Genomic DNA, 72,089 nt, shown 5'->3' on the forward strand with positions numbered 1-72,089 from the left:
TGATTGACTCCCATACTCTAGGTCTCTTCTCTCTGTCAGAGAAGAGCGTAAGTAAGCATTGGACAAACTAAAGAAAATAAACCATAAATTCAGTGTGAGGAGTGATTTCAAGATATGATCTCCTGCAGCTGAAATTTCTAAACCATTACTCTGTACTGATGCATTTTGAAAATAACAATAAAATCCTTCAATTCTTCCAGTTATGTTTCTCCACAGACTAATATTTCTGGTTTGCAAGCAACGCTTCCAAGACCCCTATTGCATTAGAACATGTGTCTGCAGTACATCATTCACCATCCAGCTATCACACTGTATTGAAGTGCCAAAGGATTTCATACTCTACAAAAAATATACTGTGCAGTGAAATCTAGCAGTAATAATTCACCCAGTCAGAAACCTGGCAGTAATAATTCCCCCAGAGACCTGGCAGTAATAACTCCCTCAGTCAGAGACCTGGCAGTAATAATTCCCCCAGAGACCTGGCAGTAATAACTCCCTCAGTCAGAGACCTGGCAGTAATAATTCTTCCAAAATGTTGCACATCTGTTACTGAATGTCCAACTTTTTCTTTCTTTTAAAAACAGGTTAATCTGTCCACCATATTGATTGGTTACATATCCATAATAGCTTTTAACTCTGATTTTACCCTACCATTTCTGCATTAACCCTTATATTTATCCTTTTTACTTTCAAGTCAATGATCCAAACACTTACAATGTTGGCTAATATCCAGCTCCCACTCAACTTCCAGCTTATCCAGCTGGATCAGATCACATTGCCTTTGTTCCATTCTTTCCTATCCAGTCACAGCCGGAGAGTCACCAGTTATAGCATATATTCCCACGACTGCACTGTCAGCCCTGCTGTACCCGTGAATCAGCCCTTGGCCTCCTCTCGCTTCTCAGTCACACTTCCCCCCCAGTAACATTTTCCAAAGGTTCAGGGCCAGTTTCCATATGTGCTCTGATGTAATTCAGCTTTACCACACACCCTTCTCTCGACCTCTCCACCTCTTCCACATTCCTAGAGGTTTGTCTGATTAGCAAAAATTTCCTCAGCACTGGAAAGATTAAAATCATCAACTTTGGTTGCTGCTCTAAAGTCCATCCCCTAACCATTGACTGCAGCCCTTCCCCAGACTGTCTGTAACCATGATATAATGTTAGAGCCTGCATCTATCACCATATGAATGACTAATGGCATCTGTGACTGCACCCTTCCTTAGCTCATATGCTGCCCAAACTCTCACCCCTGCTTGTGTTTTCTCCACGCTTGATTTTTCCAAGTGCACTCTAGACTTCTCATTAACTTGAAATTCTATTGCCTATAATAAAATTAGAAGTGCTGGAGGTTCTCCTGGAATCAGGTAGTGGAAACAGGGTTATTGGTGACAGCCTTTCATCTGCCCCTGTTAACGACCAACATTAGCTTGAGGAACAGCACCATGTCTACTGTCTGGGCAAGTTGCAATCTTTCCAGACTCAAGGTCTAACTTTAGAACTAAGGTAACTTGCTTTCTGTTTGTATCATAACTGACCAGTTCTGCTGGAAATTGTCCATCTGCAATATTGGTTATTTTTCTCTATTTGCGGGACCTGTCTTGTTGGCACTTCTGACAGCTCTGCAGTTTGTAACTTCTATATTGTTTGGATTTTCTCTCCCTCTAACTACCCTAAATGATAGCTTCTATATTTCTTTTTTTCACATTCTATCTCTGTACCTGTCCTCATTTAACCTCACAAATGGATCCCTTCATCTACAGGTTATCCCCACCATATCTGTTCTGGCCTCTAGAGGCACTGTTCATTTTGTATGCAGTTTGTTTTGTTCGAACATCACTTCCTGTTTGTAAACTGGATTTCACATCATTTCCTGTGTGGGATAAGTTGGATTTTGATTTTGATTTGAAGCGCACATGGCAGAACATCCACTCTGTATTTGCCCTTCAAACAGCAGTATCTGTGGGCCTTAAGCTTTCTTAATATTGGTAAACATTTAATAGGTGTACTTTGAAGGAAGCATTATGTTTATCATTTACTACTGTTAAGCTTTCATTGCGCCACAAGTTCACTCTGGTCTACATGGTATAGTTATGGAATGTTACATGTGTGCATTAACTTGGTTAACACAGATTGTGAGAGTAATCAATAGTATTAGCATATTCAGGCGTGCAATGATTGTGATTTGAGCTTAATATGTATTTTACTTAACTTTCTGCAGTTTCACAAGTTTTTCTCATTGAAAACCCTGAAGAAAGCTTCCGGCTCAAGTGATTTTTGAGAAGGTGTTTAACTCCCTATGGGAAATATTCCCATTGAATTATCAATGACTCCCCATCTCCATGCCTGCAAATGAAAATTACTCTGCTCTCTTTTTTTTGTAATTCAGATTTTTTAAATTATTTATTCTTACTTTACAAAGCAGCACAGCATATCATAGAGCAGATACAGTACAGCATATTTACACAGCCATCCCATGACAGGAAAACATATAAAACTAAGAAACAGAAAAAAACTTTTAATTTTATTTTAAATTAACATACAACCAAAATTGATCCCACGCATCTTGCACTTTTCCCTCACTGTTAATTCTTCCCAATATGTGTTCATATGATGAAATCTTAACCATTTCCTCAGTCCATTCCCTCACAATGGGACACTGACCTCTACCTGGCCGAGGCACAACGACAACTCTCTGATATTTATCTATTTTTATTCCTCGGTTTGCCAGAGAAAGCAGGATCTCCCAGTGGCCACACATTTTAATTCCACGTCCCATTCCCATTCTGATATGTCTATCCATGGCCTCCTCTATTGTCAAAATGAATCCAAACTCAGGTTGGAGGAACAACACCTTATATACCGGCTGGGTAGCCTCCAACCTGATGGCATGAACATTGACTTCTCTAACTTCCATTAATGCCCCTCCTCCCCTTCTTACCCCATCCCTGACATATTTAGTTGTTTGCCTGTTCTCCATCTCCCTCTAGTGTTCCCTCACCTTTCTTTCTCCTGAGGCCTCCCGTCCCATGATTCTCCAGCTCTGTATCACTTTCGCCAATCACCTTTCCAGCTCTTAGCTTCATCCCACCCCCTCCGGTCTTCTACTATCATTTTGCATTTCCCCCTCCCCCCACTACTTCCAAATCTCTTACTATCTTTCCTTTCGGTTAGTCCTAACGAAGGGACTTGGCCCGAAACGTCGACAGCGCTTCTCCCTATAGATGCTGCCTGGCCTGCTGTGTTCCACCAGCATTTTGTGTGTGTTGTTGTTACATGTGTTTTTTTTCCAGTTTTGCAATATAATTCTTGCAGCTGTGATGAGACCCACCTTTAAAATAGTGAACGTGTCATTGTTTACGTTAGGTATCATTGTCCTATGACCCAGGAGATCTGCTTCCTTTCTCTGTTCTGAAGTAAGGGTCTTTGACTGTGATCCTTTTCCCGAAGATATTGCCTAACTTGCTGAATTTTCTATCATTTTGTTCAAATTTCACTTACTTTGTTTAACTTCATCATCTTCATATAGGTTGGCTGCTGCATTTGTGCACAGAATAGTGACTCTTGTTAATCATTAATGGTCTATTTAATTAATAATTGGTTGGCTGAAACTCACTCCCAAATATCACCAGAGTCACTGCAGCAGTTCAAGAAGCAAGGCTGGGCATTGTAAGGGAATGATGAATTGCTATATAAAATGTGTAATTGTTTTACATCAGGGAAAGAGACCATTCAGATAAGAGCAGTGTGCCTTAAAAGATCCCGCCCTTTGGATTCACATCCTTGTTCTTACTCCTGTTCATTTCAGTCATAAGTCAAATTCTCCTTTGGAAAGTATTACCGCATCTTCCTCTTACACAATATGTGCCAGTATATTGAAGATTATAACAACATATCACTTAAAAAGGAACCCACTCTGTCTATGTACAGTGAGACTTGTGCAATATCTGTCTATTTCCTCATCAGCCCAACATCCTGAGTGGGTGTGAGTCCAAAAGGGTGTAGGGTTCAGAGTTTCAGTGCAGGATGAGTCAGAAACTGATGTCAAATTACACTAAACAACTCAACAAAAAAAAGGTAGATCTCTCTTTTAACCATATCTTAAACTTGGCTCCACATTATATTAACCTGAAGTCAGTGAAACCCTGCAACAGGATGGGAGCCACGTTTTCAAAAATGTTCAGGGTTTCAGGTTTTGCTAACATCCAGCACATGTTGGAGGGGATGAGTAGGGGGATTACACTGAGCTTTTTTGAAGGTAGGTGAATGCCGAGCTATGGTGAGCTGGAACAGCCAAAATTCCCTTTCATAGAGTCAAAATGTCTCCGAAAATTACAGCTCCGAACCAGTCCATACTGAACCATTAAGATGCCTATTGCCATCAGCTTGCACTGGAATAATAGCCCTCCATATCCCTACCATCCATGTACCTATCCAAACCTCTCTTTGGAACTGAACGAGTATTTTGCATCAGTCTTCACTGAGGAAGACATCAGCAATATACCGGACATTCAAGGGTGTCAGGGAAGAGAAATATGCGCAGTCACAATTATGACAGAGAAAGTACTCAGGAAGCTGAATAGTCTAAGGGTAGATAAGTCTCCTGGACCAGATGGAATGCACCCTCGTGTTCTGAAGGAAGTAGCTGTGGAGATTGCGGAGGCATTAGCAATGATCTTTCAAAAGTCAATAGAATCTGGCCTGGTTCCAGAGGACTGGAAGATTGCAAATGTTACTCCGCCATTTAAGAAGGGGGCAAGGAAGCAAAAAGGAAATGATAGACCTGTTAGCTTGACATCGGTGGTTGGGAAGTTGTTGGAGTCGATTGTTAAGGATGAGGTTACGGAGTACCTGGAGGCATATGACAGGATAGGCAGAACTCAGCATGGTTTCCTTAAAGGAAAATCCTGCCTGACAAACCTAGTGCAATTCTTTGAAGAAATTACAAGTAGGCTAGACAAGGGAGATGCAGTGGATGTTGTGTATTTGGATTTTCAGAAGGCCTTTGACAAGGTGCCGCACATGAGGCTGTTAAACAAGATAAGAGCCCATGGAATTATGGGAAAGTTACATACGTGGATAGAGCGTTGGTTGATTGGCAGGAAACAAAGAGTGGGAATAAAGGGATCCCATTCTGGTTGGCTGCCGGTTACCAGTGGTGTTCCACAGGGGTCCGTGTTGGGGCCGCTTCTTTTTACGTCGTATATCAACGATCTGGATTATAGAAAAGATGGCTTTGTGGCTAAGTTTGCTGATGATACAAAGATAGGTGGAGGGGCTGGTAGTGTAGAGGAAACAGAGAGTCTGCAGAGTGACTTGGACAGATTGAGGGAATGAGCAAAGAAGTGGCAAATGAAATACAATGTTGGAAAGTGTACAGTCATGCACTTTGGTAGAAGAAATAAACGGGCAGACTATTATTTAAATGGGGAGAGAATTCAAAGTTCTGAGATGCAACAGGACTTGGGAGTCCTCGTGCAGGTTACCCTTAAGGTTAACCTCCAGGTTGAGTCGGTGGTGAAGAAGGTGAATGCAATGTTGGCATTCATTTCTAGAGGAATAGAGTATAGGAGCAGGGATGTGATGTTGAGGCTCTATAAGGCACTGGTAAGACCTCACTTGGAATACTGTGTACAGTTTTGGGCTCCTTATTTAAGAAAGGATGTGCTGACATTGGAGAGAGTTCAGAGAAGATTCACTAGAATGATTCCAGGAATGAGAGGGTTAACATATGAGGAACATTTGACTGCTCTTTGACTGTACTCATCGGAGTTTAGAAGAATGAGTGGGGACCTCATAGAAACATTTTGAATGTTGATAGGCATGGACAGAGTGGATGTGGCAAAGTTGTTTCCCATGGTGGGGGAGTCTAGTACAAGAGGACATGACTTGAGGATTGCAGGGCGCCCACTCAGAACAGAGATGGACAAAAAAATTTTTAGCCAGAGGGTGGTGAATCTATGGAATTTGTTGCCACTGGCGGCAGTGGAGACCAAGCCATTGGGTGTATTTAAGGCAGAGATTGATAGGTATCTGCGTAGTCAGGGCATCAAACGTTATGGTGAGAAGGTGGGGGAATGGGACTAAAAGGGAGATTGGATCAGCTCATGATGAAATGGCGGAGCAGACTTGATGAGCCGAATGGCCGACTTTTGCTCCTTTGTCTTATGGCCTAAACATTGAACTCAAGCTCGCATACACCACTTGCGCTAGCAGCTTGTTCCAGACTCTCACAACCCTCAGTGAAGAAATTTCCCCTCATGTTCCCCTTAAACTTTTCACCTTCCACCCTTAACCCATGACCACCCCCTCCTCCGCAATCTGTATACGGTCCGTGAAGTTGATCCCGCATTATGTCACGTCTATAGACTCTGTGCCCCTCTCCTGAGTAAATACAGAAGCAAGAAGTTCATTTAAGATCTCCCCATTTCTTTTGGTTTCAAGTATGGATTACCGTACTGATCTTCCAGAGGACCAATTTTGTCCCTGGCAACCCTTTTGCTCTTAACGTATCCACAGAATCCATTTGGATTCTCCTTCAACCTGTCTGCTGGGGCAACATCGTGCCTTCCTTTATCTCTCTGGATTTCTTTCTTAAGTGTTTAGATAGCATTTCTTATGCTCCATAAAACCCTCATTTATTCCTACTTGTTGGGTGGTCTGCTATAGAGCCCCATGAATGTGATCATACCTTTCTTATTCCTCAGTTCCACCCATAATGCCTCACTAGACAAGATCTCCAGTCTGTCTTGGTTGAGCACTGCCATGGCATTTTCTGTGACTAGTACCGCCAGCTCTCCTTCTTTAATCTGACCCCTCAGTTGCATCTAAAACAACGGAACCCCAGAATATTAAGCTGCCAGTCCTCCCCCTCCTGTAGCCATTTCTCACCAGTGGTAACAATAGATAGATAGATAGATACTTTATTCATCCCCATGGGGAAATTCAACTTTTTTTTCCAATGTCCCATACACTTGTTGTAGCAAAACTAATTACATACAATACTTAACTCAGTAAAAAATATGATATGCATCTAAATAACTATCTCAAAAAGCATTAATAATAGCTTTTAAAAAGTTCTTAAGTCCTGGCGGTTGAATTGTAAAGCCTAATGGCATTGGGGAGTATTGACCTCTTCATCCTGTCTGAGGAGCATTGCATCGATAGTAACCTGTCGCTGAAACTGCTTCTCTGTCTCTGGATGGTGCTATGTAGAGGATGTTCAGAGTTTTCCATAATTGACCGTAGCCTACATAGCGCCCTTCGCTCAGCTACCGATGTTAAACTCTCCAGTACTTTGCCCACGACAGAGCCCGCCTTCCTTACCAGCTTATTAAGACGTGAGGCGTCCCTCTTCTTAATGCTTCCTCCCCAACACGCCACCACAAAGAAGAGGGCGCTCTCCACAACTGACCTATAGAACATCTTCAGCATCTCACTACAGACATTGAATGACGCCAACCTTCTAAGGAAGTACAGTCGACTCTGTGCCTTCCTGCACAAGGCATCTGTGTTGGCAGTCCAGTCTAGCTTCTCGTCTAACTGTACTCCCAGATACTTGTAGGTCTTAACCTGCTCCACACATTCTCCATTAATGATCACTGGCTCCATATGAGGCCTAGATCTCCTAAAGTCCACCACCATCTCCTTGGTCTTGGTGATATTGAGACGCAGGTAGTTTGAGTATCGTAATATCGTAATTCCAGGTTTTCATCCATGCCCTGAGCTCATTTGCCTTTCCTAGAATGCTTCTTGCATTGATACATACACAGCTCAGGACATCATGGTCAACCTTTTGATTCCTGACTTTGTCTGAGGTCTTACCAACATCTGCCTCCAAAACCTCTCCCCTAACTGTTCTGGCACCCCGGTTCCCAAACCCCTGCAACTCTAGTTTAAACCCCACCATGCAGCACTAGTAAACCTTCCCAATAGGATATCAGCCCCCCCTCCAGATCAGGTGCAAACCATCCCTTCTGTACAGGTCCCACCTTCCCTGGAAGAGAGCCCAATGATCCAAAAATCTGAAGACTTCCTGCCTACACCAACTCCTTAGCCACATTTTACCCTGCATAATCTTTCTATATCTGGCCTCACTAGCACTTGGCAAGGTAGCAATCCAGAGATCACAACCCTGGAGGTTCTGCCACTTAACTTAGCACCTAGCTCTCCAAACTCATTTTGCCCCATCACTCTACCTGCTTATGCATTGGTACCCCCATGGACCACAACCTCTGGCTGTTTACCCTCCCGCTGAGGACTCGATCTGAGATGCCCCAGACCTTGGCACCCGGGAGGCAGCATACCTTCCCGGAATCTTGTTCCCGTCCACAGAACCTCCTTCCTGTTCCCCTAACTAATGAATCCCCTATCACCACAGCTTGCCTCATTTCCCCCCTCCCCTTCTGAGTCATAGAGCCAGAATCAGTATCAGAGACCTGACCACTGTGACTTTCCTCTGCTAGGTCATTCCCCCCCTACTCCCAAACAGTATCCAAAGTGATATACCGGTTGTTGAAGGGGTACTCTGACTCCCACCCAGTTACCTGGATCCTGCACCTTTGGTATAACGGAACTGTCTATCACCCCCTCAGCCTCCCGAATTCATCCAGTTCCTGCTCCAACTCCTTTAAACAGACTGCTAGAAATTGCAGCTTATTCCGAATTATCCAGAAAGCAAGGGGAAAATTTCAAAATCTCTGCTCTGTATATATTATTTCAAGAGACAGTCTTTTAGATGATTCTCCACTATATTTTTTCTTTATGAATGTAACATATTTTTAGAACAGTTTCAGTTTCTACTACTGGATGGATACCTTTATCTGATTTGACAGGTATCTCTGCTGAGAATATTGTGACTTCAATAGGAGCTAAAATCAAGAAATCAAACTCCTTGCTGCCTATGCTACCTGCCTATGCATTGGTACCTACATGGACCACAACATCTAGCTGTTTACCCTCCCGCTTAACTCCTTGCTGTTCCACGCTGTCTACATACAAAATAAAAAAAATGTGCAATTGCTATTTACATATTTCAGCCAATTAGCTTGCTAGATTGTTTAGGAACACAGATCAAGTGGGTCTCCAATCACTTTCTGCAGATGTCAGTCTAAGAACAGAAAAGAGCTATTATAAATCATATAAGAGTAGTTTGAATGGAAAATCCTACAAACAGTAGTGGATGCAGCCCAGTCAATCATGGGCAAAGCCCTCTCCACACTGAGCACATCTACATGAAATGTTGCTGCAGGAAAGCAGCATCCATCATCAGGGACCCCCCAGTACCCGGGACATGCTCTCATCTCACTGCTGACATCAAGAAGGTGGTACAGGAGCCTCAGGACTCACACCACCAGGTTCAGGAAACAGTTATTACCTCTCAACCATCAGGCTCTTGAATCAGAGATGAAAACTTCACTTGCTCAATCACTAAACTGTTCCGACAACCATAGACTCACATTCAAGGACTCTTTTCATGTTCTCGATATTTATTACTTATTTATTTACTTACTTACTTACTTATCTATTTGTTTGTTTACCTCTCTATCTATCTTTTGCATTTGCAGTTTGTCTGTCCTGTTGGGTGCAATCTTTCATTGATTCTATTGTGTTTCTTGGATTTACTGAGTACACACGCGAAAAAATGAATCTCAGGGTTGTATACAGTGAAATATATGTACTTCGATAATAAATTTACTTTGAACTTTGAAATCCAATTCCTAACTTTGGACACAAGATGGAGATGGAAATGAAGAAATTCCACTTGAATTTCCACGCTGATGCCCATCTGACAATCACTGTCAAAACTGTACTCTGGTTGAACGTCTTGTGTGGAGAATTTCAGACACAACTGTATTGCCTGCTATAGTTTCTTTTTTTACAAATTTATTTTTTTATTGAAGTTCATCATCAAACAAACATTTCCATAAGATGTATTTCAGACATTGTACATATATATCATATAATCATATATATCACAAATCTCCACAAAGTATTTATCTGAGGTATACACTTATAGAAAAGAGTGGAAAGAAAAAACAAGCAAAAGGAAAGAACTATGTACAAGTAGGGAGTGATCTTTTTTTTTACAACAGATTCATTGATTTGTGAGAATAAAATCAGGCCTATGAGGCATTATGTAGTTAAACCATTTTTCCCAGTATGAATCAAATTATTCCAGCTTATGGTTAACAGATGTTGTTATCTTCTCCATTTTGTAAATGTCCATTGTAATTTCCATCCATGTATTTAAAGTTGGGCTCTCCTGTGATAACCATTTCCTAGTAAGAGTCTTTTTACCAGCCACCAACAGTATATTCATTAAATATTTATCTCTTTTCAACCATTCTTGAGGTATATATCCAAAATATATGGTCTTACTGTCCAAGGGTATTTCACATTTAAAGATGTCTTGTAGGGCATTGTGTATCCCCCTCCAATAATTTTTGATAACAGGGCAGTCCCAAAAAATATGATAATGATTTGCATTTTGATTTCCACAATTTCTCCAGCAAACAGGGAAGTTACTATCATAATGGGATTTCTGAGAGGGTGTAATAAAATATCTTATCAAGTTTTTCCATCCAAACTCCCTCCATTTCTGTGAACTGGTACACTTCCATTGATATCTCCATATTGTTGTGCATTCTTTTCAGATTTTATGATCCCTCCTTCCTTCTCCCATTTTGTTTTAATGTATGAAGTCGAATGTGTTTTAAGATTTGACAACCCTTTATACATGCTTGAAATTATTCTACTACCATTATCTGAATTATATGCTTTTCTAAAGAGCTCTATCAAGCATGTATTTGCCTTGGTTACATTTTTAAGCGTCTTATTAACATATTGTCGCATCTGTAAATACCGATAAAAATCTTGTTTTTCTAATGTGTTTCTCTTTAAGCATTTCAAAACTGAACATCATTCCTTCTTTCAGTATGTTGCAAAGAACTGTTATTCCTTTAGCTGTCCAGTCCTTAAATCTAGCATCCAATTTATTTGCTGTAAAATCCAAGTCATATGCACACCATTTAAGAATTGCAATATCTCCCTCTAGATTATATTCTTTTATAGCAGTTTTCCATATTTTAAGAGTCAATTTCACCCATGGGTTATCAATAGTATTTATGTACCTTTGCAGGTTGTTATTAGCCAAAATTGCTTGTATGGGGATGGGAAGTACCCGCTCTTCAATGTTTTTCCATTGAGCGTCATATGATGGGTTGCACCAACATACCACAGCTCTCAACTGTGCTGCAAAATAATAATCTCTAAGAGAAGGTAGGCCCCATCCCCCCTTTTCCTTTGCTAATTGCAAACTTTTGAGATGAACTCTAGGCCTTTTACCCTGCCAAATATACCTTGATAGCATCTTGTTCCATTCATTGAATTGATTTTGATTAATCTCTCTTGGTAGGGTCTGAAAGAGATATAACAGTCTGGGCAGTATATTCATTTTAATAGACTCAATCCTTGAACTGAGACTGAAAAAAGGAATCAGGTTCCATCTTGCCACATCTTCCTTAATTTTTTTATATAAAGGCTGATAATTACATTCTGATAATTTCGCCAATCCTGCTGTGGTTTCATAGTGAAAACTCATATATAAAGAAGCTGAAATTAGGAAGTGAATGGTATGAATCTCTACAGCAGAGATGGAGGTAATAAAAGAAAATTGCTGGAACCTTTGGAGGGAATTCACAGTTAAGGAAATGCTGGAAAATACTTCAACATTACAAACTTTGTATTTAAATCTTGAATTACCCATGCCTGGCTGACTGACGACCCCCTCTGCATGATTCTTGATTACTCTTTTAATTCAGCATTTGGTATTCTGAAATGGTAGTCACAATGGAAGAAGGATTCTCAGCCAGTCTGCCCCTCTTTTGATGAATTATTTTAACATGTCAATTTACTGCAAGCCCCTTCAGCCAAATAAAGATGTCAAATCCTGCCTTTAAAATTTCAACTGAACCAGTGTCCACAGGCTTTTAAGATAGCAAATACTTACTTTGCTGCCTAAACTTAACAAACCAATTAGCTGATCCAAGAGGCAGGAGTCAATGGTAACTTGTAATTAAGCATTTCTCAAGTTCACACGCATCAGCCCAGAGCTATAGAGGAACATCGACTGACAGGCTATGTTCTTTTAATGTTGGCAGTATTTGATACACCATATTTCATTGGTGATACAAAATATAAAGTAACATAAATTATTACTCAATCAAAACAATTGATTATCATCAGAGAGGACTTTTCTTTCAGCAAGAGTGAAAAGAGTATAGAAGCAAAGTACTCAGGGGCTCAGTATATCTATCAATAACATTTGCTTCAGTTAAAGTGTAACTGAAACAAATTTGTGTGCATTACCAATTCATATTATTTTCCTCCCTGCTGAATCAGTTAGAAATTTTTGGACACATTTGCAGAAGCAGGCTAAAGTTCAGTTTCCATATGGCTTTCTTACAGCCCTGATGACAGATATGCTGTATGTCTGTAAAAACAAAGCATTCAGACTCCGGAATTTTGCAGAAGAGAATCTGTTCTCTCCTTGGTGTGCTTTAAAGTTATAACATTTGACAGGAAAATCCTGGCAGGGGACTGCCAGCAAACTTTGTCAGTCCTTCCTATCATGAACATAAGAAACAGGTGCAGGAGAAGGCCCACCTTTGCAGCACCTTATTGAACTCCTTCTGAAATTTTTAGTATACCACACCAACCTATTCCCTTCTATCCACTACACTCATACGTTCTCAAAGAACTTCAGGAAGTTTGCCAAACAAGACCTGCCTTTCATGAATCCATCCTACGTCTGCCTGGTGGAAACACTTCTATCCAGGTGTTTCACAATTTCTTCTTTATTTATAGCTCAGAGACATTTCACCGACTACAGACCTCAACCTAACAAGCTGATAGTTACCCGCTTTTTGCTGACGTCCTTTTTTTAAATAATGGCATGACGTTCGTTGTTTTACAAGCACAGGACCTGCCCAAAGCCCAGTGAATTTTGGTGAATTTGTACAAACTCTCTACTGTAAATACCACCATTTCTTTCGGTACCCTGGGATGCATCCTATCAGGACCAGTGACCATGTCTACCTTTAGGACCTTTAGTTTGCTCATCACTACCACTTTAATGACAACTATTGTATCAAGGTCCTCTCCTCCATAACATCTCTCTTTGATATGTGTCCTCCACCTTGAAGAACAACACAAAATAGTTAAGACCATAAGACAACGGAGCAGAATTAGGCCATTCAGCGCACAAATCTGCTCTGCCATTCCATCATGGCTGATTTATTATCCCTCTCAAACCCCATGCTCCAGCCTTCTCCCTGTAACCTTTACTGTCCTGACTAACCTCTGCTTTAAATATACTCTGTGAGTTGGCCTCCACAGCTGTATGTGGCAATGAATCCCACTGATTCACCACCCTCTTCTTCTCATCTCTGTTCTAAATGGATGTCCCTCTATTCTGAGACTGCCTTCTGGCCCTAGACTCACACACTATAGGAAACATCTTCTCCATATCTACTCTATCTAAGCTTTTCAATATGCGATAGGTTTCAATGATCCCCCTTATTTTTATGTTTCTGATGTTGGGGAAGTCCAGAATGAGGGGTCACAGTTTAAGGATAAAGGGGAAGCCTTTTAGGACCGAGATGAGGAAAAACTTCTTCACACAGAGAGTGGTGAATCTGTGGAATTCTCTGCCACAGGAAACAGTTGAGGCGGGTTCATTGGCTATATTTAAGAGGAAGTTAGAGATGGCCCTTGTGGCTAAAGGGATCAGGGGGTATGGAGAGAAAGCAGGTACAGGGTTCTGAGTTGGATGATCAGCCATGATCATACTGTATGGCGGTGCAGGCTCGAAGGGCCAAATGGCCTACTCCTGCACCTATTTTCTATGTTTCTATGTTTCTATTCCTCTAAAATCCAGCGAGTACAGCCCTAGGGTCATCAAACGCTCCTCATACATTAACCTTTTCATTCTCAGAATCATTCTCATGAACCTTTCTGGGCCCTCTCCAATACCAGCAAATCTTTTTTGAGAAAAGGGGCCCAAAATTGTTCACAAAACTCCAATTGCAGTCTGACCAATGCCTTATAATGTCTCAGCATCACATCCTTGCTTTTATATTCTTGTCCTCTTGAAAAGAATGCTAATGTTGTATTTGTCTTCCTTACCACCAACTCAACCTGCAAATTAACCTTGAAGGAATCCTGTACTAGGACTAACAAATTCCCTTATACCTCTGACTTTTGAATTTTCTTCCTGTTTAGAAAATAGTCTATGCCTTTATTCTTTCTACCTAGGTGCATGATCATACACTTCCCCACAATATATTCCATCTGCCACTTCTTTGTCCATTCTTCCAATCTGTCCACATCCTTCTGTGGGCTCCCTGCTTCCTCAACACTACCTGCCCCTCCATCTATCTTTGTATCATCAGCAAACTGAAAACAAAGCCATCAAATTCATCATCCCAAATATTGACATATATTATGAAAAGAAGAGGTCCCAACACTGACCTGTGTGGAACAGGCAGCCAACCAGAATAGGACCATTTATTCTGACTCTTTGCCTCCTGCCAGTCAGTCAATCTTTTATCCATGCTAGTGTCTTTTCTGTAATACCATGGGCTCTTATCTTGTTAAGCAGCCCATTGTTGAGTGGCACCTTGTCAAAGGCCATCTTAACATCCAAGTAAACAACATCTACTGACTCTCCTTTGTCTATCCTGCCTGTTATTTCCTCAAAGAATTCCAACAGATTTGTCAAGCAAGATTTACCCCTGAGGAAACCATGCTGACTTTGGCCTATTTTATCATGTGCCTCCAAGTACCCTGAAACCTCATCCTTAACATGGACTCCAACATCTTCCCAGTCACTGAAGTCAGGCTAACTAGCCAATAAAATCCATCCTTCTGCCTCACTCCCTTTTAGAGGCCACTGGCATTGCAATTTTTTAGTCTTCCAGAACCATTCCAGAATCTACTGATTTTTGAAAGATCATTACTAATGGCTGCATAATCTCTTCAGCCACCTCTTTCAGAGCCTTGTAGTCTATCTGGTCCAGGTAATTTAACTACCTTCAGACCTTTCAGCTTCCCAAGCACCTTCTGTTAGTAATAGCAACAACACTCACTTCAGTCCCCTGACACTCTTGAATTTCTGGCATACTGCTGGTGTCTTGCACAGTGAAGATTGATGCAAAATACTTAAGGTCATCTGCCATTTCTTTTCTCCCATTACTACTGTGCCAGGATCATTTTCTGGCAGTCCAATATCCACTCTTGCCCCTCTCTTTTACTTTTTATATATCTGAAGAAACATTTGCTGTCCTCTTTTATATTATTGGTTAGCTTACCTTCATATTTCTTCTTTTATCTCAATTTTAAATTGGTGATTTGTAAAAGCTTCCTAATCTTCTATATTTTTGCCATATTATATGCCCTCTCTTTTCCTGTTATGCTGGCTTTCACTTCCCTTGTCAGCCACAGTTGTCTTACCCTCTCTTTAGGATACTTCTTCATCTTTGGGATGTACCTACCCTGAGCTTTCTGAATTGCCCCAGAAATTCCAGCCATTACTGTTCTGTCATCATCCCTGCTAGTGTCCCCTTCCAATCAACTTTGGGCAGCTCCTCTCTCATACCTCTAATTCGCTTTACTCCACTGTAATATTGATACATCTGACTTTAGCTTCTCCCTCTCAAACTGCAGGGCGAATTCCATCATATTGTGATTACTGCTTCCTAAGGATTCCTCTACCCGAAGCTTCTTAATCACATCTGGATCAATACATAACACCCAATCCAGAATTGCCATTGAAATTACATCTAATAATTAATTTATACTTAAAAATACTAATACTTAATACTAATCTTAAACTCTCAAACAATTTTATCGATTGAAATAAATAAGGGAGAATTTCCCATGTCAGGTCAAATCTCTCCAGGTTTATCTAGGAGTTACCCCAAGGACTGACTGATGGCTAACTGCAGCATTGTACTTTGTAGAGGCAGACTGCATCAGGAGTCCAGCACAAGTGGAGAATTGTCTGGTGAACTGCTGTCAGCAGGTTTAGGATAAGACCATAAGACATAGGAGCAGAATTAGGCCATTTGTCTGCTCCACCATTCAATCATGGCTGTTCCTTTTTTTCCCTCCTCAACCCCATTCCCTGGCCTTTTCCCCGTAACCTTTGATGCCCAGTCCAATCAAGAACCTATCAATCTCTGCCTTAAATACACCCAACGACCAGGCCTGCACAGCTGCCTGTGGTAACAAATTCCACAAATTCACCACCCTCTGGCTAGAGAAACTTCTCTGCATCTCTGTTTTAGATGGACACCCCTCTATCTTGAGGCTGTGCCCTCTTGTCCTAGACTCCCCCACCATGGGAAATATCCTTTCCACATAGGCCTTTCAACATTCAAAAGGTTTCAATGAGATCCCCCTCATCCTTCTAAATTCCAGCAAGTACAGGCTGAGAGCAATCATACATTCCTCATATGATAACCCTTTCATTCCTGGAATCATGCTTGTGAATCACCTCTGAACTCTCTCCAATGCCAACACATCTTTTCTTAGATGAGGAGCCCAAAACTGTTCACAATATTAAAGGTGAGGCAGTTCCACTTAGTAGAAGAAACTACAGACTATAAGTCATGTGTTAATACATTCCTGCACAATCAATCATTAAAATCTTGACTGATCAACCACCTGAAGTCCACTTGCTTGCATGGTGCAAATTTCCCTCAATCTCTAATGTCAGGTACCTAATGAAAAGGTAACTGATTATCTGGAATGGAAGTTTCCAAAGATTCAACACCTTTTGCATGAGGTAATTTCTCATCCCATCTCCATGGAGCTGTTCCTTATTCTGCTGGTGACCCCTTAATTAGACAATCCTCAGGAAATATCCCGTGGAACCCTGGAAGAATTATGTAAATTTCCATGAAATCCCTTCATTCTCAGTTCTACAGAATATCTAACTGGTGAACATTAGTTGCTCCCCTTTGATCTCATATTGTGGACATGTCATTGACATTATATATGTCTTATATGGCATAAATAAGACATATATATATATATATATATATATATATATATACATATATACGTATGGCTTACATATGTCACAAGAGAAGACTGAAGCAGTGCTACAGACACCCAAACCAGAAAAATTGTCACAACTCAGGTCATACTTGGGCTTTGTAAACTACCACCACTGGTGTCTCCCAAACATTACTACAGGGCTGCACCCATTGAACACACTATTGCAGACAGGAGCAGAATGGGAATGGTCAGAGAGACGTGAAAGAGCATTCAAGGAAACAAAGAGACTAATAACATCAGATGAACTGCTCACCCATTATGATCTATCCCTGCCCATCAGACTGGTGTGTGATGTGTCCCCTTATGGCATCAGAGCCATTTTGTTACTCACTATGAATGATGAATCTGAACATCCAATTGCATTTGCTTCAAGATCTCTGACAAGCACAGAACACAACTACACACAGATTGACAGAGAGGTAATTAGTCTGGTATAGGGAATAAGAACGTTCTACCACTACCTCTATGGACAGAAGTTTATGCTAGTGACAGATCACCAGCCCTTGTGTCCGTTTTCAATCCCAGGAAGGGAATTCCAGTGATAACCGCTACCTCATTACAACATTGGGCACTATTCCTACGAACCCACTCTTATGACATAGAGTTCAAGGGTACCAAAGAACACAGTAACACTGATGGCCTGTCATGTTTTCCACTGTTGGCAACTGAAGAAGTCTTCATTCCATGACCCAGCAGAAGTGTTCCACACAGTACTGGTAGACCACTTGCCAGTAACAAATTCAGAAACACAAAGGGAAACAAGGAATGACCCGATATTGTCAAAAGTCTCATCAGCAAGAACGACGAGTCAGCTTACAGAGAGGAGGTGCAGCGGCTAACGGACTGGTGCAGAGCCAACAACCTGTCTCTGAATGTGAACAAAACAAAAGAGATGGTTGTTGACTTCAGGAGGGCACAGAGTGACCATGCCCCACTGAACATTGACGGCTCCTCGGTAGAGATCGTCAAGAGCACTAAACTTCTTGGTGTTCACCTGGTGGAGAATCTCACCTGGTCCCTCAACTCCATAGCAAAGAAAGCCCAGCAGCATCTCTACTTTCTGCGAAGGCTGAGGAAAGTCCATCTCCCACCCCCCATCCTCATCACATTCTACAGAGGTTGTATTGAGAGCATCCTGAGCAGCTGCATCACTGCCTGGTTCGGAAATTGCACCATCTCAGATCGCAAGACCCTGCAGCGGATAGTGGGGTCAGCTGAGAAGATCATTGGGGTCTCTCTTCCTGCCATTACAGACATTTACACTACACACTGCATCCACAAAGCAAACAGCATTATGAAGGACCCTACGTACCCCTCATACAAACTCTTCTTCCTCCTGCCATCTGGAAAAAGGCTCCAAAGCATTCGGGCTCTCACGACCAGACTATGTAACAGTTTCTTTCCCCAAGCCATCAAACTCCTCAATACCCAGAGCCTGGACTGACACCAACTTACTGCCCTCTACTGTGCCCATTGTCTTGTTTATTATTTATTGTCATGCCTGCATTGTTTTATGCAGTTGTGTGCACTTTATGCAGTCCTGGGTAGGCTGTAGTCTAGTGTAGTTTTTGTGTTGTTTTACGTAGTTCAGTGTAGTTTTTGTATTGTTTCATGTAGCACCATGGTCCTGAAAGACAATGTCTCATTTTTACTATGTACTGTACCAGCAGTTATGGTCGAAATGACAATAAGAAGTGACTTGACTTGAAATTACCATGGCCAGCTCATGGTAACCCTTTATTTCCAGAGTTCTCAGTAAGATGAGACCAACTGTCTGCATGTCAAAGAAGGCTGATGTGTGGATCTCCTGTTGTGGTTCCCTCTAAGCTGTACTCCAGAGCGTCAGAGAATCTGCAAGCAGGAAACTCGGGTAGAATCTCACCCAGAGGTACATCTGGTGGCTGGGAATAGATAGACAGATTGAAGAATTGACCAAAACCTGTTTGGGATGCCACAAATTTCAAAATGCACCCCCACAGGCACTGTTACACCCGTGGGAGTGGTCGTCTTCACCATGGCAAAGAGTACATATGGACTTTGCTGGGCCATTCATGGACTCCATGTTGCTGTGGATGCTCATTCAAAGTGGCCGGAGGTTATATGAAGTCAAGCATGTCAGCAAAGACCGTTTCTGCTCTTAGAACTATCTTCTCCAGAAATGGCTTACCTGACAAACTGAGTGACAACAGACCACAATGTACACAAACACAAGTTTCCCGGTCTCGTTTTTGGGAACGTATCTCTGCCGCCATCTCGTATCGCAGGGATTCCAGCTCCAGTTCCAGGCCTCCCAGTTCGGGCCCAACAAGGATCCCTGGTACCGCCGTTTTATTGACCGTTACTCCCTCCACTGCTCGCGCCGGATTCTCCGAGACACACTCACCGCCATGCGGAGATACCTACGGACCCTGTCTCTCTCTCTGCCACCACTGCGGGCCTCGCTCTCAACTGTCTGCCATGGACCTCTCCTACACTTCATTCTCTGCCGGACTCACGCCTCCAACCGCCGTTTCTTCTCTTTCCTCGCATCCAAGAAGGATCACAAGCTCGCCCGCCTGCAGCCCACGATGACCGCCTCCAGCCCGGACCCCGACCTCTCAGACTTCGACTTCTCAGGCCTCCGGCAGACCAAAGACCCATCCGCCGCGGACTCTAACCCCCACTGGAACCACGGCCTCCCAGACATGGGCATCAGCCACCAGCGCGCCATGGACTCACCCGCTTCTGGACCTCAGTTCCGGCGCCCTGCAGGCCACAGGCTCCAACACCCCCAGCTCTAGATCCAGCTCGGACCGAGATCCTGACCCTATCCAGACCGGGACCGCTCTTACTGCTGCTGGGTACTACTGCTCGTCTTATTCCTCTACTACCCCCTATTCTCCCCTCAACTCCCAACCCTCCCTCCATCCCTCATATCCCCTCCATTCCTCTGATCCCTCATCCTCCCCTCAGCCCACTCTCCCTGAACATCCCAAACACCGTCTCCCTCCTGAGACCTCCCACTCTTTACCCTCCTCTGACCCCAACCCCAACCCTTGCCATGTCTTCACCATCCCCTCTGACCTTCCCCTCTCTGAGGCAGAGCGTGCTGTGCTCAGCAAGGGTCTCACTTTTGTCCCCCTCCATCCACACCACAGTGAGTTCCGTGCCCGGCATGACACTGAACTCTTCTTCCGTCGCCTACGTCTCCGAGCCTACTACTTTAACAAGGATTCCCCTCCCCCTATTGATGACCCCTTCTCCCGTCTTCAACCCTCTTCCTCCTCCTGAACACCCCCACCGAGCTGTCTACCTGCACTCGATCTTTTCATCTCCAACTGTTGCCGAGACATCAACCGTCTCAACTTCACCACTCCTCTCTCCTGTTCCAACCTCACTCCCTCTGAACGCACTGCCCTCCACTCTCTCCGCACTAATCCTAACCTCACCATCAAACCCGCAGACAAAGCTGGTGCCGTAGTGGTCTGGCCGATGAGGAACAGGACCCCACCAAAACACATCAAACCATTGTCTCCCGTACCATCACTGCCCTTATCAACTCTGGAGATCTTCCATCTCAGCCAAAAAACTCATAATTCCCACACCCCGCACTGTTCAGTTTTACCTCCTCCCCAAGATCCATAAGCCTGACTGTCCTGGTAGGCCTATAGTTTCGGCCTGCTCCTGCCCCACCGAACTTGTATCTGCCTACCTGGACTCCATTTTGTCACCCATAGTTCAGTCGCTCCCTACCTACATCAGGGATACATCCCATGCCCTCTACCTCTTCAATAACTTCCAGTTCCCCGGTCCCAACCGCTTCATTTTCACTGTGGAAGTTTAATCCTTATACACTTCAATTCCCAATCAAGAAGGCCTCAAAGCCCTCCGCTACTTTCTTGACAATAGACCTCACCAGTTCCCCAACACCACCACACTCCTCAGGTTGGCGTAACTGGTACTCATACTTAATAACTTCTCTTTTGGCTCTTCCCACTTTCTTCAGACTAAGGGTGTAGCTATGGGCACTCGCATGGGCCCCAGCTATGCCTGCTTCTTCGTGGGTTATGTGGAACAGTCTATGCTCCAAATCTATACTGGCACCACTCCCCAACTTTTCCTTCGCTACATTGACGACTACATTGGTGCTGCTTCCTGCACCCATGCTGAACTCATCAATTTCATTGACTTTGCCTCTAACTTTCACCCAGCCCTCAAATTCACTTGGTGCATCTCAGACACTTCTCTCCCCTTTCTCAATCTCTCGGTCTCCATCTCTGGAGATAGACTGTCCACTGACATCTTCTATAAACCCACTGACTCCCATAACTACCTTGATTAAATCTCTTCCACCCTGCCAAATGCAAAAATGCTATTCCCTATTCCCAGTTCCTCCGTCTCCGCTGTATCTGTTCCCAGGATGAGGCTTTCCGTTCCAGGACATCCCAAATGTCCTCTTTCTTTAAGAATTGTGGTTTCCCTTCTGCCGTCATCAATGATGCCCTCACCCGTATCTCCTCCATTTCCCGCAATTCGGCCCTCACCCCATCCTCCCGTCACCACAACGGGGACTGTGTTCCCCTTGTCCTCACCTACCACCCCAACAGCCTCTGGATCCAGCATATTATCCTCTACAACTTCCGCCACCTTCAATAGGACCCCACCACTAAGGACATCTTTCCCTCCCTACCCCTCTGCTTTTTGCAGGGATCGTTCCCTCCGTGACTGCCTGGTCCACACGTCCCTCCCCACAGATCTCCCACCTGGCACTTATCCCTGCAAGCGCAAATGCTACAGCTGTCCCTACACCTCCTCTCTTACCACTATTCAGGGCCCCAAACAGTCCTTCCAGGTGAGGCAACACTTCACTTGTAAGTCTGTTGGGGTAATCTATTGCATCCGGTGCTCCCGGTGCGGCCTCCTCTACATCGGCAAGACCCGACGCAGATTGGGGGACCGCTTCATCGAGCACCTCCACTCCGTCCACCACAACAGACTGGATCTCCCGGTTGCCACCCACTTCAACTCTGCTTCACATTCCCATTCAGATATGTCCATACATGGCCTCCTCTACTGCCATGATGAGGCCAAACTCAGGTTGGAGGAGCAACACCTCATATTCCGTCTGGGTAGTCTCCAGCCCCTTGGTATGAACATCGAATTCTCCAACTTCCGGTAATTCCCTCCCTTTCCCTTCCCCCATCCCATTTTCACTCTGCCTCCTCTTCCAGCTGCCTATCATCTCTCTCATGTTTCTGCCTTCTTCTACTACCCATAGTGCTTTCCCCTTACATTCCTTCTTCACCTCTGCTGCCTATCCCCTCCCCCTCCCTTTGATATTTCCTCTGATTGGTTTTCCACCCTCCCCCCACCTTCTTTATGGGGCCCCTGCCCCTCCTTCTTCAGTCTCGACGAAGGGTTTCGGCCCGAAACGTTGACTGCTCATTTCAATGAATGCTGCCCACCTGCTGAGTTCATCCAGCTTGTTTGTACGTGTTGATTTGACCGCAATATACGTCAAAAGACTTCAGACTATTCATGAAGAAAAATGGCATTGAATATTTCAAGTCAGCTCCTTGCCACCCAGCAACGAACGGGTTAGCCAAAAGGTTTATCCAAACCTTCAATAAGTCCATTAAAACTATGGACAAGGAGAACATTTCTCTAAAGCACAAGGTGGATAACTTCCTTTTTGGGTATCGGAACTCTGTTCATGCGACAACAAATCAACCACCTGCAAAGCTGTTCATGAACAGGAATCTGAGATCTCGCATAGACCTGCTGAAACCAGATCTATGGAGGGAAGTGCAGAATAAACAGTTCAGCCAGTTGCCAAGTGAAGCAGCAAGGAACCTTGAGTTTGGACAGGAAGTCCTAGTTCATGATTACCAAGAAGATAAGTGGACAACTGGTCAGATAGCTAAAAGAACCAGACCACTAATCTACACAGTGGATGTTGGAGATCAAACATGGAGATGTCATGTGGACCAGATACTGGATGCTCAGCCGAAGAACACACCTGAGTCAACTGCATCCAAAAAAATGTACACAGTACACCCACCAGATTCACCTTCCAGTGATGATCATGTCACTAACTGCAACATGACACCTGCAACAGAGGAAGTTGTCTTTGACAAGACACCTGCCAAACCTGGTGCCACCCCACAGGTCCAAAGGTGCTTTCCAGAAAGAAACAGAGCACCACCCAAAAGACTGAATCTTTAGTATAGTGAAGTTAGTCATGGACTGTTACTGTGAAAGCATGTTTACCTGAATATGGCTTGTTAAAGGGAAATTGAATGCTATACTACATATATAGTTCATGTTATATTAACCTAAAGGTGGAGGAAGCATGGTGTATGGATCTTTTTCTTTTAGTGCAATGACTCCCTTACCACTACTAATGGACTGATCACTTACCCATGCACATTGATCTCTCTGCAAAGTGAATATTCCAGTTAGCCACACTTCTGTGTGAATGTTTTTATTTTAATTGATATGTAGTTGTACAGACACAATGGATACTCTTTTATAATTGCAGTACTACATCTCCACACGTGTACTTAAATCCTATTGGAATAAAGACCAATCTCTTTTTTTTCTTTTTTTTCTCTTTTTCTTAATTCCTTTACATTAATACTATGAGTTTGGGAGACTTTATATATTGATTAATGCATATCTGATTGTTTATTTAAACTATTAATTGTGTACTCTCAAATGTTTTGTACTAATATTTTACTTATGTTTTTCTTAAAATTAATAAAAAGATTTGAAAAGAAAGGAATAAAGACCAAAATCCCAGAATTGCTGGCATTTCCTCCAAATTTGGGACGTAATTTTTTTTAATTTCAGTTAGGTTTCCAAAGAAAATGATAGGACAATGGACCTAAAATTCACATTAAATGTTGTTTATTCCCTCACTTTCCACACCAATAAGTTGTTGACGAAGTCCGCTAGTACAGTACAAAGGGAGCCATGAAATAGTGCTTGTTCCGGTAAGATGGCAGAGCGCTTCTCGGGGGCCAACCAAATGTGTTCTCATACATTGTAAGGCTATTCCATTAACTACCTGTGCAGTAGATCCATTGCATCAGTGAGCTGCTCATCGTTTGGAGTAGCCGGCTGGCAGTTTGAGGAAAGCAAGTGTCTGCCTTGGATGTTTCTTCTGCGATCGCAAGAGCCTGTTGGACATTGCCACAGGCCCGCATCCCTTGTTCAGTGGAGAGACAGGCGGCGAGACAGCAGTGTCGCCTCAGTTGTAGCTAGAACTAGGTCTCAGTCCTCAGGCTTGCATTGCAGTGTGGTATCCGGGTTTGGTTGGAGTGTGGGGAGGGGGGTGGCCTCTCCCATCTGTGCCCCTCCAGTGGAGGTTCGCTGGAATTCAGACTGAACTGACTGGGAGCCATCAATTTGTGGGTCTTGTTCCTCAGGAACTTGGTCTAAAATTTTGTTTTCTTACATGACTATATTCTTTTTTTTTTGCTTTCTCGTTATTTTAAACGTGCATGTATGTTTTTGCCACTTGGCCCCAGAGGAACACTGTCTCATTTGGTTGTATCCATGCATGGTTTGAATGACAATTAAACTTGGCTTGATTTGATTTGAATTGTCAACTTTCAGATGATATAATTGACTGACAATTCATCTTTCCGCTCACTGACCCTCTATTAGTACTAGAAAAGTGTGAAAGCAAAGAATTTTTCAAGTTGCATTGATAGTGGTGAGGTGATGCAGAAAGCAAAGGGGATGTCTACAACAGAATGGAGACTCTCATTGCCCAGGTAACACGCTTTCAGTGCTCTCTCGTTAAGCGATGAATTAGGGCATTTAGAGAGACAAGAAGACAAAGAACATGCTGAAAATGTGAGATGCAGAACACTACAGTCGTTTGAAAGCTGAACCAAAAGAGAGTTCCGGAACACCTTGATCATTAAGGAGTGAAAACCGAGTTAATGTTGCAAGCGGATGACTTTACATTAAAGCTAGCCATTTCCACCACAGACAGGAGAGGAGGTTGCCACTAACTTGAGCAAGATTACATTATTCTTCTTGCTTCCTATTTCAGCATTCTGAAAGGTCTGATCTTCCATCTTCACCAACCACTCCCAATCTCACAGCGCTTCTCCATACAGCCACACAAGATGCACTACCTCACTATTTTATTCTCTTTTTGCATAACGGTGGGCACGACAGACACCCGCATGGTATGTTGCCTCCCAGGTACCAGGATTAGGGACATCTCAGATCAGGTCCATGGCATTCTGAAGGGCAAGGGTGAGCAGCCAGAAGTCTTGGTACGTATTGCCATCAATGAGATAGGTAGACAAGGTGATGAGGTCCCGAAGATATATTTTAGGGAGCTAAGTAGAAAGTTTGAGAAACAGGTCCTCCAGGATAGTAATCTCAAAATTCCTGCTGAAGCCATGTGGTAGTGAGGGCAAGAACAGGATGATTGGCTGAGGAACTGGTGCAGGGAGCAAGGGTTCAGATTTATGAATCACTGGGATCTCTTCTGGGGAAATTATGATCTGTAGAAAAAGGATGAGTCATACCTGAACCCAAGGGGGACCAATATCCCCGTGGACAGGCTTGCCAGAGTTGTTTAGCAGGGTTTAAACTAATTTGGCAGGAGGATGGGAACTGGAGTGATAGTGCTGAGGATGATGTAGCTGGTTTACAAACAGAGGCAATGTGTAGTGAAACTGCTAGGAAGGAGAGACTGTTGAGAGGGCAAAATCGCAGTCAACAGGATGAGTTGGAATGTAAAAGGCAGACACAACCAAAAAGGGTAAATACAGAACTAAAGGTATATTTGAATGCACGCTATATGGAATAAGGTAGAAGAACTTGTAGCACAGTTACAGATTGGCAGATATGACTGAATTGCGGCTGAAAGAAATTTATAGCTAGGAGTTTAATATTCAAGCATACACATTTTATCGAAAGGACAGGCAGATAGGCAGAGGGGGTGGCATGGCTCTGTTGGTAAAAAATTAAATCAACTCATTAGAAAGAGGTGATATTGGATTGGAAGGTGTTGAATCATTGTGGGTAGTACTAAGGTACTGCAATAAGACCCTTATGAAGGTTATATACAGACCCCCGAACAGTAGCAAGGATTTGTTGTCTACAAATTACGAAGAGAGATAGAAAATGCATGCCAAAAGGGCAATGTTACAAAAGTCATGATGCATTTCAATATGCAGGTAGATTGGGAAAATCAGGTTGGTGCTGGAGCCAAGAGGGTGAGTTTCTAGAGTGCCTATGAGTTGGCTTCTTAGAGCAGCTTGTGGTTGAGCCACCAGGGATCAGCTATTGTGCACTGGGTGTTGTGCAATGAACTAGAATTGATTAGCCAGCCTAAGGTAAAGGACCTTTAGGAGCCAATGATCATAATGTGATAGAATTCACCCTGCAATTTGAGAAGAAGTTTAAGTCAGATGAATCCGTATTACAGTGAAGTAAAGGGAATTGCAGAGACATGAGAAAGGAACTGGCCAAAGTTCATTGGAAAAGAACACTGGCAGAGAAGCAATAGCTGGAATTTCTGGAAGGAATTCAAAGGTGCAAGATATATACATCCCACAGAGGAAAAAGCATTTTAAAGGCAGGATGACACAATCATGGCTAACAAGAGAAGTCAAACCAAAGGAAGAGGATATAATAGAGAAAAAAATAGTGGGAAATTGAGGATTGTGAGGCTTTTAAAACCCAAGAAAAGGCAACTGAAGAAGTAATTAAGAAAGAAAAGATAGAATACAAAGTTAAACTAGCCAATAATATTAAAGAGTCTACCAGAAGTTTCTTCAGATACATAAAGTGTAAAAGAGAGGTGAGAGTGGATATTGTACTGCTGGAAAATGATTCTGGTGAGGAAATAATGGAGGATAAAGAAATGGTAGATGAAGTGAATAAATATTGCGCATCAGTCTTCCCTGTGGAAGACATTAGTAATATGCCAGAAGTTCAAGAGTGTCAGGAGGCAGAGTTGAGTGAAGTTGCCATTACTAGGGAGAAGGTTCTTGGGAAATTAAAAGGTCTGAATGTGGGTAAGTCACCTGGACCAGATAGTGTACAACCTAGGGATCTGAAAGTGGTGGCTGAAGAGACTGTGGTGGCATCAGTAGTGATCTTTCAAGAATCAACTGATTCTGGCGTGGTTCTGAAGGAATGGAAAATTGCAAATGTCACTCCACTCTTCAAGAAGGGAGAGAGGCAGAAACAAGATAATTATAGCTCAGTTAGTCTGACCTCAATGGCTGGGAAGATGTTTGAGTCCATCGTTAAGGATAAAATGTCAGGGAACTTGGAGGCACATGATAAAATAGGATGTATTGAGCGTGGTTTCAAGGGAAAATCTTGCCTGACAAATCTGTTGGGAATTCTTTGAAGAAATAAGAAGTAGAATAGACAAAGGAGAATCGGTGGATGTTGTGTATTTGGATTTTCAGAAGGCCTTTGACAAGGTGCCACGCATGAGGCTGCTTAACAAATTAGGAGCCCAAGGTTTTGCAGGAAAGATACTAACATGGATAAAGCATTGGCTGATTGACAGAAGGCAAAGAGTGGGAATAAAGGGAGCCTTTTCTGGTTTCTGCTGGTGACTAATGGTGTTCCACAGGGGTCTGTGTTGTGATCGGTTCTTTTTACATTATATGTCAATGACTTGGATGACATTATTAATGGCTTTGTGGCAAAGTTTGCAGATGATATGAAGATAGGTGAAGGAGCAGGTAGTTTCAAAGAGGTAGAGAGGCTACAAAAGGAATTAGGCAGATTAGGAGAATGGGCAAAGAAGTGGCAGATGGAATACAGTATCGGAAAGTGTATGGTCATGCACTTTGGTAGAAGAAATGAAAGGGTAAACTATTCTTTTAACTGGAGAGAAAATTCAAAAACCTGAGGTGCAGAGGGATTTGGGAGTCCTTGTGCAGGATTCCCTAAAGGTTAATTTACAGGTTGTGCTGGTGTTGAGGAAGGCAAATACATTCATTTTGCAAAGACTAGAATATTAAAGGATGTAATGTTGAGGCATTATAAAGCATTGGTGAAGCCTCACTTGGGTATTGTGAACAGTTGGGACCCTTATCTAAGAAAGGATGCACTAATGTTGGAGAGGATTCAAAGGAGGTTCACAAGGCTTGACACGTGAGGTGTTTTTGATGGCACTGGGCCTGTACTCACTGGAATTCAGAAGAATGAGGGGTAACCTCATTGAAACCTATCGAATAGTGAAAGGCCTCGATAGCGTGCCCCTGGAGAGGATGTTTCCTCTGATGGGAGAATCTAAGACCAGAGTACACAGCATCAGAATAGAGGGATGTCCTTTTAGAACAAGATGAGGAATTTCTTTAGCCAGAGAGTGGAGAATCTGTGGAATTCATTGCCACAGGCAGCTGTGGAGTTGTCAGTGGGTGTATTTAATGCAAAGGTTGATAGACTTGATTAGCCACAGGGGAGAAGGCAGGATATTGGGGCTGAGAGGAAAACGGCTCAGCCATGATGAAATGGTGAAGCAGATTAGGTGGGCCAAATGGCCTAATTCTGCTCCTGTATCTTATGGTCAACTTATTTTTTATATTTCTTATAGTAATTGGAGGAATATTTTACTTGTATTGCACTGTACTACTGCAACCAAACAACAAACTTCATGACAAATGTCGAAGATAATAAAACCTGATTCTGACACATGTACTTTCATCTTTTCCCTTTCCACCATCCAGGGACCCAAATAGTTCTTCCAGATAAATCATCAAGGTTTACAAACCATCACAGGTGTTAATAAAGCTTTATTTTATTAATTGAGGGTGTTTTTGTATATATTCCAGATACCGCTTTGCTTTCATACTCTTGAATGTAAAATTCTATTAAACCTCAGTTACAGACCGTTTGGTCTCACCCCATCTGAGATATTCTACTCATCCAGCCTTCACCCTACCAAAAACCAGCTTGTTTTTATCTGGTTCCTGATTTTAACAAAGGCTCCTGGACGTAAAACTTTAACCACTTTCCTTTGCACAGGTGCAGCCAGATGTACAGATTCATGCAAGTCAAAGATTTAAACTAGTGAGGGATGTTCCAGGGCGAGGACAGAATTTTACAGCCATGGAAACAAATCAACCATTTTCACATTAGATCATAAGACATAGGAACAGAACTCAGCCATCAAGTCTGTTCTACCATTAGAGCACGACTGATATATTTTCCCTCTCAACCCCATTCTCCTGCCTTCTCCCTATGACTTTTGATACTCTTAATTAATCAAGAGCCTATCAATTTTCACTTTAAATATATCCAATAACACCCTCCACAGCCTTCCGTGGCAATGAATCCCATAAAGTCACCACACTCTACCTAAAAATAAAATCCTCAATCTCTGCTCTAAAGGGATGTCTTTTTATTCTAGACTCTCTCACTCCTTTCCATATACCCCTCTGGACACTTTCCAACACTAGCACATCTTTCCTCAAATATGGATCCCAAAATCGCTCTCCATACTCCAAATGTGGTCTGACCAAAGCCTTAGAAAGCCTCAATGTTCTTAAGATCAATATTCACATTGCACTCGCCTTCTTTCTTACCAACTTAATCTGCAAGTTAATCTTCAGGGAATCCTGCACTAGGACTCCCAAATCACTTTTCACCTTCAATTTCTGAATTCTCTCCGTATTAGAAAATAGTCTACACTTTTATTCCTTCTACAAACAAACTGTATGATCATGCACTGTATTCCATCTGCTCTTTTTGCCTGTTCTCCCAACCTATCCAAGTCCGTCTGTGTACAGAATATAGAATTTGATTTTGTTATACTGATTTGATTCTGCAGGTCTACAATATCTGTCGAATTTGTGAAGCTGATGTGCAAAGCTGTTTAGAACAGAGTTGTTGTAACATTACAAGCAATATTGGGACACACGGCAGCATAGCGTAGTGGTAGCATAACGTTATTACTGCTTGGGGCGTTGGAGTTTGGAGTCAAATCCGATGTCAGCAGTGAGCAATTTCGTACGTACCTTCCCATCTCCATGTGGGGTTCCTCCAGTTTCCAAAGAAGTACTGGTTAGTAGATTCATTGGTCATTGTACATTGTTGTGTAATTAGGCTAGGGTTAAAAATTGTTGGGCTGCTGAGCAGCGTGACTTGGGTGCTTTATGCTGTATCTCTAAGTAAATTTACAAAAACATTGGCTGGAAAACAAAACTAATAAAAACCCAAACGCTGAAAGCAGTGAGTCATTGCACCAGGAACTCTGCAAAGCCTATTTCAGTGGACATGGGCAGGAATTTTATAAGTGAGAATACTGACAACAGGAAGCAACAATCTGTACCCAGAAAAAAAATTAATACACATAGACTTGGACATTTTTCCATTTCACTTTCACACAGGCAAATGTTATGGTTTTAGTATTCAGTTAAGTACAGAATTATTTGTATCAATATAATTTTTTTTTCTTCAGTATTATTTTTCAATGAACAAAGACTTTGCTTGCTATAGTGAAGGCCTGGGAACAGATTTGGAGACCCCCTTTGAAACAAGGTCCATAGAAACCTGTAATATTTAGCAATCTTTCTGGTATAGTCAATGGAATCTGCTAGATAAACAAGCTTTTTAAATAGAAAGAGAACTTCTCAAGGATATGTACTCTTCCACCTGACAACAATGGCCATCTGATGAATGACTTGTATGTTTACCTTGTCAAAACAGGCTGGATCACTTTTGGTTTACCTAATCCTTACAGGGAGGAGATTAACTAGCTTCTGACTACTTTTCTCACCATTCCCAGCAGTAGGTAATCCCTGCAAAAGTTAGGACTCACTCTACCTCCCACTATGAAAAATTTAGCATGATGAATGTTTCTTTAAGAACTTAATCCCTTTGTTAACTGTGGAAGAGCTGTATCTAGAATTAATTTCCATTCTTCAATCTTTTTTATCTAGCCAACATTAATTTACAGTAAGATCTGTGATGTTTAATTCTAACCTAGAAGGTACATTTATAAATTGCCTCTTTTTCCGACTTCAGGTTTTCTTTTATTGAGAAACCCGCCATAGATGGTAACCATGCTAACTCAAGAAATTATCACCATCCCCTCCCAACTCCCAGTAGCTCAAGCAGTTGAATATTGTTCTACTAACCACAAGATGGAAGGCTCCAAGTCGAATACATACTTATTAGTCAAATTCTTTATTCTGACTGAATTAGTTTTGTTGTTGCGTAACTAGATCGCTGAAAATTTTAACAGAACTATCACATAAAAATAAAACCTTTTGTAGATAAATTCTGACAGAAGAAACCAAAATTATACTTTTTAAATGACCAGAATAATTTTGGTTCATACTGACTGAACTCAAAGCGTGCCAAGAAGGCAAAGTACAGGAATGTTCTGACCTCTTGGTGCAGCAAGGCAGAAAAATTAATAGGAATCAAAAGTAGAGAAGGAAAAATATTAGGATTTGCCTTCACCATGACCTGAATAAGTGACGAGAGTTATATCAATGTCCATTCAGTTTCCTCATCTCTCTGAAGACTGAGACCATCTTAGAACTTTCCAATGTCTGGAAACTCCACCTGGCCTCCTGCATGGCCACAATATCTTGCTTTTGTGTACAATGCAACCAACTGTGTTCTCCCACTGAAATCAGTCTTTCTGACTTCTCATTTTTTGCAACTGGAGAAAGAACCAACACAAAACCTATTCAGCTAATACGCATAATATGATCAAGAGGAGGATTTGATTTTTGAAACTGTTTAATGCGCAATTTGTTCCTCTGTCTCTCTGGGGATAAGGGTTCAGTACATCCTAGACAATCCAATATTATCAAGTTTGTCCCTTCGTGGGGCCTTGGTCAACGTAGCAATAAGATGCTACCTTCAGTCTCCGCACTTCTGCATTACCATTGGGCAGAGTCAGCATTTTTTAAGGTTGCTATTAAGTAGTCTTGGATAGATGCTGGTGCGTGTGCATGTCAGATGCAGAAAAGGTTTTAATAATGACATGCCTCCTCTTTCACTGGCTAGTATCCCTAGTAACATCTTGGGTGACGGTGAATATGCAAGTAATGGCCCATGAACAGAATACACAGAGGCCATCTGTTTCTTCTGCAAAGTACAACTAAGAATCAATGAGAGGAGAAAAATAAATTGATGAGCTGAAACCGAAACTGAATAAAATTAATTACTGAATAAAGGTGATGCCAGCTATGACAGATTGCATATTGTGTGCTCAGTGAAACTCTGCATTCCAGGCAGCAGCAGCAGCAAAACAGAATTTCCAAGAAAATCTGCAGAAGAGCAGCTTGACTTGTGAAACAAATACTTATGGAGCAGAGGCAAGTATCATACAGCAGGCAGGTGTTACTTTGTGTCCTTAACTATGTGACGAATTGGTCCGGTGCTTTCCAAACAAAGGCATTTCAGGGGTCTAGCAGCAGGACCCCTGTGCAATACTGAGGAATGGTAACACTAATAAATTTCATAGTCTGATTGCCGAGTGGAAATCACCTTGGATGATTGTTCATTCCCTTCATTACCTTTCATGAAATGACATTCACGGTCTGTTTCAAATTTTTACTAATTTACTTCTTTGGAGGTAGAACATTGTCCTCAAAATATCCCTGGTTCATGATGTTGCCAGCTGGAAAATATCTGGCCACTACAAACGTGGAGCCATCCGTGGCCGAGGCCTTCCCAACACCCATCTTCTTGCTACTCTTCCACACCATTGCTGTAAAGTGACCTACAGAAGAACCAAGAACACTAATTAGTAAATACAAGATCCACTGGGTTACACTCTGCCTCCCTCTCACTCCAAATGCTGCCACAAGTCTTACGTTTACATACATTCATATGGTTCTAACCATTAATGACAGTAATGAACAACCAGCAAACCTCAGAATACTCTCCCCAATTCCATTTTCTTCCAGGCTACATGTGTCCTTAAGACCTGCCAAATCTTTATATTTAATCAGAAATATCGATAAACTATTCCCTCCATTTCTTGCCCTACCGATGTCCCTTCATTTGCTGAGAATCCCTCTAATTTTCTGGTTTTTATTTGCGTTTCCATTCCTTCTACCCATTTTATCATATCGCCAGCTCCAAAATAGCATGGTGAGCACACCAGTGCCCTTTAGATTGCCTTTATCTTCTCAAGGATCCAACACATTATGCTTTTGGATGAAGTAAAGCAATAGAAAAGAGTTAAACTTTATATACTTTATTTCATTATCACTAAACAATTGATACCAGAGCGTACAATCATCACAGCAAAATTTGATTCTGCGCTTCGCACTTCGCGAGACACACAGTCCTCTGTGCAAACGATCATAAAGTGGCCTGTTTATATCATCTATCCCCAGACTGGATACAGGTACTGGTTCTACAATCAAAAGCGAGCAGTGAATTGTTATAGAGCCAATGGATGTGCTGAAGAAAACACTTACAAAACGGTGCCGGAAATCCAGCAAAAAGAAAGGCAACACCTATAAGTCTGGTGGCAAATCTGTAGGTCACTATTATGTACTTTCTTCAAGAATCACTATTGCATTTGAACTTGTGCCTTACAAGAGACTCACTGCGTATGACTAGGTTCCATTTTCTCTCTTCTGGGAGTCACCGTGGAGAAGCTGTGATGCAGGAAAGCCTTGCTGAATTAAAATATCACTTGCCAACCAGTTGAGATGGAGGAACTGGGAGCTCCCCAAGATCATTCTGGAAGCTTAATTTAAAATGACTGTCGTGCAATAAAATTATAAGATCCTAAGCCAACAATAACCAATCACAAATTATGCAGTGCAGCAACACTGCAAACACTGCAAGGAGAATTTCTTGCCTGTTAACACTTCACTGACAAAAAGATCTCTTAAACTTCAGACTGTGGCTCCAAGAGCCCTTTTATCCTCAATTAGTTCACACAAGGAAACATCTCTCAGGTGTTTATGAAAAGGAACAGGTCACTTAAGCACAACAGGCAACACAATCGAGTTCATTCCTGTTGTAACAGACATTGTTCCCAGCATCAGCTAACCGTGAATCAGGAACTCACCTCTAGCTGAAAATTCAATCCACACTACAGTCCTTTTCCCAGTCTTCCACCCTTACCCATTAGAATCCATTCTATTAGTTACAGTGAGGACAACTCTTGCACTTCCCACCACAGATCAACAAGTTCACCAGAGGCCTTGTGTTGTTCCATACTAATGCATTCACGACCAATCCATCAACAATCAGGTTTTCACTGATGTATTGACAGAGAAGAAAGAATACACTTGGCTTTTCCTCTTAAAACGTGCACAAAGTCCATACTACACTTGTAACCTAAAAACTTTCCAAAGCTTAACATCTGCAGGAAATAATGCATCTGCAAACACAAAGAACATAGATCACAGCCAAGCCCTTATCTCACCAGCCCACTGGGCTGCAGGACGTGGGGCATCCTATGATTCAGTAATGAGGCATTCTTGTCTGCTGCGTACTCGCAGGACACAAACTATAATATAGCAATCATTTCCTATATGGTGTATGGTTCTCGAATGATAACAAAAACAAGTAAGTTTTCCATTCTAGAAATTCTTCAAACCAACAGAGGAGGCTGGACCTTGAAACAGATGCTAATTTTACTTTCTGGTGCTTCATTTTGTTTAGTATACTTAAAGATGGTGTGGTCACTGCAGGAGGAGAGTAGAATTAACACTAAACATACAACTGCATGACTATACTTCCCATCCATACCCTTCTAAGTCTTCAAAGTTATGGTCTAGGTGTTACATCTAGGTCTTGTTGCTTATCTCGGTTATAGTTCTGATCAATGTTTGCATGCCCTGCTTTACATTGGGTGTATTGGTCTACTTAGAATCAAATCATATTCAGAAATTAGATTAGAAATGGACTAAAGACACACAAAATGCAGAGCGTCAGAAAATGGCAATAATCATTGTGTAGACTCAGCTTACCCCATTTTTAAAAAGGACTTGGATTCTGAAACTTATAGTGTGCCTAAGGAGCTCCCAGACAACAGTAAAACAGGAAAGATAATAGAATATACTTACAGTTCTATAAAGACATTCCACTTGACAAAACACAAGGCAAATTAAATGTAAAGCAGTAGCATTAGCATTCGCAGATATGCCCAAGGACAGAATCAATACAGGAGTTTTAAATAAATATAGGAACTGGCTAGGACCATATAAAGGACCAACTTGAAACGGAAATACAAGTTGCAAGTTTTGTAAAAATAAGTTGTCATCACTAGTTCTCAGGTTTGTCTGTACGTGTGGTGCAAAGGAATACCATGACAGTTTTCTTTAAGTTATTCTTTTCCCCCTAAATGAGTCATTCATATCAACTAAAAAAATAACTGCCATATAACTTGACTCGCAGCATTTGGCTAGTGGATTGGAAAATTCAGCTTTTAGAGGGCTTCAGCTTGTCATTAAAGGCCTTGGTATGTTAAGGCCAGAAAAATGCTGTCATTGTTTATGCTGCAGATAATGGAAACGCTTGAGCCATGAATCTAGAAGTGTTTACAATCCCAGAGAAGACAGTACACCCAAGAAAGCTGGCATTATTAGAATCTCAAAACCCTCTCCAGAGAAAGCATATGTTCAGGTTAGTGCAGAGTGCATCAAATATATGGCTAAGAATGAGTGAAGCTACCCACCAATGAAGTGTACTTGAAACGTACTCAAAGTGCACTCCTTTCTGCTACATATGTTTATTTTGAAGTGAATCCAGTCCAGGATAAATAAACGACTGAACACCCACACATTCCTGGAAAGTGCCATTTAAAGCACTAACATAATTACAACTTTGATCACCATTGTCTGCTTGTGCTAGATCAAAATATTTTTCTCAAGATAGAGACAATAAAGGACAAATGTTTCTGATATCTATGTTGACATTAGACTTCCCTTCTCTCTTGCAGACTGGGGTGTGTTCATTGGCTTTTAGACCAAAAACCAGTAAGATGTAGGGACAGAATTGGCCCATCGAGTCTGCTCTGACAGGTTATCACGGCTGATCCAAATTCTCTCTCAGCCCCAGTCTCCTGCCTTCTCCCCATGTCCCCTCATGCTCTGACTAATCAAGAACCTATTAACATCTGCCTTAAATATACCCAATGGCCTGGCCTTCACAGCCCCCTGTGTCAACAAATTACAGAGATAACATGACCCTCTGGCTAAAGAAATTTCACCTCATCTCCATTCTAAAAGGACACCCCTCATTCTTGAGGCTGTGTCCTCTAGTCTTAAGACTCACCCACCATAGGAAACATCCATCTCAAAGTGGATACAACACAAGGCCAGCACTCTATTGTGCATAAGCAGCCAAAACTTCATTTCTTTCTGCCTCATGTGTTCTATTGCTCACCAGAGTTAATCCTCCTTGGAACCTTTTCATATAATACCTCTGGTCAATACTGCTTTTCCTCCGGGTATGTATCAAACCTATCTTAAATGCATTACCAGAATGTCAGCGAGTTAGTTAGCAGCATGTGTCTCTGAATCAAGGAAGCGGGTTATTCTTTCACAGTTCATAGTTTTTTAAACATCATAGCAGGAAGCCATCTAGCCCAGAGTCTACGTCAACTCTCAGTGTAATTCCACGAGTCCTTTTCCAGCTTGTAAACTTTTCTCTCTCACCTGGCCCTCAACATAGCCCTGATTCTCCCATCACCAAACTATACTAGAGGCAATTTAAAGCATCCAATTATCTACCAGTCCCTACATCTAGAGGTGTGTGGCAAAACTGGAGCAGTCATTAGACATGGAGAACTGTGAACTTCAGAGAGACACAACAGGAGGTCAGGATAAAGCTATAGTGACTGGAGCTTTGAGAATGAAACTCTACTAGTTGCGCCACTGAGCTCTGCACCTGGACGTAGGCCTAACACAGTGCTGCACTGAGGTATCTTTTGAATGATGGAATGTCTGTTCTCTTGAGTGATTGGAAAAAAAACTATGACATTATTTTCAACACAAACAGGGGAATTATCCAAGGGATTCTGCACAATAATTCTAACTCAACATCAAGATGATGATCTGATAATTATCACAACACTGCTTGTTAAATCTTGCTGTTTGCAGAATGCTCGGAAAAACTCACCAGGGAAACCAGCATAAGTGGAAAGAGAAACCGTTATCATTTCAAGTCTAAAACAGTTTTATAGATGCACCGTAAAAAGCATTCTTCTAGGGTGCATCACAACCTGGTACGGAAGTTGTCCTGTCCAAGACCGGAAGAAGCTGCAGAAGATCGTGAACATAGCCCAGCACATCACACAAACCAATCTTCCATCTTTGGATTCACTTTACACCGCACGCTGTCGGAGCAGTGCTGCCAGGATAATCAAGGACACGACCCACCCAGCCAACACACTTTTTGTCCCACTTCCCTCCGGGAGAAGGTTCAGGAGCTTGAAGGTTCGTACGGCCAGATTTGGGAACAGCTTCTTTCCAACTGTGATAAGACTGCTGAACGGATCCTGACCCGGATCTGGGCCGTACCTTCCAAATATCCGGACCTGACTTGCACTACTTTACTTTCCCTTTTCTAATTATGATTTATAATTTAAATTTTTTTATTATATTTACTTCGATTTGTACTCCAAGAAGCACGAAACACAGAATCAAATATCGCTGTGATGATTGTACACTCTAGTATCAGTTGTTTGGTGACAATAAAGTGCAAAGGTTCTGATGAAGAGTCTTTGAACCAAAATATTAAATGATTTTTATTTATGGATTCAATTATGAAAATCACAATACCCCCAAACATATTGTGCACCATTAACATTCTCTCTCCTACTGAACAATATGATATAAAATGGACTGCTGGAGGATATCTGTGATAGTGTCACCTTATTCCCCTGCAGGAGAAAGGGTTCTCTCTAACTGGAGAACTCCTTTAAACAGCGTACATTGGGATATGGAGAGTGGAATCCATTCTACTGAACACTGCTTTCTCAGGACTTGTTGCAGATATGCTATCAGCTGCTTTGTTGAGCTCCAGTTTGGCATGAGAGACTAATTCAGCAACATTCACTTACAACAAGATTTACTTACTCTGCATATTTCCAAGGGTTGATACTGCTGTACCTGCTAACACGTTCCCAAAACATAATCCAGGGCCGCGGATGCTGATTGACACAACATATACCACAAGTATGTACACGTACATCAGATGTCAAACTGGAATCAATTCAACACCCAATGCAGCCGAACAATAAGCATTCCGTGGTTGAACGTTGGACCAAAAGTAAGAAACAGAATATCACCAAAATTTTAATCTCTGCAATTCCAGAATTTCAATATACTTAAAGTTTACACTGGCTTGTAGGTTTGAAAATGACTTATAATTGAATTGTATGTAAAATGAATTGAGGACCAGCCTTTGAATAATGTCTCAGTGTTGTTAGAATTAAGTATGTAAAAATATCTAATTTCACTGATCCAGTTGATTTTAACAAGCCTCTTCCAGTTCTCATTGTTCATTGCATACTTGATGTCAGCTTCCTATAGGAGTCCTTGAGAACCTGCAGCCACCCACACATTACAGGCATCTGTTGGTACAGATACAATACTCTACCTCCATAACTTGTACCAAGCACAACCTGCAGTCCAGGGGTCTGACGCCCAGTGCAGATGCTCAGACCTAGTATGGAGTTGCACTTGAAGTTATCAAAGACAAAGACTTGATTTTCATAAGTTTCAAGTTCAAATTCTCAGACGTGCTCAGCACTCACAAATTCTCCTTTAAGCCAGTTTATTTTGGATTCAAGCTGAAGAGCATCAGGGCCGTTGTCACTTGGACAGTCATTTATTTGAAATGGCCAATGGAGAAATTGATTTTCATTTTTCTGTAATATAAAGCCTGCGGTTAAGTCCTAAAGTGCATTATAATTCACAAGTCTAGAAAATGAGGTTGAAATAATCAAATAAATGTTGATTATTATTCTTACTTTGCCACCAATCTATGCAGAAATTTGCCATCTTTTCAGTTTATAAGCTGCACAAAGCCTGCAAATTTTAGATAATTTGCTCGCCAAGTAGCTAATCTTCCTCCACAGCCCACCACCCCCTCCCCACAAGCAATTCTCCCATATAATTGATACAGCCTAGAAAAGCACGAAGACAATGCATGTATCACTGAAGCACTGGCAGCTTTGTGAGCAAAATATGGGCCACGAAATGTTGGAATTGGATTTTGCTCTTATCACTTTTGTCACAAACCACACATCAATGTGAAAATACACATAGCATCAGGAGAATAACAAGCACATTAAGCCCAACCATTACTCCAACATAATTTAATGACAGTTCTCATCAATTCCATTTTCCCTAATTACATCCTTGCAATCTATTCTCTTTCACACGTCATTCAAATCCACAACAATTCTCCTTCCACCCACTCACATGAGGGGCAATTTACAGTAGTCAATTAACCAACTGACCAGAGGCTTTGGGAGGAAACCAGGGCACCTGGGCAAAACCCAGATGGTCACAGGGTGAATGTATAAACTCCATGCTGACAGCACCAGAGATCACAATTCAATCCAGCTGCTGGAACTCTTTAGTTTAAGAGAAGCCACCTGGCTTCACCTATCACCTTCCAACTAGTCTCCTTCCTCTCCCCAACCTTTTTATTCTGGCATCTTCCCTCTTCCTTCTCAGTCCTGAAGAGGAGTCTGGGCCCTAAACGTTGACTATCTGTTCATTTCCATAGACGCTGCCTGGCCTGCTGAGTTCCTCCAGCATTTTGTGTGTGAACCTTCATGTATTTTGGGAAGAATTAGCCATTATCTTCCAATGCTCTCTGGCTATGAGGTATTGCCAGATGTTTGCAGAGCGGTGAATGTTTCTCCCTTGTTCAGAAAAAAAAGCAAGAACAAGCTCAGCAAATTCAGGCCAATCAGTTTAACCTCAGTCATGGGACAGTCGTTAGAGACACTGACTAGTGTTACGAATTGGAAACAAACCAGCAGCAATAGATCACACATGGAGTCTGGGTTTAATGTTAACACCACTATCTTTACTAGTAACTACTTATCATATAGTAACAAATCAAGATAAGCAAAAGTTAACAGTGGTATGTGTATATATGTGTGTAAATATAGCTCCCAAACTATATTGAGCTTGGGGGAACAAGGCTTAGAGTCTTGAGATGGTAAAGTAGGAAAGTTCCATCATCCACAGAATAAATAATGGAAAAGAGATATTTGTAATCCACGTTGTACTGGAGAGAGAAGGTAAGTACGAACATTTGCGTCAAATCAAATCAGTGAGGATTGTGCTGAGCAAGTGTCGCAATGCCTCCAAAGCCAACATAGCGTGCCTACAATTCACTAACCCTAACCATACACCTTTGGAACAGGGGAGGAAACCAGAACACATGTCGGAAACATGGGGAGAATGTGGAAACTCTTCGTAGACAGCAGCAGGAATTGATCCCTGGTTGGTAATCATTAGCGCTGGTATAGAGTTATGCTAACCACTAAGCTATCATGCTGCCCAAGCTATCACAGATTCAGTAAGTGCTTATGTAATATTGTTACCTCGTCAGAATAATGTTGCTGATGAGTTAACAAATAAAACTAATGAGAGCGATGCAGTTGGGCTGGAATACATAGACTTACAAATGGCTTTAGATAAGGCGCCATTCAATATGCCTTCAGCAAAGGGCAGTATTTGAACTATGAGAAGGACAGTAAGAAAAAGGTCTAATACAATAGAAAGACATATAACAGATTAAGTTTAATGAAGAGAAATGTGAGCTGGTGCAACTTGCAGGAAGGATGAGGAGAGATATAACATAATAAAGAATACTGTTCTAAAAGTGGCATGGAACCTCTTCATTTAAAATGGCAGGACAGATTAAGTTCAAAGTAAATTCATTATCAAAGTACTCAGTACAAGGCTGAGTGCAGGTTGGTGGGACTGGGTGAGAGAAGCGTTCGGCATGGACTAGAAGGGCCAAGATGGCCTGTTTCTGTGCTGTAATTGTTATATGGTTATACATTAACTTCACCATATACAACCCTGAGATTCATTTTCTTGTGGGTATTCATAGTAAATACATGAAACATGATAGAATCAATGGAAGACCACATCCAACAGGATAGAAAACAACCAATGTGCAAAGGGCAACATACTGCAAAAACAAACAAATAAATAATTAATAGATAAATAAACAAGCAAGCAAGCAATTTATTGAGAATCTGACATGAAGAGTCCTTGAAAGTGAATCCATAGAATGTGGGAACAGATGGGCAATGGGGCAAGTGAAGTTGGGTGAAGTTATCCCTGAGGGCCTGATGGTTGAGGGCTAATAACTTCCTAAACCTGGTTCAGCGGTTTATAAGGCATAGAAAAATTCTGGGCTTTATCGGTAGAGTTATGGAGTATAAAAGCATGGAAGTGAGTCATGCTGAACTTTACTGAAATGTTGATATGATCTCAGATGGAACATTGTGTTCAATTGAAGTTGCCTCTTTGGAGGAAGGGTGTGGAGGTGGAGGAGCTTCACAAACATTGTTTTTGGAATGAGGCATTGTAGTTACATGGATGGATTAGAGAGGCTACATGGAAAATTCAAAGCTAATTCCGAGTAAGAATTGAATGAGTGATCAATCTATGGAGTAATTTTAGAGGAAAACGGGAAGCATATAGTGCTAACTCATTCAAATTATATGCTAGATAATACATTAGCTATTGCGCATGATAATAGGTTATAATTCTCTGAATTTTATGAACAACACAACTTTGACCCTGAAGCCTCTCACCAATTGGAGTTTAGTTCAGTGGGAGTTCTGAATGCTAAAACTAAGCCATCACTATTATTCTTGAATCATGGGTCTATCAGAATTATATGCGTCATGGTCTTTTCTCATCTGGAAAACCCAGTGCTGCAGTGGTGAGTCACCTGTGCTCATCGCTAAGCTACTTCACAAGCACTCACTTGACATTTGCAGATTTATCATTTCAGCCCTTTCTCAGGGCTCAGTCCTCAACGGTGAGAACCATGATGACAAGAGTTACGAACGGGTAGAACACACCCTGCATATAAAACGATTGTTTAAGAAAAGCAATTCAAAAAAGGTACAATTAGAGAATCCTATGTGAAAAATAAGAATGGCCCTTCATCATTTGCCGAGGAATCTCTGACCCAACAAGCACACTATTGACATCCGAAGATCCGACATTTAAGTGGAGAAATGTCAACAGTACTCTTGGAGCTGCCATTATTTCACAGCAAACTTCAATCCCGTGTCTACTGTATGAAAATTAATTTTAGTAGTTATTCGGCCACAAAATTAGTAACTGTGTTCAAAAACTTAATTACAAAGTTATTAAAATTAAGGCAGTTACCATGATTAGGAATAAAATTAAGTATTGTTTTCTCCTCAACGGCAATATTGGCTTTAATATCTGACTTGATGACTACCATAGACAAAAACACTCAACTGGATTTAGCTTAAAACATAGAAAATCTCACACATAGTGCAGGAGTGTGTAGGATGAGAGAAAGGTGGTGCAGAAAGCAAGGTAGACTCTAAGCCTTTTCAAAGGTACCAATTTGGGAAACCAGGAATGGTCAGTCTGAGTAGAAACACCATCATTCCAGTGACATCAATGAGACAATTGTCTCTCGTGTTTCTTTCGGCTCACAGTGCTGAAACTGTTACAGTAGGGCAGGATGAGCAATGAAGACCTACACCAGAGCAGTTTAAGGAACACATGCTCCACTTCCATTCCAACATCTGGAACAGAGCTAGAACCGGATGGATTCTGAGGGATAAGGATGCTCACTGCCATGTGTAGATCACACTGTAATAATCAGGAATCAAATAATATGAACTGCAGGTCACTTGCTATCACAACCAGCATGGTAACATAAACAATTAGAAGATGGTAGATATCCATGATGTTTCAAAAATGATATGTCTGCTATACTGTATATTGAATATAATATTCACATTTCTTTTTGTTCTGATTTTAAAATAATTATTCTTACATACTCTTCACTATGCACAGACAAAGGGCCATTTGACCAGTTTAAACATGCTGTCAGGGATACAGACCCTGAAAATATTACCCCCCTCCCACCAAAGTAAGCACTGACCTTATGGAAAGATGGTAGCATCTCATCAGATTATGCAAGGCCAGACTTTTCCTTCACAAGTTTTTTTCTGTAACAGGCATCAGGTCAAGTTGACTCATGTGGCTGATCCAACAGCAAAACATCAATCAACATAGCCTTTCCACATTTATTCAGGCATATCAATATTGTTCGGGGAAATAAAGGGTAAATTCTCCCATTATTTCCAGAGACACATTACATGTACATGGTATTGGATTATGCACTGCTAGAAAAACACATGTTTTTGTATATTAGCTTGAAATTTCCTACTGTCGCTTCAAGACCAAATTATTTTTCCAGGTTTATAGGTCCAAGATGGCGGCACGACGCAGCTTGCAGCGGCCACTCTGGAACTGATTATCTGTTATTTGTGAAGCGGGGTGCCGTGCGCAATCATAATCGATTGAAAACAGACGTGGGAGCACGGAGGAACATCGGGAAATTCCAGGAAGACCTTCTTCGTTGCTGCTGCTGCTGTGAGGTCCAGGACTCTGCTGGGAAGAACAGGCCCCCAGTCCTCGGGGTCACGTTGCTGATGGCCATTGGCGGGGCCGTCCTAATACGCTCGGCAGAGGATGGTGCTCGGAGAAGCTGTGCCGGAGGGGATGGTCGTTGGCTCAGAGGTTCGCCGGACTCGGAGTCCGCTGCGGTCAGGTTGCTTTCGGTGTGTGCTGCGTCTGCGAGGCTAGTTTCGACGGAGCTTTCATTGTGTGCTGCGTCTGCGAGGCTGAGTCGGGCGATGCCGTGTAAGTCCATAGCGGGGGTATTCCCTTCTGCCGCCGGCATGGGATGGCGAGTCTGTCGGGACCCTGGGGACTTGTGGAAACTGTGGTGATTTCTTTTGAACTTACAGTCCTTTAACATCTTGGACTATTTTTACTGTGCCCATAGTCTGATTTTTATCAATTATGCTATTGTTTGCACTGTTGTAACTATATGTTGCAACTATGTGGTTTTGTGCAGGTCTTGTAGCTTTAGTTTTTGGTCTTGTTTTTATCTGGTGGATTTGGAGCTCCTTTCCGGGGAACGCGCTAAACGGTAGCGCGATATTAATACGCAGCAGCCTCTCCGGACTCTGGATTGGGGATTGCCAAATGTTACGTGGATTTTCTGGTGTAGTCTGTTTTGTCATATGCTTTTGTGATATCATTCTGGGGGAACGTTGCCTCATTTTTTAACTGCATTGCATTTGTGGTTTCTAAATGACAATAAACTAAATCTGAAATCTGAATCTGAATTTTTAAAAAAAGCAGCCACTTGCATCTCTGCCTTCGTCAAACATTCCTTCTTGAAAAACACCAAACTAACTCTTCCATAATGATAACAGTAAATTGAGTATCTCACTTAGAAGTAGAATCCTTCTAGCAGCAGCGTAAATTTTTATCCCTCCATTGTATGCTAGATTCACATCCTTGACCAACAAATATGTGGTCTCACACACTATAGAATGAAAAATGTCATTTTCTAGATTATAACTCCCAAGCCCATGAGTTGGGCTGAAATCACTGAGGAATCAGTGACCTTTGCCAGATGGGAGAAGAATTCATGTGAAGAAAGTTTTCCAAACGTAGAGTCACAGAACACAACAGCACAGAAACAAGCTTTTTGGCCCATCCAGGCTATGTCAACCTGCTTTTCTAACTAGCCCCATCTAACTGCACCCAGACCATAACCCTCCATACCCCCCCCCCCCCCCATCCATGTACAGTACTTATCTGAAGTTCTCTTAAATGTTGCAATTGAATCCACATACACCTCCTCCGCTGGCAGGTCATTTCACACTCGAACCACAGTTTGAGTGAGGAAGCTCCCCCTCAGGTTACTTATCAATGCTTCACCTTTCACCCTAAACCTATGGCCTCTAGTTCTAGTCTCACCAAACTTCAGGGGAAAAAGCCTGCTTGTATTTATACTGTCTGTACCCCTAATAATTTTGCATAACATGATAAGATCTCCCCCCATTCTCTTATGACTATGAAGTCCTGACATATTCAACCCTTCCCTGTGACTCAGGTCCTCAAGTCCCAGCAACATTCTTATAAATTTTCTCTGCACTTTTTCAAGCTTACTGGCATCTTTCCTGTTGATTGGTGGCCAAAGCTACATACAATAATCCAAATTCAGTCTTGCCAACCTCTTATACAACTTCAACTATCATCCCAAACCCTGTACTTAATGCTCTGATTTACAAAGGACAATGTGCCAAAAGCTCTCTTGACAAACCTATCTACCTCTAATGCCACTTTCGAGGAATTATGGATCTGTCTTCCCAGATCCCTTTGTTCTACCGCACACCTCAGTGCCCTACGGTTCACTGTGCAAGTCCTGCCTGGTTTGTCCTGGTGAAATTTGCCAAGATGAAGTCTGCTATTTCCAGTCAACAAGGAAGATTCCCAACATGATAAAACCTAGAATATATACACAGTTATCTGCTAATCATCACCCAGGGCAGGAATTATTAAACATTGTCACTTTTGCATCACAACAAAAAGATCATGCTTTAAAAAACATCAGATAAAATACTGCAATCACTACAAGGACATTTGGGAATGGTGTGCCTCTTCCGCTAGATTCCACTGAGATGAAAGTAACAAAGCTTGAACTCACCTGTACCAGAGGAAAAGCCAGGACATCTAAAATTGTAATTCTTTATCTCATTGTACCACCTATCAGCAACTTCCTTACCTACAGGACAGATGAAAAAAAAAACAAGCTTTCAATGCTTCTAGTCATTTTAAAGAAGAAAATATGGTAAATACACTGTTGTACTAATATTCTACAAAGGCACATATATTATTAAGCAAATATACAAAATGGCTGCATTACATTAGTTACCAATCTCAAAGTCAACCCCTAGTCTATAATGAAGATGTCTAGTGTCAGACGTGTCAGCAAAACAGTCTACCATCCCCATTGGAACAGCCGTAAGTCTATTTGGAGCCTCCGTGCTAAGGGCATTTGTTCATTTATCAAAGCAGTGCAATTGGAGGTTTATGCAGAGACAACAGGGATGACATGTTTCCAATATTTATTTTTTAAATTGGTCTGCCACATATGGCAGGAGGGCAGAGACTATGCTATCTTGTAAAATTGGCCATAAACTCATGGTCTTTGGTTTTGATCTTCAAATATGCATTTCTTCACATAGTGAAGGGTGGCTGGCACACTGAAGTCAATGTGAATTTCAGATGTGGGAAGATGTCCGTGGTTCCAGGGTTTTGCTGAGACCCTTCTATTCAGTTACGCAGGGAGGGGAGGTATGAGAGGACCTCTGTTTTCTGGTGATCCAGGGTCATGAACACTTCAATAACCTGCACACTGCAACCTTGAAAAATGAGGCTGGAGGAACCTGAGTTTTGCAGTCGAAGTGAACAGCTTCCTTTTGTCTGGCAGGTCAGCTCCACCTCAGTGGGATCCTTGTTTGGAACAAGGTGCTACTTCCTGGTGAGCAAGGTGTTAGCGTTACAACGCAGCCATGACTGATTCCGTTCTACAATGAGACTGAGTATTTTGGTGAACCTATTGACATTGGAAGCTGAAGGTAGTTTTCAGACAAAATACTGAAGTACTCAGAACACAAAATAAAATTTTATTCTATTTACCCAAGAGAACAAAACCAGATTGATGAGAATGTCAGCTGAGCTCCTCATACAAGGACTAATCAAACAAACAACACCGGAGTACCTCTTGCAATACATGACCAGAGGGAAAACTAACGTCAGAGTAATGTGCTGCAGTTAGAACACAGAAACGCTACAGCACAATACAGGCCCCTCAGCCCACAAAGCTGTGCCAAACATGTCCTTACCTTAGAGATTACCTCGGGTTACCCATAGCCCTCTATTTTTCTAAGCTCCATGTACCTATGCAAAAGTCTCTTAAAAGACCCTATCGTATCCGCCTCCACCACCATTGCCGGCAGCCCATTCCACGCACTCACCACTCTCGGCATAAAAACTTACCCCTGACATTTCCTCTGTACCTACTTCCAAGCACTTTAAACCTGTGCCCTCTCATGCAAGCCATTTCAGTCCTAGGAAAAAGCCTCTGACTATCCACATGATCAATGCCTCTCTTCATCTTATGCACCTCTATCCGGTCACCTCTCATCCTCCGTCGCTCCAAGGAGAAAAGGCCGAGTTCACTCAATCTTTCTTCATAAGGCATGCTCCCCAATGCAGACAACATCCTTGTAAATCTGTTCTGCACCCTTTCTATGGCTTCCACATCCTTCCTGTAGTGAAGTGACCAGAAATGAGCACAGTACTCCAAGTGAGGTCTAATCTGGGTCCTATATAACTGCAACTTTATCTCTCGGCTCCTAAACTCAACTGATGAAGGCCAATTTAACCACAGAATCGACCTGCACAGCAGCTTTTGAGTGTCCTATGGACTTGGACCTGAAGATCCCTCTGATCCTCCACACTGCCATAAGTCTTACCATTAATACTACATTCTGCCACCTTATTTGACCTACCAAAATGAACCACGTCACACTTATCTGGGTTGAACTCCACATGCCACTTCTCAGCTCAGTTTTGCATCCTATCAATGTCCCGCTCTAACCTCTAACAGCATTCCACACGATCCACAACACCCCCAACCTTTGTGTCATCAGCAAATTTACTAACCCATACCTCCACTTCCCAGGTCATTTATAAAAATTATGGAGAGAAAGGGTCCCAGAACAGATCCCTGAGGCACTCCACTGGTCACCGACCTCCATGCAGAATATAACCCATCTACAACTACTCTTTGCCTTCTCTGGCCAGGCCAATTCTGGATCCACAAAGCAATGCTTCCTTACTTTCTCAATAAGCCTTGCATGGGGTACCTTATCAAATGCCTTGCTGAAATCCATTTACACTACATTTACTGCTCTACCTCCATCAGTGTTTAGTCACATCCTCAAAAAATTCAATCAGGCTCGTAAGGCACAACCTGCCTTTGACAAAGCCATGCTGACTATTCCTAATTGTATTATGCCTCTCCAAATGTTCATAAATCCTGCCTTTCAGGATCTTTTCCATCAACTTACCAACCACTGAAGTAAGACTCACTGGTCTATAATTTCCTGGGCTACCTCTACTCCATTTCTTGAATAAGGGAACAACATCTCCAACCCTCCAATCCTCTGGAACCTCTCCCGTCCCCATTGATGATGCAAAAATCATTGCCAGAGGCTCAGCAATCTCCTCCCTTGCCTCCCACAGTAACCTGGGGTACACCTCACCCAGTCCCGGTGACATATCCAACTTGATGCTTTCCAAAAACTCCAGCACATCCTCTTCCTTAATATCTATATGCTCAAGCTTTTCAGTCCACAGGAAGTCATCCCTACAATCGCCAAGATCCTTTTCTGTGGTGAATACTGAGGTTGCTTAACATCAGCCTCCCCACCAGAAGTAGCTGGTGATATAAGAGGGAGGCCGGGGGGAAATCACTTAACAAAACAGCAGCAATTTCAAAAGTTAGATACATGTGGCAACAACAAAAATTAATTTGGTGTTGTCAATTCATTTTCTAAAGATGAAAAGAGGGAGTGTGGAAAAATGTATTGATAGATAGTCTAGGATTAAGAAAACAAAACACTTCAGAGAAAAATTCAGTGGCAAATTCATATTCTACCATTCCAGAAAGACCAAGGTGAAATGTCAACTGCTCTTCTCTCTCCATAAATGATTTCTGACCTGTTGAGTATCACCAGCATTTGTGTTTTTATTTCAGCTTTTCAGCATCTGTGTTATTTTGTTTGAGTGTGCCTAGGGTTAGGGCTGTTTCTGTGTTATGCAAGGACAGAAATCCAATTGAAGGAATTGATGAAGGAAAGGATAGATGAAAATATGCAAGGCTTCAATTATACCAGTGCCTAAGAAGAACATGCTAACCTGCCTCAAAATCTGTCATCCAGTAGCATTTACATCCACTGTGATGAAGTGCTTTGAGAGATTGGAGACTGAACATAACAACTCCTGCCTGAGAAGTGACTTAGATCCACTGCCATTTGCCTACCAGCACAACAGGTTTCGATAGGTACATTTAATTTCAGAGAAATGTATACAATATACATCCTGAAATTCATTTTCTTCACAAACATCCACAAAAACAGAGGAGTGCCCATGGCAGATGCCATTTCATTGGTTCCCCACTCAACCCTGGAACATTTGGATAGCAAAGATGTATACATCAGGATGTTCTTTATTAGCTAAAACTCAGCATTCAATACCATCATCCCCTTAAAACTATTCAGTAAGTTTTAAAACATCAGCCTCTATACTTTCTCATGCAATTTTATTCTTGATTTCCTCACTTTCAGACTCAGGTCAGTTTGGATTGGCAATAACATCTGCTTCACAATCTCTATTAGCTCCGGTATACTACCCCTGCTTACTCACTTTATACTTCTGACTATGAGGCTGAGCGCAGCTCCAATGGTATATTCAAGCTTGCTGACGACTCCACTGTTATTGGCGGAATCAAAGGTGTGATGAATCAGCATATAGGAGGAAGATTGAATTTTTTTTTTACCTACTGAGATCCATCAGGGTTCAATGGATCCATCAGATCCATTCTGGCCCCTTGAGCCACACCACCCAGCAACCCCGATTTAATTCCAACCAAATCACAGGACAATTTACTATTAACCTGCCAACCGGTATGTCTTTGGACTGTGGGACGAAACCGGAGCACCTGGAGGAAATCCATGTGGTCATGGGGAGAACAAAGAAACTCTTTACCAGCAGCAACAGGAATCTGACGGAATGATGCTACAACAACCTCTCACTCTATGTCAGCAAGATCAACGAGTTGAGTATTGACTTCTGGAGAAGGAAACTGGAGGTCCATGAGCCAGTCTTCGTTGGGGAATCAGAGGTGGAGATGGTCAGCAACTTGAAATTCCTCTGCGTTATCACTATAGAGGATCTGTCCTGGGCCCAGCTTGCAAGTGCCATTACGAAGAAAGTACAGTAGCGCCTCTACTTTCTTAGAGGTTTGCAAAGATTTAGCATGACATCTAAAACTTTGGCGTACTTCTATAGATGTGTGTTGCAGAGAATATTGACTAGTTGCATCAAGGCCTGCTATGGAAACACCAATGCCCTTGAACGGAAAATCCTACAAAAAGTAGTGGATACAGCCCAGTCCATCATAGGTAAAGCCCTCCCCACCATTGAGCACATCTACACGGAGCGCTGTCGCAGGATGCTGGGATCCATCAGCGGACCCCACCATACAGGCCGTGCTCTTTTCTCGCTGCTGCCAGGAAGAAGGTACAGGGGCCTCAGGATGCACACCACCGAGTTCAGGAAGTTATTACCCTGTAAGCACTGGGCTCTTGAATCAGAGGGGATAATTTCACTCAACTTTACTCACCCATCACTGAACTGTTCCACCACATACTGAGTCCACTACACCATGGACCCAATTTTAAAGACTCTTCATCGCACGTTCTCATGAGTTATTGCTTATTTATCTTTTATATTTGCACAGTCTTTTGCACTTTGGCTGTTTGCCTGTCCTGTTGGGTGCGGTCTTTCACTGATTCTATTGTGTTTCTTGGATTACAATAGTGTATTAACGCAAGAAAATAAACCTCAGGGTTGTACATGGTGACATACATGTACTTTGATAACCTCTGCAGACTTTATTAAGAGTTCATTCACTATGCATGAGTAAGTTCATAATATACAGTTAGCAATCTTATCAAATAACTAAATTTAAAAAAATCAATATTAGTGGGAATGTCTTCCCCCATCTGTAAAACTATAAAAACATGAATGGCAGATAAACCATTCTCTACTAGCACCCCAAGCAACGCACACAAACGCTGCGGGAGCTCCATAGGTCAAGCAGCATCTATGGAAATGAATAAACAGTTGCCATTTTTTTAGGCCAAGACCCCTCCTCAGCCTCTCAGTCGCAGGAGCATTGATTTGCTAACATTAGAAAAACCCAGAACTCGACACCCCCAGCAGCCTTTCCTTGGAGTACTGTATCAGACAACACAAATGGAACACTGCCCTGTCCAACAGGATCCACAATTAGAAAGCACAGACCAAGTGCGTTTCACTTTGCTTTACTCTAGTCGTAAGCACAATGTGAAAACTTATGAGGTCGTTAACCTGCAGCCACGAGATTATATATACGGGAATGGAATCCACCCAGCTTTTCCAACAAGATTCCCCTGGCTTCTGAATCGGTCCTGAACGGAAGCTTCAGATCAGAGTAATTAATTTAATAAGCCAAAACATTTTTGCTTAGTCTGAAATGCATATCCATTTTGTCGATGGGTGAAAAATATATGTCGACCTTTAAGGTTTTATTTCAGATTCAATCTTTGGATCAAAATTAGCGCACTAACCCGGCTGATCATATGACGCCCAGGCCAGGTTCTCTCCGCACTGTCCTCTGCTGGATTCCGAGCTGTGTTTAAGCACCCGGGTACTGGCTAGAGTCTCCGCGTATCTGAAGGGAAACAGAGGGAGTGAGAGAGGGGACATCAACACAAAGTGAAGAAGAGAGTGAGACTGAGCGTTATCGCAAAGGGGGAGTCTGTTAGTCAACGTACAGAAAAGGAGAGAACGGCCATCAACATTTTAAGGGAGGGAGAGAGCGCAGTGCGAATCGCAACGTGAGATGGGAGGGAACAGCCATCAACACTAGGGGCAAGCAGACCATGCAAAAGGGAGAACGGGAGGACCTCCTTACTGTTGTGCCTCTTTACAAAGTTTGTTGCACAGTTTCAACGCAGGTGCGCCATGTTTCTTCCTAAATTCATTGTGGGCTTTTAAAACTTCGCGAGAAAACTCCTTAGAAGCTGAAAATACATTAAAATGTCCGATCTTTATAAGAGTACCGAAAGACGGTTCCCGGATAACGGTGTAAATAAGCGTGAAGGGACTAACCTGATTTGCCCATGATCGGTGGTTGCCGGCGATCTTTGCAATAGGAAGCCTTGCGCTTACTTCGCCCATCCCGCCGGCCCTTATAAGGAAGAAATGCTCCCTTTCCCCGGGTCCCGCCTGGAGGTGGATCGCCAGGGTGTGTGGCGCTGCAACCGGCACTCCCCTCAGGGCGGGCGGAATGAGTGCATGTACTGGGAATCGGTGATAGTTCTGCTGTCGAGGATTAGTGCTGCACGGCGCTGTTAGTGGCTCAGAGATGGGGGGAGATTTATTGCAAAGCAAAATCGTGAACGCTGTTAACCTGAGAGGAACAAAGGGCACCCAGCAGCTCAAGTCCGTTAACATGTGTGTGGTTAATATTGCAAATCGGTGACCTTGCTTCCGATCCGGGAGATTTTGTAAATGAGCTGCTCCAGTGGTAGGGAAGGAGATGAGAAAGCATACGAGAAGGACTGTCTTGGGGAAGGCAGATGAGAAAAGGGGCAACTAAGGGAAACAGAGATGTGAAGGGGCAACATAATCATTAGTTAGAGTTTCTGAAGGCAACCACTATGAATGCTGGAGCTCTGTTTTTGTTGTTGTTGAGATGAAGATCTCACTGGCAAGACCAAGATTAATTGACCATCTCTTGAGAAGATGGGTAAGAGCCTCCATCTTGTGAAGATAGCCCCATATTAGGCATGTGGTCTGAGACTGAAATAAATTAATGATTTCCAGATCAACAAAATGAGTGGATGAAGAACCTACAGATTGGGGTGTTTCCATGTGCCTCAACTTTGTGCATCTTGGTAAAAAGTTTTGTGGCAAGACAAGCTTTCAGAAATCTTCGTGAATTCTGGTCAGCCTTTGTTTATGTTACCAGCAGCCAGGTCACCTCTGTTGGACTGTTCCACATCATAGCAGTGAGGTAAAAAGGAAAGTGGGACATTGTAGGCCAAAGAGCATCTGTGAAGGCAAAAGGTGTAAGTCAACATTTCAAGTTGAGGTGCAAGGTCTCAACCTGAAACATCAACTTGCACCTTTGGCTTTCACAGATATTGCTCGACTCACTGAATTTTTCCAGTGTTCAGTATTTTTATACCAAATTCCAGTATCTGCAGTCTTTCTTGCCTTTACAGCCGTGAGTTTGGCTGGGCTTCAGGGTTAGCATAACTGAAAAAAGGTAAATGTAATATCATAGCCGTCATGCAAGAAACAACTGGAAGGCACAAGTCATTTCTCGTACTGTGATGAACATTCACAGTCCAGCGCCTGGGGGTGGGGGAGGAGCTTTATGCTGAGCTCAGCTTTCTAACTCAACAGCTGACTCTTCCAGGGGCCAAAGAGTTGTTACTAAGTAAACATTTCAACCAACATTCCTTGCCCAGCATCTTGTCATAGACAAGTGAACACTACTGTTCACTAGGGTTCTCGTCGGCCCATTATTTAATCAGGAGAAAACAATGAGGTCCACTTCAATTTAATTAAACAATGCATTCATCTGGCCTGACAAATGTAACTGAAAAACATCACATGCATGTGAAGTCACCAAGTAGCAAGTAACAGTACAAATGTTCGAGAGCATTCAGGCTTGTTAGGAATGGTCAAGGAACAACAAAGAGAATGACAGAAAGATGGGATGACTAGAATCCATTCCTCTGCCTTCGACTCACTTCATCTGCAACTCGTTGGCTTGTCTTTTTAGCTTAAAGGAATTGTACCTGTCGTTTGGAAATCTTTTTTAAGATAGAAACCCAAAGTTGTGTTTTAAGAATTTTAGTTAAATTTATGTGTATCACTAAAAATAAATGAACTGTGTTTAAACTACTTCGTTAGCGAAAAGTATCTCCTCCATAGTAGGGAGGGGCAGCCCACTGCTCAAACAGTGGGTAATCACAAACAAACTTGCCATGGAGGATAAAAAGGGAAGTGATGTAGCCTTTGAAGAGTAAGTGGCTACAGTATAATCTCCCTTTAGTGAGGGTACCTGTAGTTATCTATATTGGATAGGGTTAAGAACTTTGTTTGAGATCAGAACTCCACAGACAGCAAATTCAATACCATCACAGTACATCCTGAAGACTTGTACAAGATGCTTCAAACACCAAGCCACTGATTATCTTTTGTGTGTCTCTTGGCTTGGTTCAATGTCAATCATTGCTAGTTGATTTGATGTAAAGTGCAGGTACATACCTGTTTTGGTGAGTTCAGGTTCGGAGCTATCAGTTTTACACAGGAACAGAGTCCAAACGAATAGATACAGAAAGACAGTAACATTTAAGTCACATGATCTGCTGTCAATTGATATGATATAACATGTTTAGACACTATACAGTCAGATATGTGGTAAGGATATCATACAATTAAATGTTTCCAGTCAAGTAAGTCAATCTTCTAAAGATGCATTTAACTGTTTGGCTTGATTTGCATCAGCGAAGAAAATAAAGAAATTTTAAATCTAACATTGAGTTTGCTCCAAGGTGCTCAGTTTAGGATTGTTAGATTGATGAGAAACTATGTTAATTGATATGGGTTAATAGGTTTAATTTTATTGTAATAAAATCTAAACTTTGAATATTAAACCAATCTCTTCTTAACAATTAACGAACGATATTCTACTTAGCTGGTGTTACTTCTCTTGCTCTCTGCCCCCTGCAACCAAACTCTCCCCCTGTTATTTTGTCTCTCTTGAATTAGATGTTAAACTGACACCATATGTCCTCCTGGCAAAGCATGACTATATCAGCCAAAATTCATTGTCCTTGTTACCAGTCATTTTTGCTGCAGGGGGATGATGTGTCATCTGATTCCAGTTGGCAGCTTCTAATTACATGATCCCCAAGCTGTTAGTGTTGGCTTTCAATAAACCAAAATACAAAGGATCTCCTTAAGCAATATTGCTAATATAGGTTCCAATGTACATTAAAACAGCTATTGTTTGTACCAATTGTCACCTTTTATCTACCATTCAGGGCCCTAAACAGCTGAGGCGACACTTCACCTGCGAGTCTTTTGGGGTCATCTACAGTATCCGGTGCTCCCAATATGGCCTGCAGTGAGACCTGACACATATTGGGAGACCACTTCGTCCAGCGAAGACCCAGGAGAATTTTTTTGCCAGAATAAGTGGGATCTTCCGGTGGCCACCCATTCCCATGTGCCACTCCACGAGCTCCTTTACTGTCACGATGAGGCCACACTCAGGTTGGAGGAGCAACACCTTTCATTCCGTCTGGGTAGCCTCCAACCTGATGGCATGAGCATTGATTTCTCAAACTTCCGGTAATGCCCCAATGCCCCCCCTTCACCTTTCTCCATTCTCATTTCCCTTAATCACCTTATCTCCTTACCTGGCCATCACTTCCCTCTCCCTTTTCTTTTTCCATGGCCTCCTGCCCCACCCTCCTGGTTTCATCTATCTCCTTATGTTTCTTCCTCTCATTCCTCCTCCCCTCCCCCAACTTCCTTACTCTGACTACTCATCATTTTTTCTAGTCCTGATGAAGGGCCTTGGCCTGAAACGTCAACTGTACTCTTTTTCATAGGTGCTGCCTGGCCTGCTGAGTTTCTCCAGCATTTTGTGTGTGCTGTTCGAATTTCCAGCGTCTGCAGATTTTCTATCGTTTGCGTTTATCTCATGATAGTACTTTTGCAGGAGGAACGTACATTCTAGAGACTTGAGCACACAGTCCAGTTTAGCACATTCGGCCCCCGATACTCCTGCATTGTGTAATCCAGTTTCTCCAGATTCTTTCATCTTCATGCTTTGTGCTTTGTTCCTGCTGGAGGATTGATCTTCCAGATGAGAAGTTAAAATAACTCCTTTCCCCGCTATTCTTTCCCTCGGCCATTAGGCTCTATAATGAGTCAACCTATAGCGGAGGAAGTGATGACCCCCCCCCCCCCTCCCCTTAGACTGTCTGAGGTAACTTATTTTTTATTCTTTCCTACTTATAATATTTGTATAGCTGTGCACTTGTAATGCTACTGTGACATCAGTTTCCTTTGGGATCAATAAAGTATCTATCCAGGGATTGATATACACATTCCTTGGCATGTTAGTGGAAATAACTGAGAACTCTCTTGGTGTACTAATGAGTTCTTATCCTTAGATAAATAGAGATAATAGATTTTAAAAGGAGAGATAATAAATCTCCAAAGACCCTGTGATTTCAGTCTAAGGCCGACGTGACAGTATGCTTCGGGAGGGTGAACCCACAGAAAGCATCTGGCTCAGATGGGTACATGGCCGAGTACTAAAGACCTGTGCTGATCAACTGACAGCAGTGTTCACTGAGATCTTTAACCTTGCTCTTCAGCAGAGTGAGGTACCCACTTGCTTCAAGCAGGCTTCATTTATACTGGTGCCTAAGAAGAACATGCTGATCTGTCTCAATGACTATCATACAGTAGCACTTACATCCACTGTGATGAAGTGTTTGGAGAGGTTGGTGATGAAACATATCCACTCCAATTTGCCAACTGACATAAAAGGTCTGCAACAGACACTATGTCATTGGCTCTTCACTCAATCCTGGAACATCTGGAAACAAAGAGGCTTATATCAGGGTGCTCATCGCCTATGGCTCAGCACTCAATGCCATCAACCCCTCCAAATGAATCAAAAAGCTTCAAGATCTTAACCTCAATACCTCCTTGTGCAATTGGATCCTCAATTTCCTCACTTGCAGACCCCAGTCAATTGGGATGGGCAACATCTCCACCACGATCTCCATCATCACAGGTGCACCACAGTGCTGTATGTTTAGCCCTCTGCTCTATTCACTTTATACTTATAACTGTGTGGCTAAGCATGGTTCCAATGCTACATTTATGTTTTGTGATGATACCGCTATCTGTGGCTGAATCAAAGGTGGTGACAAATCAGCATTTAGAAGGGAGATTGAAAATCTGGCTGAGTGGTGCCACAACAACAACCTCTTACTCAGTATTAGCGAGACTAAGGAGCTGATGCTTGACTTCAGGTGGAGGAAGCTGGATGTCATTGGAGGAATCAGAGGTGGAGAGAGTCTGCAACTTCAAATTCCTTGGTGTTATCATTTCAGACGAACTGTACTGGGCCCAGCACATAAGTCAGTTATGAAGAAAGCATGACATTGCCCCTACTTCTTTAGAAGTTTGAGAAGACTCTGAGGTACTGCTACGGATGTGTGGTGGAGGGTATATTGACTGTTGCATCACAGCCTGGTTTGGAAATACCAATGCCCTTGAACAGAAAATCCTACAAAGACTTCCGGTAAGATGGCGATTGCTTAGCTGCTCCGAACTTTTGTTCCGTTACTGTCGCTACCTTTGCACTAAATGTCTCCATTTTATAAAGCTTAGATAGGAATTATTTCGGTATCTCTTACTTGCCTGTGAATATATCTAACCTACAATGTCTAGCAAGAGTTCTAAATCCGGGAGAAAAGAAACTACGACTTCGGCGGGCGTGACGATGGAGGCGCTTGAAAATCTCCGAGACGAAATCTTAAAGGAAATTAAAACCGCTTTCAAACAGCTAGAAGACAAACTGGATCGGATCAACGATAAAGTGGACAAACATGCTGAACACTTATCTCGCATCGATTCGACTTCTGAAGCTTTAGAAAGTCGGGTTCGATACTTGGAGACTCTCTGTTCCAGCTTAGAGGAAAAATCTAATAAACTTCTTTCCAAAATGGTGGATCTCGAAAATCGTAGCAGACGCTGCAACATCAGAATTCTGGGATTACCAGAGGCAACTGAGAAGGGGTCAACCGTGAAGTTTTTCACCGAGTTTCTCTGTGAGATATTCGGGAAGGATCTGCTTCCAAACCCGCCCAAGCTGGAACGGGCACACAGAGTTAACGTCCCTCCTGGAATTCTGGGATCCCGTCCACGACCAGTAGTCTTGTGTTTCCATCAATACCAGGTAAAACACAGTCTGATTGTGGAGGCACGTCGCAGAGGCTCTTTTTCTTTCCAGGATACAACCATTTGCTTTGTGGAAGATTTTGCACCCCAGACTTTAAAGATGCGCGCTGAGTATAAAGGCGTAATGAAAGTGCTTTTTGATCGTGGTTTCAAACCTTCCTTTCGTAATCTTGCTGACCTAAGAATCAAGTTTAATACCGGGGAATTCAAGTGGTTCAAATCAGCGAGGGAAGCTGAAGCGTTTGTGGCAAGTCTTCCGGCTATCCAGTCATCTTTGGAATCTGATCGGGCCTCCTAAAATGGTGGATAAGTACTCCTCGTAGTAAAATTACTTTCTCTGGACTCGGAATTCACTTGAATCACTCAGACATTATTCACTGAAACTCTAAAGGCTGTTGACAATCTCTCCCGGGATTTGGTGTGTGTGTAATCTATTTTCACCTCTGTATAACTTTACCTACAGAGTTCTACAACTAAATCTAACTTGTTTTGGAGGTTTGAAGTCTTTAGTGAAGGCCTCCCTGTTTGTCGGTTCACAGTTCAACTGCTGATTTATTTTTCCTCTGTTTTAAATACTTATTTATTTTATCTTTTTCTTTTCTTCACCCCCTTTTTTTTCCATTCTCTGAATGTTTTTTTCTCCCTTCTCGGTAAACGGTTGATAAATACTCGTCTTGAATTTACAATTTTCCCCTTCCTCTTTTTTTTTCTTTTTCCTTCTTACCTTTTTTTTTCCCTTTCTCTTACTTTATCCTTCTATATTATTTCGCGGGTAGATTAGTTTTGGTTTTCTTCCGATTTTCTCTGTATTAAGTTGTATATCTCGGCAGAAGGTGTTCTAATCTGTAGTTATGTTTCCTAGTGCATAAACTAGTTACTGTTTGTTATAGCATTTATATGGAACTGCTGTCAATGACACAGATCTGGAAGTTGTATTTGGGTTAATTTCTTTGGTAGAGCTAGCTACTTGTTTTGGTAGCCGTCTAATTTTGGGTTGTGTGGGTGGGGTGGATTTTCCAGTTCCAACATTTCTTTATTGGTTAGGACATGTTTATATTTTGACCTTACGAATCTATGTTTACATCTCTGCTCCCAGACTGCTATTGTACCGCTTGATTTTTTATATGCCTGCTGCCTTTTATGCATTAGTAATTGATAATGGCTAGTGCACTTAAATTTGTGAGCTGGAATGTAAAGGGACTGAACCACCCTGTTAAAAGGAGGAAGGTATTCTCACATATTAAACAACTCAAAGCTAACATTGCTTTCCTCCAAGAAACTCATATTCGTTCATTATTCAGTTCTCAATTCGGATTTAAAGTTCCATAAGATCTGGGGGCCTTTTATCGAATACTTTCATAACCTTCCTCTTGACTAGGGTTTTTTTTTTCTTTTCGTTCCCTTGCTTTCAGCTCCCTTTCTTTTCTGGTAGTAGGCATTACTATCCTCTGTTGCTAAGCGTATTCACAGTCTGGAAGTTTGACTGTCCGGACTTATACTCTCTATATTGTGTGGTGGTTGGTCTGGAATTGTTGTTTTTTTTCTTGTGTTGTGGGGTTTGGGGAGGACACTAAGCTCACTTGTCTTTAATTTAGGTGCTTTTTTGTTAAATTCTCTTCCCCTGTAGCATATTGTTATTGTATGCTTAACCTTGCTCTGTATTAATGCTCCTCATTGGGATTTGGGGTTTTTAATTTTGTAAAATGTTTTGAAAAACTAATTTAAAAATTAAAAAAAAAGAAAATCCTACAAAAAAAAGTAGTGTATTTGGCCCATTCCATCATAGATAAAGCCCTCCCCACCACTGAGCACATCTACATGGAGCACTGTCGCCAGAAAGCAGCATCCATCATCAGGGACCCACCCCCACCACTAGGGTTATGCTCTCTTCTTGCTGCTGCCGTCAGAAAGAAGTTACGCCTCAAGATTCTCACCACCAAGCTCAGGAAAAATTATTGCCCCTCAACCATCAGGCTTATGAGCCAAAGGGGCTAACCTCACTTGCCCAATTACTGTACTGTTCCCCCAACCTATGAACTGACTTTCAAGGTCTCTTTATCTCATTCTCTACATTTATTGCTTATTTATTTAACACTATTATTACTTATTTTTCCTTTGTATTTGCACAGTTTGTTATCTTTTGTACATTGGTTGTTTGCTGTGTTGGGTGCTGACTTTAATTGACTCTATTATGGTTCTTGGATTTACTGAAGATGCCTGCAAGAAAATGAATCTCTGGATTATATATGGTGACATATATATATTTTGATAATACATTTACTTTGAACTTTGGAATGGTCAAATCCTCCATTGTACTTGCTGCATGGAGGCTGTGTAAGGAAATAGATAGCTGCATTTCACAACAAGGGAAGATAATAACATTGGAGAGTCACGTGCTCACACAGGACCGGAAAAACAATAAGGAAGTGTTGTAGAAAGTCAGCTGATAATTAGATAGGCACAAAGAAAGCTTGCTAAAGCATTGACTCTCCACTCCGTCTTGGAGCACCTAGGCAATGACAATACATACATCAGGCTGCTGTTAATCAAGAACCTATCAATCTCCACTTTAAATATACCCAATGACTTGGCATCCATAGCTGTCTATGACAATGAATTCCACAGATTCATCACACTACGACTAAAGAAGAAATTCCTCTTCATCTATTCTAAAGGAACATGCCCCTAATCTGAGGCTGTGACCTCTGGTCCTAGAATCCCCCACAACAGGAAACATTCTCTCCACACCCACTCTATCTAGGCTTTTCAATATTCAAAAGCTCACTCCCCCCCCCCCCATTCTTCTGGAGGATGGGCAGTCAGCCATCAACTGCTTCTCACACGTTAACCCTACCATTCCCAAAATCACTTCTGTGAACCTCCTTTGGATGCTCTCGAGTGCTAGCACATCTTTTCTTAGATAAGGGACCCAAAATTGCTCACAACACTCCAAATGTGATCTGACCAATGCATTATAAAGCCTCAGCATCACGTACTTACTTTTATATTCTAGTCCTCCCAAAATGAGTGCTAAAATTGCATTTGCCTTCCTTACCAAAGTTAACTTGCAAGTTAACCTTTAGGGAATCTTGCATGAGTACTCCCAAGTCCCTTTGCATCACTAATTTCTGAATTTTCTTCCTGTTTAGAATGTAGTCTACGCCTTTATTCCTTCTACCAAAGTGCATGACCATACGCTTCCCTACACTGTATTCCATCTGCCACTTCTTTGCCATTTTCCTAATCTTTCTCAGGTCCTTCTGCAGACTCCCTGCTTCCTTAGAACTACCTGCCCCTCAACCTATTTTTGTATCGTCCACATACTTGGCCACAAAACTATCAATTCCGTCATCCAAATCTTTGACATACAATGTGAAAAGAAACAGTCCCAACACCATCCCCTGCGGAACAGCACGTGTCACTGGCACTCAACTAAAATAGACCTCCTTTATTCCCATTCTGCTGCTGCCAGTCAAACAATTTTCTATCCATGCCTACCTATTTCCCTGAAATACCATAGCTCTTATTTTGTTAAGCACCTTGTCAAAGACCTTCTGAAAATCCAAGTACACAACATCAACCGATTTTCCTTTATTATCCTGCCTGTTATTTCCTCAAAGAATTGCAACAGATTAGTCAAGCAACATTTCCCCTTGAAGAAACCATGCTGACCGGACTATTTTATCATGTGATTACAAGTACCCCAAAACCTCATCCTTAACATGGACTCCCAACATCTTCCCAACCACTGAAGTCAGACTAATTGGCCTGCAATTTCCTTTCTAATGCCTCACTCCTTTCTTAGAGGTCAGTGATATCTCTGGACCAGTTGGTCTGCTAATTGGAGCCCCCATCTCTACTTCCTGTTCCGGGAACAGTGGAGGATGATACCCATATTGGCATTTGAAATCCTGACAGACAAACGCTGTAAGTGTGTTCTGCACAAGCTCCGCCCAGTTCAGATTGTCACTCTAGGTGATGGGGTTCCCCAAGGCTAGACATTTGAGTGTTCTCTCTAGGTCCTGGTTGACCCTCTCCATTTGTCCATTAGTTTGCAGATGAACCCAGAGGCCCCAGTGAGCTCACAAAAAGCCTTCCAAAAGGCAAACTTGGGGCTGCTATCGGAGATGATGTCCTGAGGGGCCATGAATCCTGATAACATGCTGTAACATGACCTTGGTGGTCTCTGGAGCAGATGGTAGTTTGGGAGGGGGTGCAAAGCACAGGCCTTGGAGAATTGGTCTGTGACAGCCATGGTTACAGATGCCAGAGCTTCTTGTATGTAGTCCTCCATGGCTTTTCTCTCTGGGGCTGACAAAGAGTAGAGCCATCCTGGAGGACAAGTAACTGGTAGCAGATCGATGGCACGGTTGAAGTCCCAGTGAGGTGGTAGAGTGGTGGTCATTTTCTTGCTGAATTCCTCCATCAGGTCTGAATATTCTGGGGGTGTTCAAGGTTTCTCAGAAGGTGTCTTAGGACTCTTTTGGAGGCATTTCTTTTTGCTCTGGTTGGCCCAGTCTGGTTTTGACACCAGTAGTCCAATTGACTCTCAGGCTGTGAGATGACAGCCAGGGATGAGTGTTATCTCTGTAGAGTGAATGAGATGAAGCTGGATTGATTCCATATGTTGGCCAATCGGGAGCTTGTCTGGAGATGTTCAGTGGTTGACCTAACCTGGCACCAAAGGTCTCCCATCCAGTGTCACGGCAGCAAGCTGCAGGTTGAGACACAAAAAGGGGATTTTCAATCTTCTGGCCAGTCCGAGATACAAAATGTTCTCCACTTCCCCACTGCACCAGAGTCAATAAAGGTGTCTAGGGAATGTTTTGGACTCCCTGTGAAAGCGACACAGGGACCACTCTGGAGCGAACCGAACCAGGGTGAGGCCAGTAACTGTCTCAACCCTCCCTACACTGGACGGTCTTGGGAGTTTCCCAGCAGTTTGGAATAGGAGGTGTGATCATTTCCAGCCTCTCCCAAACAAATTCAACGCCTCTCCCTCCTTCTGTCTTTCAGCTTGAGGAAGCCTGGTCTGGCCTATTTCCATAGGCTCCTTGGATCCTGGGAGCCGCAGCAGTCGAGAAGGAGTCCTAGTTGGATTTGACTTCTCCTGTGAGCCATGTCTGCGTCATTCTGCATTTAGAATACTTCTTTGGGATGCATCTATCCTGTACCTTCTGATTGCTCCAAGAAATTCCAGCCATTGCTGCTCTGCTATGATCCTTGCTAGTTTCCCCTTAAAATCAGTTTTGGCCAGCTCCTCCCTCATGCCTCTACAATTCTCTTTACTCCACTATAATAATTATACATCTGACTTCAGCTTCTCCCTCCCAGATTGCAGGGCGAATTCTATCATATTACGATCACTGTCTTCTAAGGGTTCCTTTATCTTAAGCTCTCTAATCAATTCCTATTAATTGCACAACACCCCATCCTGAATAACTGATGCCCTATTAGGCTCAACCATGAGTTGCTTGAAACAGCCATCTTGTAGGCATTCTACAAACTGCCCCCCTTGTGATCCAGCACCATGTTGATTTTCCCAATCTACCTGTGTATTTAAATCCCCCGTGACTAGTGCAAGGTTGCCTTGTTGACATGCCTTTTCGTTCTCCTGTTGTTATTTGGAACTCACATCTTTGCTACTGTTTGGAAGTCTGTGTATAACTCCCATCAAGGACTTTTTACCCTTGCTGTTCCTTAGCTTGACCCTCAAGGATCCTATGTCACCTCTTTCTAAGGATATGATTTCAATTTTTTAAACCAGCAGATCCACCCCACCTCCTCTGCCTACCTGTCTGTAAATTTGATACAATGCGCTTTCTTGGACTTTAAGTTCCTAGCTATAATCTTCCCTTAGCCATGACTCAGTGATGCCCATAACATCATATCTGCTAATTTCTAACTGTGCAACAAGTTCATCTACCTTATTCCACACACTGTGCACATTCAAATACAACACCTTCAGTCCTGCATTCAGCGCCCTTTTTGATTTTGTCTCCCTTTTACATTGCACCCCATCCTACGGACCAGTTTTGCACCATCAGCCGCCTATCCTTGCTAGCAGTCTCACTACTCACGGCCTCTGTTTGTAAACCCACTGCCCCATCACACTCAGCCCTATCACACCCGTTCTACAGGTCATACCTGCCCCAGAAGAGATCCCAATGATCCAGAAATGTGAACCCCTACCCCCTGCACCAGTTCCTCAGCCACGCATTCATCTGCCAAAATCATCCTATTGTTACCCTCACTGCTGTTTATCATGGGCAGCAATCCAGAAATTATTACTATGGTGATCCGCTTTTTGGCATTCTGCCTAGCTCCCTAAAATCTCTCTTCAGGACCTCCTCACTTTTCCTACCTGTGTCATTGATGCCAATATGTACCAAGACTTCTGGCTGCTCACCATCCCACTTCAGAATGACATAGACCCAATTTGAGACATCCCTGACCCTGGGACCTGGGACACATCTAACTATGGAATCTCTGATCACTACAGCAGTTCACTTCTCTTCTCATCTGAGAGACAATGCCAGACTCAGTGGCAGAGAGCTGATCGCTGTGGCTCCCTCCTGTTGGGTGATTCTCCCTCTACAGTATCCAGAATGGTTTACTTATCATTGAGGGGAATGGCCACGGGGACATTCTATACTAACTTCTATTTCCCTTCCTTCTCCTGACAGTCACCCAGTTACCTGCCTCCTGCAACCTGGGGGTTACTAATTCCCTGTAGTTCCTATCTATCGTTTACTCCGTCTCCTATCCTATGTGACAAAGTGGGTCTGCCTACACTGTTACTCCTTGGCAGAGAGTTTGTTTTGGAGGCAGACCACCGTGCCTTGTCCTGGATGAAGGATTGGAATGCTCCCATTACCAGATGGTTTCTAGTCCTGCAACCCTTCCATTTCACAATCCATCACAGAGTGGGCAGCTGGAATGTAGCTGCAGAAATCCTTTGCAGTTTACCCAGCTTGGGTAAACTAGAAGAGAGGGGAGGGCAATGTGACAGAGCAAATCTGCCACAAGCAATTTCTTTCTCTTTCCACCTGCCAGTAGCCCTCTAATTCTCATTATCCTGGCTGGCAGTGCTCAGGGTGCACGCACTAGGCTAATACACAACATGGACACTTGTTTGTACTTGCAGACTTCAGGGCAGTGGCATTCTTGGACCCATCCTGCGTGTTGTTGTTTGCAGTCTCAGGGAGGGGGCCCGACTGATGGGTGGGGTGTCTGAAAACAGGTGCCTCTTTGTGATGGCAGATGCTCCATGCAGGCTCAGTGGAAGAGTCCCCGGCTTCTGAAAAATGATTAGTTGTGCAATATTATTGTGGTGAATGTATTTACAGACATTTATGATTGTGAAGGAGGATATGAATTCCTGTATTTTGGTTTTTGTATAATTGTTCAGGCTCCTGGTAAGAACTCCTCCACATTCCAAAGAATGGACTAACCTTTTTCTCCTCGAGTAAGGAGATGCCTACTTGAACGTTCAGTTGGTGTAAGTGGGCAAGGGGGAGAGGGTGTGGAGTATTACTTTAGACAGATGTATTGGAGCTGTAGCCCTAAAAGTCTGATGCTAACAACTCATTTTCTCTTTCGTCATTTTTGTTATTTTGCCATTTTTTGCACTTTTTCCTAAGTTTTCACCTCTGGCACACCATCAACAAACTTGCACTGAATGTGCTATTGCAGCCTGACATCTGACTTTTAAAGTCCACACCTTCATAGGGGCACATGACCCTCACCAAAACCCACAGTGTGACAAGCTGATTGTCATTGAGTTGTAGCTGCATTTCCTTAACACATTCTCTGAGGAGCTGCAGCTCGGTGCACCTGGTGCAAATGTGGTTATCTGGGAGGCCGCTGGTCTCCCAGAATTCCCACATCATATGCAAAGAATACAACATTGCCCCTGAAGTCAATCTCACTGCTCCAACTATGCCCTAACAGACAACGAATAAAAAATAAAGAAGAAACGTATCAGATACTTATCTCACCCAAGCCTGGTGAGCCAATGCCAAAGTCTCCACACTCTAACACTGGCCTACTCACACAATGGCCACTCCGCTTGCCTCTGCCTTATTTTTATTTGTCCTTGCTAATGAATCCTGTACACTGATCGGGTGCAGTTCAAATTGCAGAAGCTGCCACAAAACACCACTTTCCTCATTTTCAGTCGTGGACCTGTGTGAAGTCGCCTCTTCTTCTCACGTTCCCATTCACTGACTGGCCACACTTAATACTTCCAGAGTGCAGTGCCCCAGGCAAGGGCTCTTCCAGTAAGAGTGAGATGATATAAGCCACCTTACTGCATTCCATTGGGAACTTGGACAGCTGTAACTCAAAGGCCAAGGAGCATTGTACCAGGAATCTTCAGCATTACTGTCATTCAGCTCAGGAGCCAGTAGGTGCAGTGATGTCTCACAACTATTGACAGAGTCTCCAGCTTGAACGTGCCAAGAACTGTCAGCTACTCCAGTCAAACAAACTCAGATCTTGCCTACCAGAGAGAGAGTTTCTAGAGATTGATAACGATCTCCTGAAGCATGTAGTCAATTCTGCCTACAGTTGCTCCTGGGTAGGCCAGTGCAGTTTGCAGATGTTCATACACTGCTGGGTTCATGGTGGCTCAATCGTGCTGTAACAAGAGAGCTGTGGATGGTTGTCAACCCAAGTGCAGAGTAAAGTCCAGAATTAACTCGGACTCAAAATAAACAAGATGGCACAAACAAGATCCAAAAAGACATAATTACAAACAGTACATAAGAAATAGGAGCAGGAGTAGGTCATCTGGCCCATTGAACCTGCCCCACCATTCAATAAGGTCATGGCTGATCTGTCCGTAAACTCAGCTCCATCTACCTGCCTTTTCCCCATAACCCTTAATTCCCCTACTATGTAAAAATCTATCTAACTGTATCGTAAATATATTTAGTGAAGAAGCCTCAACGGCTTCCCTGGGCAGAGAATTCCACAGATTCACCACTCTCTGGGAAAAACAGTTTCTCCTCATCTCCATCCTAAATCTTCTCCCCTGAATTTTGATGCAATGTCCCCTAGTTCTAGTCTCACCTATCAATGGAAACAACTTTCCTACTTCTATCTTATCTATCCCTTTCAAAATTTTGTATGTTTCTATAAGATCCTCTCTCATTCTTCTGAATTCCAGAGAGAATAGTCCCAGGCGACTCAATCTCTCCTCATAGGTTAACCCCTTCATCTCTGGAATCAACTGCTGAACCTCTTCTGAAATGGCTCCAAAGCTAGTATATCCATCCTCAAGTATGGAGACCAGAACTGCACACAGTATTCCAGGTGCGGCCTTACCAGTACCCTGTATAGTTGCAGCATGACCTCCCTGCTCTTGAATTCAATCCCTCTATCAATGAAGGTCAACATTCCATTTGCCTTAATAACCTGTTTTACCTGCAAGCCAACATTTTGCAATTCATGCACAAACACTCCCAAGTCCCTCTGCACAACAGCATGCTGCAATCATTCACAATTTAAATAATAATCTGCTCTTCTATTATTCCTTCCAAAGTGGATGATCTCGCATTTACCAATGTTGTATTCCATATGCCAGACCTTGGCCCACTCACTTAACCTATCTATATCCCTCTGCAGACTTTCCACATCCTCTGTATAATTTGCTTTTCCACTCAGTTTAGTGTCATCAGCAAATTTTGCTATGCTACGCTCAGTCCCCTCTTCCAAATCATCAATGTAAATGGTAAACAGCTGTGGGCCCAGCACCGACCCCTGCGGCACCCCACTCACCACTGACTGCAACTGGAGAAACACTCACTTATACCAACTCTCTGCCTTCTATCAGTTAACCAATCCACTATCCATGCCAATACACTTCCTCCAACTCCACTCATCCGTATCTTATTTATAAATCTCTTGTGTGGCACCTTATCGAACGCCTTCTGGAAATCCAAGTATACAACATCCACCTGTTCCCCTCTATTCACTACACACATTATGTCCTCAAAGAACTCCAGTAAGTTTGTCAAACAGGACCTGCTCTTTCTGAACCCATGCTACGTCTGTCTAATGGAACCACTCCTTTCTAAATGTTTCGCTATTTCTTCCTAATGACAAGACAGTAGTATAAGAAATGGAATTTCTATAATTAAGCACTGATCACCTCAGCACAGACTTTCCATGACAGAATGTGGCACGTAACAATTGGCAGTCTGAGTCTAAAGGGACTGCAGCAGCTAATCATACTCGGGGGAACTGGAGTGCCGAAACCTGGATGCCTGCTGTGTGACAGAGTGGGTCTGCCTCAGATAATTTGTCTACACTGTTACCCCCTTAGCAGAGAGTTTGTTTTGGAGACAGACCACCATGCCTTGACCTGATCCACACCATGAAGGATCAGAATGCTCCCATTACCAGATGGTTTCCAGTCCTGCATCCCTTCCACTTCATAATCCATCACAGTGCGGGCAGCTGGAATGTCACTGCAGATTAGCTTTGTAGTTTACCCAACTTGGGTAAACTGGAAGAGAGGGAGGGTAATGTGACAGAGAGTGTGCCACAAGTAATTTCTTTCTGCTTCCACCTGGCAGATGCTCTATGCTGGCTCAGTGCAAGCGCTCATTTTGGAGATGGGAAAGAGTGCTGGCTGCTGGAAAATGGTTAGTTGATTGATTTCATTGTGCAATGTTACTGTGATCTTATTGTGATGAATGTATTTGCAGACATTTACAAATATGTTTTCTTTGAGATGTATCTATCCTACACTTTCTGAATTACTCACAGAAAGTCCAGCCATTGCTGCTCTGCTGTCATTCCTGCTAGTGTCCCCTACAATCAACTTTGACCAGATCCTCTCTCTTGCCTCTGCAATCCCTTTTACTGCACTGTAATACTGATGCATCTAACTTTATCTTCTCCCTCACTAGTTGCAAATCATACGATGATCACTGGCCCCTAAGGGTTCCTTTACCTTAAGCTCCCTGATCAAATCTGATGAATTACACAACAGGAGTACTCTGCACTGGCTGCCTATTTCCTTTCCCTCTCCTGACAGTCACCCGGTTACCTGCCTGCTGCAACATACCTCACTGTAGCTCCCATCTATCCCTTTCTTATTCTCCCCCATGAGCCAAATGCCATCCAGCTGCAATTCCAGTTACCTAACATTCTCTCTAAGGAGCTGCAGCTCGATGCTCCCCATGCAGATGTAGAGATCAGGCGGACTGGAGGTCTTCCAGGATTCCCGCATCTCACACAAAGAACGTACCACTCACTCTAACCAATTCTCCCCACACAGACAAAGAAAAAAAAACTTAGAGTCTTTGTCTCATCTAAGGTGCTTGAGTCTAAGCTTGAACACTCTGACAAAGCCTGACCATTCTTTCCCTTCCCTCTGCAACTGGACCCTTGACTTTCTCATTGGGAGACCACAGACAGCAGGATCAGTGAAAACTTCTCCTCACTGACAATCAACACAAGCACACCTCAAGGATGCGTGCTTGGCCCACTGCTCTACTCTCTCTGCACTCATGATTGTGTGGCTAGGAACAGCTCAAATGCCATCTATTGATTCACAGACTACACCATTATTATTGATAAAATTTCAGATGGCGATGAGGAAGTGTACAGGAGTGAAGAACATTGGGTAGATGAGTAGTGTCACAAAAATAACCTCACGTTTAGCATCTGTACAACCGCGCAATTGATTGTGGACTTCAGGAAGGGTAAGTCAGGAAAACGCGCACCAGTCCTCCTCGACGAGTCAGCGGTGGAAAGGCTGAGGAGCTTCAGGTTCCCGAGTGTCAGCATTTCAGAGGATCTGTCCTGGGCCCAACACATAGATGCAATCATGGAGAAGGTGTGTCAGTGGCTATGCTTCATCAGGAGTTTGAGGAGATCTGTTCTGTCACCAAAGACACTTGCACATTTCTACAGGTGTCTAGTGCAGAATATTCTGAATGGTTGTGTCTGCGACTGGAATGGAGGCCCCAAATCAAAGGTTCACAAGATGCTCCAGAGGGCTGTTGGCTCTGCCAGCTTTATCACGGCCACAAACGTCTCCACTGTGAAAGACATCCTCAAGAGACATTGCCTCAAGAAGATAGTGTCCATCATAAAGGAACCCTACCATCTGGGACAAGTCCTCATTACTATCACCAAAGAGAAGGTACAGGAACCTGAAGACAGGTTTAGAAACAGCTTCTTCCCCTCTGCCATCAGATATCTGAATGGTCCATGAATCATCTGAATCATAGTCAGGGCCTTCAACCAAGCTTGTTTGAAGAAATTCCGCTCAATTACCATCAGCGTATAACCTGTAGCATAGCATCAGAGGTCCCAACATATAGACCACCGTTTCAATAAGATAAGTAATGCTTACCCATCCATGCCCCAAACCACATTTTGGTAAATCAGATCACTAGGCTGTCTTTCTCCTACCTGCATACAAGCAGAGGCTAAAGAGCTCCAGAGATTCGGACAAAAATGAGGCGGTTGCAGGAAGCAGAGGAGTGGCTACAGGATTGCTTCAAGTCAGTGCACCAGGCCATGTTCAAGGATTCATCTGCGGACCTGAACGAATACACCATGGTTGGCATGAACATTATAAAAAAACAATCGTAGATGAGTGTGTCTCCATAAAATTATTCAGAGTCTTCCCCAGTCAGAAGCCTTGAATGAACCATGAGATCAGTAATCTGCTGATGGCCAAATCAGAGGCATTCTAGTCTGATGACCAAGAAAATTACAAGAGGTCCAGGTACGATCACTGGAAAGCCACCTCATGGGTGAAGTGGCAATTCTGGACTAAACTTGAATCAATGAAGGATACTTGACAGTTGTGGCAGGGCTTGAATGCTGTCACCTCTTCTAAGTGAAATCGAGTGACAAAGGTGACATCAGGGCTTCACTTCCTGCTGAGCTCAATGCTTTTCGTGTTCGCTTTGTCCATCAAAACATGGAGGAACCATCAGGAATGTCCACATTTCCCAGTGATTCTGGGACTTTAGTTTCTGAGGCCGATGTGCAAGCAGCCTTGAGAATGGTGAATCCATGAAAAGCATCTGGCCCATACAGGGTACCTGACCAAGTAACAAAGACCCATGCTGATCTACTGGCTGCAGTGTTACTGAGATCTTTAACCTCTCGTTTTGGTAGTTCATGGTACCTACCTGCTTCAGGCAAGCTTCATTTATACCGGTGCCCAAGAGGAGCATAGTGGCCTGTCTCAATGATTATCACCCTGTAGCACTTAATTCCAGAGTGATGAAGTGTTTTGAGAGTGTTGTAATGAAACATTCCAACTCCTGCAAGAGAAACGACTTAACTCAACTCCAATTTGCCTACCAGAGCATCAGGATCACAGCATATGCCATCTCATTGGCTCTTCACTTAACCCTGGAACATCTGAACAGCAAAGATCTATACACCAGGATGCTCTTTATTGACTACAGCTCAGCATTCAATACCATCATCCCCTTGAAACTAATCGATAAGCTCCAAGACTTTGGCCTCAGTACCTCCTTGTGCAATTGGATCCTCGATTCCCTCACTTGCAGACCCCAGTCAGTTCAGATTTGCCACAGTATCTTCTCCATGATCTCCATCAGCACAGATGCACCACAAGACAGTGTGCTTAGTCCGCTGCTCTACCCGCTCTACACTTATGACTGAGTGTCTAAAGCACAGCTGCAATGCCATATTCAAGTCTGCGGACTGTCACAGCCAGAATTAAAGGTGGTGATGAATCAGCATATAGGAGGGAGATTGAAAATCTGGTAGAGTGGTACTGTAACAACAACCTGTTACTCAAAGGCAGCAAGACCAAGGAGCTGATTAGTGACTTCAGGAGAAGGAAACCGGAGGTCCACGAGCCAGTCCTCATTGGAGGATGAGAGGTGAAGAGGGTCAGCAGTTTCGAATTCCTCATTGCTATCATTTCAGAGGACCTGGGCCTAGCATGTAAATGCAACTATGAAGAAAGCATGGCAATACCTCTACTTTCTTAGGAGGTTTTGGAGATTTGGCATGACATCTAAAACTCTGACAAACCTCTGTA

The 72,089-nt window shown here is 42.6% G+C and overlaps 1 protein-coding gene across 1 annotated transcript; it reads right to left on the minus strand.

Moving 5' to 3' along the window:
- Window positions 1–23,570: 23,570 nt before the first annotated feature.
- glipr2l (GLI pathogenesis-related 2, like) lies at window positions 23,571–52,282 on the minus strand. The gene is made up of 5 exons (XM_073054282.1): window positions 52,145–52,282; window positions 51,948–52,056; window positions 51,601–51,704; window positions 45,846–45,923; window positions 23,571–32,838 (listed from the first exon to the last, which is right to left on the minus strand). Exons 1-5 carry the CDS (start codon window positions 52,155–52,157, stop codon window positions 32,678–32,680), a joined length of 465 nt encoding a protein of 154 aa, XP_072910383.1. The 5' UTR covers window positions 52,158–52,282; the 3' UTR covers window positions 23,571–32,677.
- Between the last annotated feature and the right edge of the window lie 19,807 nt (window positions 52,283–72,089).

Source organism: Hemitrygon akajei, chromosome 8, assembly GCF_048418815.1.
Source record: "Hemitrygon akajei chromosome 8, sHemAka1.3, whole genome shotgun sequence".
Classification (NCBI taxonomy): Eukaryota; Metazoa; Chordata; class Chondrichthyes; order Myliobatiformes; family Dasyatidae; genus Hemitrygon; species Hemitrygon akajei.

What these genes read in the sequence shown, in the direction of transcription:
- glipr2l (XM_073054282.1), bottom strand. An exon ending in CTTTGTAAAGAGGCACAACA is followed by an intron (nt 51,705 to 51,947) that starts GTAAGGAGGTCC and finishes GTTTCCCTTCAG; the next exon opens with ATACGCGGAGACTCTAGCCA. An exon ending in TGGCTTTTCCTCTGGTACAG is followed by an intron (nt 32,839 to 45,845) that starts GTGAGTTCAAGC and finishes GTTCTTCTGTAG; the next exon opens with GTCACTTTACAGCAATGGTG.